This window comes from Cucumis melo, chromosome 11, assembly GCF_025177605.1.
Source record: "Cucumis melo cultivar AY chromosome 11, USDA_Cmelo_AY_1.0, whole genome shotgun sequence".
NCBI lineage: Eukaryota > Viridiplantae > Streptophyta > Magnoliopsida > Cucurbitales > Cucurbitaceae > Cucumis > Cucumis melo.
In genome coordinates this window covers 25,075,299-25,146,556 of record NC_066867.1, presented here as the reverse complement: position 1 = coordinate 25,146,556, position 71,258 = coordinate 25,075,299, and the positions used below count along the sequence as shown (strand labels likewise).

General features: G+C 33.7%; 6 protein-coding genes across 14 annotated transcripts; 2 read left to right on the top strand and 4 right to left on the bottom strand.

Annotated features, from left to right (window-relative positions):
* Positions 1-3,265: 3,265 nt before the first annotated feature.
* Positions 3,266-5,079, bottom strand: LOC107991475 (uncharacterized mitochondrial protein AtMg00810-like). The gene is made up of 3 exons (XM_051079261.1): positions 4,854-5,079; positions 3,613-4,121; positions 3,266-3,511 (listed from the first exon to the last, which is right to left on the bottom strand). Exons 1-3 carry the CDS (start codon positions 5,077-5,079, stop codon positions 3,266-3,268), a joined length of 981 nt encoding a protein of 326 aa, XP_050935218.1.
* Positions 5,080-39,551: 34,472 nt separating this feature from the next.
* LOC103496281 (ALA-interacting subunit 3-like) lies at positions 39,552-42,925 on the top strand. The gene is made up of 8 exons (XM_008458069.3): positions 39,552-40,277; positions 40,691-40,749; positions 40,847-40,921; positions 41,024-41,137; positions 41,308-41,378; positions 41,552-41,849; positions 42,006-42,295; positions 42,712-42,925. The coding sequence occupies exons 1-8, from the start codon at positions 40,208-40,210 to the stop codon at positions 42,764-42,766; spliced, it is 1,032 nt and encodes a 343-aa protein (XP_008456291.1). The 5' UTR covers positions 39,552-40,207; the 3' UTR covers positions 42,767-42,925.
* On the bottom strand, positions 42,868-47,134 carry LOC103496280 (uncharacterized). Of its 5 annotated transcripts, none has more exons than XM_008458065.3 (8): positions 46,920-47,125; positions 46,416-46,641; positions 46,199-46,333; positions 45,616-45,838; positions 44,866-45,052; positions 44,312-44,496; positions 43,399-43,536; positions 42,868-43,172 (listed from the first exon to the last, which is right to left on the bottom strand). In XM_008458065.3, exons 1-8 carry the CDS (start codon positions 47,014-47,016, stop codon positions 43,044-43,046), a joined length of 1,320 nt encoding a protein of 439 aa, XP_008456287.2. In that variant the 5' UTR covers positions 47,017-47,125; the 3' UTR covers positions 42,868-43,043. The 5 variants fall into 5 exon arrangements, 4 of the variants coding, with proteins under 4 accessions (XP_008456287.2, XP_008456288.2, XP_008456289.2 ...); XR_007815482.1 differs by having other exon boundaries at positions 42,936-43,172; positions 43,399-43,517; positions 46,920-47,132; XM_008458066.3 differs by lacking the exon at positions 42,868-43,172 and having other exon boundaries at positions 43,395-43,633; positions 46,920-47,133.
* Positions 47,135-48,100: 966 nt separating this feature from the next.
* LOC103496283 (uncharacterized) lies at positions 48,101-52,522 on the top strand. Of its 5 annotated transcripts, XM_017046471.2 has the most exons (4): positions 48,101-48,342; positions 48,769-48,824; positions 49,195-49,405; positions 52,135-52,522. In XM_017046471.2, exons 3-4 carry the CDS (start codon positions 49,220-49,222, stop codon positions 52,324-52,326), a joined length of 378 nt encoding a protein of 125 aa, XP_016901960.1. In that variant the 5' UTR covers positions 48,101-48,342; positions 48,769-48,824; positions 49,195-49,219; the 3' UTR covers positions 52,327-52,522. The 5 variants fall into 5 exon arrangements, with proteins under 5 accessions (XP_016901960.1, XP_008456295.1, XP_008456292.1 ...); XM_008458073.3 differs by lacking the exon at positions 48,769-48,824 and having other exon boundaries at positions 49,201-49,405; XM_008458070.3 differs by lacking the exon at positions 48,769-48,824 and having other exon boundaries at positions 48,110-48,342.
* Positions 52,523-52,649: 127 nt separating this feature from the next.
* On the bottom strand, positions 52,650-54,687 carry LOC103496284 (metal tolerance protein 9-like). Its single transcript, XM_008458076.3, has 6 exons — positions 54,504-54,687; positions 54,251-54,363; positions 53,932-54,177; positions 53,565-53,645; positions 53,253-53,483; positions 52,650-53,155 (listed from the first exon to the last, which is right to left on the bottom strand). Exons 1-6 carry the CDS (start codon positions 54,685-54,687, stop codon positions 52,808-52,810), a joined length of 1,203 nt encoding a protein of 400 aa, XP_008456298.2. The 3' UTR covers positions 52,650-52,807.
* A 2,230-nt stretch (positions 54,688-56,917) lies between these two features.
* On the bottom strand, positions 56,918-61,803 carry LOC103496285 (glyceraldehyde-3-phosphate dehydrogenase GAPCP2, chloroplastic-like). Its single transcript, XM_008458077.3, has 14 exons — positions 61,445-61,803; positions 61,108-61,193; positions 60,891-60,958; positions 60,745-60,783; positions 59,969-60,069; positions 59,766-59,878; positions 59,504-59,603; positions 59,247-59,393; positions 58,990-59,050; positions 58,811-58,908; positions 58,575-58,717; positions 58,374-58,457; positions 57,386-57,475; positions 56,918-57,252 (listed from the first exon to the last, which is right to left on the bottom strand). The coding sequence occupies exons 1-14, from the start codon at positions 61,535-61,537 to the stop codon at positions 57,198-57,200; spliced, it is 1,278 nt and encodes a 425-aa protein (XP_008456299.1). The 5' UTR covers positions 61,538-61,803; the 3' UTR covers positions 56,918-57,197.
* Between the last annotated feature and the right edge of the window lie 9,455 nt (positions 61,804-71,258).

Genomic DNA, 71,258 nt, shown 5'->3' with positions numbered 1-71,258 from the left:
TTTACAAGACCAATATAAATAATTACATCAGATTTCAAAGAATTCAAATCAACATCCTCTAATTAACTAACTTAGTCCAAAAGTATATCTATTAATAATAAATCTAATTTCAAAAGTATACCAATCAACCCCTTCCTCCATATGAACAATCCAAAAAGTTCACATATATTATCTATATGCATAAAGTTTTAGAACAACAACCATAACAAAAAAATTTCTACTTCAGAATCACAAATAAGTCACAATCACATGTACGAACCCAAAAAATCAGCTAACTCAACTCGCACATCGTCTAACTCGACCTGTGAGACTGATTTTCGTGTATCAATCTGTAAACATGCAAAATAAATGAATTTGTGTTCACGAAAATTATTATACTCACAAAAGAAATAGTTTGATATATAACATACCGAATCTGAGATGACAATGCTTCCCCTAGTCACAATTTTTCTCTCATAAACCTGACGTAGTATCTGCACTCGGTGCTTCCGACTTGTAGAGGACACTATAAAAACAACAAATTAGAATAACGAAGTAATCTTAATTGCTAGTAGTCTACAAAATACAATGAATTTAAATTTTTATACTTGTCTTCACTATTCGCCATAAAGTTTGTTTTCGACTTTTATTAATGTTCTTTTGTGAGTGAAACATCGATATTGTTCTATTTTGCCAAGATAAGATTGCACATATTTTAGTATACTAACTTGTTAACACATCACAAACCAGTAAGTAGTGATGCATAAGATTAGATTTTCGTATTACATTTTATCTAGTATATAGATCATCAAAGAGTTTGACCTTATAGACCTTTATGACCTATCATATTTACATGTTCTCCAATAATCAACTTGGGCCTTCTCTCAAACAAGATTTCATAATTTTCAAATATACTAATGTCCCATTTCATCACATCAAATAACAAATCATGCAGTACAAAAGGAAAAAGAGGGAGAAAAAGGACCCCTAAAGCTGAACACGTTAGGAAACTGATATGCCCTTCATTCCCTCTTCTCACACAAATTTTCACAAACCCAATAGAACCCCATTTCATCAAATGCTAAAGAAACAAGAAAGTCTATGAGATCATACCTCATCAAATCAAATCACCAAATTGTTGCATTATTGTCCATTTTTTATGACACCAAATGCAACAAACCTGCTGCTTGTTAAATTCTTTAAATAATTTTAAAAATGGTGATTCAGATATGAAATAAACTTGCTACTTGGTAAATTCTTCAAGAAATTGGGCAGTAAACCCCTATAGAATCCAATAAATCCATCACTAGCTCATATACTTGCATAAAAACATCAATTCAAATTAAGGAACTAGATCCTAAGCTACACATTTGCAAACTTTTTCTCATCTTTTTGCTTGATTTTTTATTGTTGGGATTTAAACTGCAATTACATAAAGGAATAAAAACGTAAAATTCCTCAACTAGATTTAATCATCGTACTGTAACAAAATAAATGTAGATTTCATCAGTACTTCCATATTGTAACAAAATAAATTTGGATTTCATCTCTAGCAATTAGGTAAAGTGGTTTCATAGTAGAAACATAAGAACATCTGTTAGACTTAGTACAAAAACTACAAATGCAGTTCAAAATGAAATACAAGAAAAAGTTAGGAAGAGATTTTAGAAGACAAGAAGGCAGCTATATTTACATTTCAGAAGACAACCATTGGCCAAACCCAAGCACATAAATTTTGTATGTCAGAGCGTTTTAGTCTCCAAACTGCCTCAGATTTGACTCCTCTTTTGATTGTGAAGTTAAATTCTTGTCCCTCTTTGAGCATGATTGGTTTAGGTACATCTTCACTTCGAACCTTAAGACCCTGAATGAAACAAAGCGAAAAATAATGCAGTAATTAAAAGCATCAATCATTAAATCATATTTCCATGAGTACAATAAATTTTGGGTACTAGTAGGCAAATTGAACAATAACGAACAATTTTGTAGAAGATCCAATTGGAATTTGCTTCAAAAATCTCACTGACCAATCAAAGCATACTTATGAATAATAGGTTCTTGAAATTTTTGTAATCATTTAATTCAAGTATCGTTTGGTTAAGAGTTTTAGATCAATCTGAAGTTTTAACTTTGTTTCCTTCTGGACAAGTCATAATTCAACATTCAATAAACATACCGAGGGTATAGAAAACATACCTTCGTATCAAGCATAATGGCTATAACTTTGTCATTAAATTGGGCGTTATATTCCTTAACCAAATCAATTGTTTTCTTGTGGGAAGAATGGTCTTCATGGGACATATTTAAACGTGCTACATTCATCCCAGTCTCTGTCGATTTCCATATCATTTCCCGTGAACTTGTTGAAGAGCCAATCATACATACTTAGTTTTCGAGACTTTGTCGTTAACTTTATCCTACTAAGATGGAATGCATTAAACTAAAGCTCAAAGGCAGAGTTCGAAACGTCCTGGTCCTGAACCAAAAAAAAAATCTCACTCTTAAGACCATGATGCATCAACAACAGCAATAAGAAATAACAAAACATTCCGTTTTAGTTTAACTGAAAAAAGGAAATAAGTGAATAATCAACATTAAACTCTAGCATCTAAGATTCATTAATCTTTCCAGCACAATCCAAACATAACAAATTAAAGTTATACAAAGTAAAACTGAAGAAGACAACATTCTCATAATATCCATAAAAACTCAATGCTCATAGAAGAGCCAACATATGTATTACATATAGAACAAGACAGAGAGAAACATCATCATCAGCCAATAACGAGCATCAAAGTAAACATAAAAAAAAAAAAAACAAGAAGAAAACACAAACTCACAGTATCCAGAGAACCATTATAGGATGGAACTTCCTGCTGCTTAACTATTCTCAAGCATCTTACCAAAGCGATTTGTTTCGATTGCAAACACATCTTTCCACTCTTCACTTCAAGACCAAAAGCATCATAAACAATTATACACGAAGCAATCAAACTCTTTAGTTAAAAGATATTGAAGTGTTATTTTCTAGATTAAAAAATAAATATTGCAACAGAAAATTGAAGACAAATTCATTAACTTACATTCAAGGAAAAATACAATATTTAAAGTCTTAAAAAATAACTACCCACTAACAACATGAACCTAAACTTGCTCCATGATTACAAATCATGAATAACTAATTCCTAAGAAATAGGAACAAACTTGGACTAAATTAACTTAACAAAAACAAACACACGTGAGTATGTTTTAGTCCTAAAGCAGTTTCTTAACACCCCTCCTTGCTTTAGGAGTTGCAAACACCAAGTTTTGACCTTAGAAACCCGAATTTGATAGTAGGCAATGATTTAGTTAATATGTCTGCAACTTGATCTTCTGTTTTGCAGTAGACAAGAATCACCTCTCCACTTTTCTGCACTTCCTTTAGAAAGAATAACTTGATGTTAAAATGTTTAGTCTTCTTATAAAGCATAGGGGTATGAGAAATAGCAATAGCAGCTTTGATATCAACAAGAATCTCTGTGCTTTCCTTCTGCTCCAAATCAAGATCAATAAAATTTTCCTCAGCCATAAAGCTTGATTAGCAGTAGCTGTTGTAGCAATAAATTCTGCTTTAGCAGTGGATTGGGCTACAATTTCTTGCTTTTTCAAGCTCCAAGAGAAAACATCATAGCCAAGAGTAAAACAATAGCCTAAAGTGCTTCTCATATCATCAATGGAACCTCCCCAATCACTATCAGAAAAACCAATCAGCTTGAACTCCTTGCCCCTAGTGAACTTAACACCAAAATCACTTGTGCCTTTGACATATCGAATCACTCTTTTTGCAGCCTTGCGATGTAATTCACTTGCACAATGCATGAAACAAGACAAAATACTCACAAAATTCAAAATATCAGGCCTTGTTGCTGTGAGATACATCAAGCAACCAATTAAACTCCTGAAATATCCTTCATCAACTTTGTCAACACCATCTTCTTTGCATAACTTCTCTTTTTGATTCATTAGAGTGCTTACTGCCTTACACTCATCCATCTTAAATTTCTTTAGTATTTCCTTTGCATATTTTTTCTGACAGATGAAAACTTCACCTTGCCCTTGCTTGATCTCTATGCCAAGGAAGTAGGACATGAACCCGAGATCTGTCATTTCAAACATTTTCATCATCCACGAAGTGAACATCTCTGCTCAAGACAATCTTTCCAGTTTGTGGTTTGAAAATTTTATAGGCTTTGCTGATAGAACTATAGCCTATAAAGACACCCGGTGAAGCTCTCCTATCAAGTTTGTCACGCTTGCTCTGTGGAACATGAGTGAAACACAAACAACCAAATACTTTGAGAAATTTCAGTGATAGTTTGTAACCATACCATGCCTCAAATGGTATCTTTTCCTTCACTGCTTTTGTAGGAAGCCTATTTTGAAGAAATACGGCTGTATTTGCTACCTCTGCTCAAACCTTATGGCTCTTCTTTGTTACTGCGCTTGCAAAACATTGAGTATCTCTGCAAGAGTGATTTGAGTCAAGTCTTTGGTATTTTCTAAGGTAGAAATAGATGCCTCAAATTTTTTAGGCACTGATACAAGAATTGTTTCTACAATTCTTGAGTCCTTGAACTTATAACCAAGTAATCTGATTTGGTTTGCAATGTCCAATAACCTAACAGAATACTCTTTAATTGATTCTCTCTTTAATTGATTTTGTTTCCTTCATCTTCTGCAACTCGAATTCTCGAATCAAGTTTAGCACACACATTCCTTTGATTCTTTCATCTCCCTCATACTCTGACTTGAGATAATTCCATATCTTATATGTTGATCTTAGAGTCATAATTTGAGTGAAGATAGTAGATGAGATTGCAGTACAAACAAACAGGCCTTTGCCTCGGATCTCTTTGTCTTCTTCTCCTTTTGCACTTTTATTTGTGCCATGGTAAGATTGTCTGGAAGAGCAGGAATTACATAATCCTCTTCCACTGCTTCCCAAATATCCAAAGCTTCCATATATGCCTCCATACGAACTGCCCAAACTTGGTAGTTGTCTCCATCAAATATCAATGGAGAAATTGAAGAGAAATTGGAACTTGCTACGACGTCCATGACACAACAAGTTCACACACACACTCACAAATCCCTTAAGAAGAGAGCTCTGATACCAATTGTTATTTTCTAGATTAAAAAATAAATATTGCAACAGCAAATTGAAGACAAATTCATTCAACTTACATTCAAGGAAATATACAATATTTAAAGTCTTAAAAAATAACTACCCACTAACAACATGACCCTAAACTTGCTCCATGATTACAAATCATGAATGACTAATTCCTAAGAAATAGGAACAAACTTGGACTAAATTAACTTAACAAAAACAAACACACGTGAGATGTTTCAGTCCTAAAGCAGTTTCTTAACATAAAGATACTAAAAACATAACAAAACAACTTGGTAACACGCATTGATGCGGTACCAGAAACAAAAAAAATATAATGTTGAAGTATGGTTCCATTCTTATCATACCTCAATAATAATAAAGATCAAACTTGAATTTTTCTGAAGTTGAAGAAGACTTGATTCCTGCGACAACTCCTTTCGTAAACAAACGTAAGAAAATTGACAAATAATTATACTTACAACATTATTAAATGATCAACAATTAACTCCTTTTATCCAAAGAGCTAACCGAAGAAAGATTAAAGATGGCCAGACGCGAGACGATCGGACGATAAGACGAAAGACGACAAACTCGAGGAAGACAGAAGATCTGTCACATGGTGAACATAAAACCTCTAATAAACCTACTATTGTACACAAAACCCCAAACCTACAATCTCAAGCGCGACCATACATGGAGATGGAAGGAAAGGAGAAAGATGCACATTGCATACAAAATCTCAATCAAAGGGTACCAATGTCCTACCAAAGACAACGACAGCAAAGTGAGAGAAGGCAACATGTGAGGACAAAGAAAATAGATCTAAAGATTTCTACAAGGACGAGGAAGAGACAGGGATAATAGGTTGTTCACATGAGCCGAAGAGTTGAACTTGTGTTAATGTTGTATTTATGTTGATTTGATGCGATGTGGTTCGATCTATAGAATTTGATCATTTGATCATCTGATTATCTCTCGGCTGGATGCTTACACTTGATTTGAGGAATTTGAGGGGGGTCCAGAGCTTCAATCTTGGTCGGGTGGTCGGAGGCTTCAATGGAATTTGAGGGTGGTCGGAACTTCAATCTTGGTCGAGTGGTCGAAGCTTCAATCCGGTCGAGTTGGGAAGCTTTTAGGAGAATTCTCTCTAGGTCTGGAGTTAAATTTTTTTTCAAAACTCCTCTATTTATAGAGTTCCCTGGTGGGTTTTTATGGACTTGGACCTAGTTGGTCCATGGACCAGACCCATGGGCTCAATCACATGGATTTGGGTCATATTTAACTTTGGGCTAAATTAAACCTATTTTTTAATGTTAGCCCAACTAAATAATATTTAATTGAACCAAAATAATTAATTTAATCCAATTGTCATAATAAAGACGTGACATCATTATAATTGTCTAATTTGTCTTTAAATTTAATTTAGAACGCATGTCAATTTTTAGTTAATCCCAAATACAATTATTTTAGTAAATGACGTGACAATTTGTGATTGGTTCCAAACACCGGCAGATTTAGCATAGGCCCAGAGGGGCTCGAGCCCCCTCAACTTTATTGTCTTTATAATATATATGTATATATATATATACTACTTAATTTTTAATATTTATAGTTAGCTTAGTGGTTACAATTTATTCTCCATATTTTTCTTTTAGCCCCTGTCAATATATTTTCTAGATCCGCCATTAGTTCCAAAATTTCTTATTCAATATAGGTGATAACTTTTTTTTTCGATAAAAAAGATAAACACTTACTTGACTGAAATACCTAGGGCTTTTTTAATTAACAATAAATAAAATATTTTATTTTTTTTTACTTATTTAGTAAATCTTAACGTTTTTAAAACGTCAAGAAATTCAAAAAAAATGACTCCCCTCCGCCTTTTTATAAAAATTCTTGGCGTTTTAAAACGTCAAGAATTTATTTGATATTACTTGACATTTTTAAAATGTTAAGGAAAAGTACATATCACTTGACGTTTAAAAAACGTCAAGAATATCGAATTTATAAATATTTTTGATGTTTTAAAAATGTCAAGAATTTAATAGATATTCCTTGACGTTTAAAATACACATTATTTGACGTTTGAAAAATGTCAAGAAATCTAAAAATTGACATACCTCCGCCTTTTCGGAAAAATTCTTGATGGTTTATCTTTCAAATCATTTTTTCTTGACGTCAAGAAATTAAAACCACAACCGTGAAGAAAGTCACTTTTTCTAGTAGTGATAATTAATTTGATCCGATTGTCATAAAAAAGACATGTGACGTCATTAGAATTGGCCAATTTTTATGGGTGGGTAAATCTCGAAAAAGATAAATTTGAAGTACAAATACGAGCATTTTTTGTTCAATTTGACATTTTGAATTAATCAAACTATGAATTTAGTACGTGAGTTTGATTTAAATTTGAAATAAGGGTTGGAATATGGCCAATCCTTCATTTGGGTCAAGTTCAAGGTTTCATCTTCAACTTACTTTGATTTAAAGATAAAAATTTAAATTTGATGATTTTTTTTATAAAATTTGGAACCAAATTTTAATTTGAGATAAGGATGAGGTTTCTACCATATCCTAATTTCTCTTGAGAATGCACAAAAATTTGAAAGGACCAATTTTAATTTTAAGATAAATAGGAGACCTTGGGTTAAAGTTAGATTTATGACTCAACTTTAAATTTGAGATAAAAATGGAGATAAAATCTAATTTTAAATTTTAATTTGGGGGTAAAATTTAAATTTTGAAATATTTAAATATGCTTAATTATCTCAAAAAGTGAAATTCGAGATTTTATTCCAAAATAAAATAACATAAGATAATTGAATTATAATTTTATTTAAAAAACTAAAATATTTAAATATCTCAAAAATGAAATTCGAGATTTTATTCCAAAATAAAATAACATAAGATAATTAAAATTTTATTCTATTTTATTATTTAAGAAAAATTTAAAATCATTCCAAATTCTATTAGGAATTGGACTTGTTGACCTTATAAATAAACTCATACCTTGATCATCCTTTCCTCATAAATAAAGGTATGAGAGAGAGAGAAAAAAAAAAAAAAGAACTTCTCTTCTCCCTCTCTTTTTTTTCTTTTTCTTTTTTATTTTATTTTTTCTTTGACTTTCTGTCCATTCCTTTATTTTTTTCTTTTTCTAGGAACTAGAGTTGTCATTCCTCCCTTTGCTTCCCAATGTATTTTTAAAAGGGAGGATTTTTTACTTTTTTTTTCCTTCTTCCTTTTCTTTTTTTTTTCTTTTTCACAATCATTTGCAGGGGTGACTCCGTCGTTAGCAATCTGATTTCTACTAGGGACGATCGGGCTTTTGTCGTCGAATTAAACTTCTAATAGGAATGATCAGGCATCTTCGTTTTACTACACCGTTAGTGATCCAATTTCTACTAGGCGCGATCGGACTTTTGTCATCAGATCCAACTCCTAGTAGAAACTATCGAACATCTTCGTTCTACTTCGCCGTCGACGATTTGATTTCTACCAAGGGTGATCAAACTTTTGTCGTTGGATCAAACTCCTAGTAGGAACAATCAGACATCTTCATTTTGCTTCACCGTCAGTGATCCAATTTCTATTAGAGGCGATCGTACTTTTGCAGTCGAATCCAACTCCTAGTAGGAACAATCGGGCATCTTCATTATGCTTCGTCGTTAGCGATCTGATTTCTACTAGGGACGATCAGGCTTTTTGTCGTCAGTTCAAACTCATAGTAGGAACGATCAGACATCTTCGTTCTGCTTCACCGTCAGCGATCCAATTTCTATTAGGGACAATCAGACTTTTGCCGTTGGATCCAACTCCTAGTAGGAATGATCGGGCATATTCGTTCTGCTTCTCTGTCAGTGATTCGATCTTTACTAGGCGCAATCGAGTTTTTGTCGTCCGATCCAACTCCTAGTAGGAACGATCGGACATCTTCATTCTAATTCGTCGTCAATGATCTGATTTCTACTTGGGGTGATTTATCTTTTACCGTCGGATCCAACTCCTAATAGGAACGATCGGGCATCTTCGTTCTGCTTCACCGTCAGCGATTCAATTTCTACTAGGGATAATAGGGCTTTTACCGTCGGATCCAACTCCTAGTAGGAATGATCGGACATCTTCATTCTGTTTCACCATTAGCAATCCGATTTCTACTAGGCGCGAATGGACTTTTGCCATCAGATCCAACTTCTAGTAGGAATGATCGGGTATCTTCATTCTACTTTGTCGTCAGCGATCTGATTTCTACTAAAGGCGATGGGGCTTTTGATGGGATCCAACTCCTAGTAGGAACAATCGGACATCTTCATTCTGCTTCATTGTTAGCGATTTGATTTCTACTAGATGTGATCAGGCTTTTGCCGTCGGATCCAACTCCTAGTAGAAACAATCGAACATCTTCGTTCTGCTTCACCGTCAGCAATTCGATTTCTACTAGGCCTGATCGGGCTTTTGCCATCAAATTTAACTCCTAGTAGGAACAATCAGGCATATTTGTTCTACTTCGCCGTTAGCGATCCAATTTCTATTAGGGGCAATTGGGCTTTTGCCATCGATCCAACTCTTAGTACGAACGATCGGGCATATTCATTCTTCTTTGCCGTCAGCAATCTAATTTCTACTAGGAGCGATTGGATTTTTGCCATCGGATCTAACTTCTAGTAGGAACGATCGGGTATCTTCATTCTACTGCGCATTAATGATTCAATTTCTACTAGGGGTGATCGGGCTTTTACCGTTGGATCCAACTCCTAGTAGGAACGATCGGCCATATTCATTCTGCTTTGCCGTTAGCGATCCGATTTCTACTAGGAGCGACCAGACTTTTGCCATCAGATCCAACACCTAATAGAAACGATTAGACATCTTTATTTTACTTTATCGTTAGCGATTGATTTCTATTAGGGACGATCGAGATTTTACCACCAGATCTAACTCCTAATAGTAACGATTGAGCATCTTCGTTCTGCTTCGCCATTAGTGATTTGATTTCTACTAGGGGCAATCAGGCTTTTACCGTCGGATCTAACACCTAGTAGGAATAATCGGTCATCTTCGTTCTGCTTTGCCGTCAGTGATCTGATTTTTACTAGAGGCGATCGAACTTTTACCGTCGAATCTAACTCCTAGTAGAAATGATCGGACACCTTCGCTTTGCTTTGTCGTCATTTTGAAGAGGGAAAACTGCACCATCTTCATCTTTAAGAGGCGGAGGCGATGCTGCACCATCGTCGTCTTCTTAGAGGGGCAAAGCAAAGGTTCTCCATCGTCATCTTCTTTGGAGAAACTTGAAGATGGAACCAACGAAGCAACTCTCGAATTAGGACATGGAAAAACAGCAGTGCAATGGTCGAAGCTGGATATGAAAAAGTATTGGTGAAGTCTCCAACTCTGCATTTGAATAAGCTTTAATGAAATCTTTGAACTTGAATTTCAAGAAACATTAACAAAGCCACAGAATCAATTTTGAGGAACTTCTAGACTTACGTGAACTTGATTTCAAGAATCATTAACAAAGCCTCAGAATTTGATTCTGAAGAACTTCTAAACTTGACGAGTGTTGAACTTCAAAGGAGTGATGCGCCTTATAAGCATCTAACTTTGCAGAATCTTGCTCCTAGTGCAACAACTCTTTGATTTGTTATATTGCCCCCAGCAGGTCATCTTCAACTTTAAGTTGTAACTCTTCAAGAAAAGTGAACATCATATCAATTGTTAGTTTCATGCTTTATGTGATCATCACGTTACTCTTGTTTTCTATTCTTCTCAATTGAGTTTTTTTTTTTTTTTTTACCGGATAGAACTTAAAGTTTCTCTTAAGCTGTCTACATGCCCTTTACACTACAAGAAAAACCCCCTACTATAACAGTTGGTTTCATCCCAAATTGAAAGGATGGAACAAATAGCCATCATCAAATGTCAAAAAGCGAGTTTTTAGTGGAAAAAGACAGTAATTTTGGAATGCCCAAGTACATGACAGTTATTTGCTGTCATAATATATAAGGGCATTAAAAAATTAATTAAATATTTTTTATTAAAATAAAAAAATAAAGAAAAGGCAAAATCCCTCACTTTCCTTCTTTAAAATCCCTCTCTTTTCTTCTTCACGCACACTCCCATTTTCTTTTTCAAAATTCCTCCCCTCACGAACGACGAACGACCCGCAAGGAAAACCCCTAACCTTAACCCCATTCTATTGATTTTTTATTGGACTGAACTTAAAGTTTTCCTTAAGTTGCCTACGTATCCTTTATAATATAGGAATCAAGTCATAACGTAGTTCAACTGATTTTTTTTTTACATAATGATGTTAAGCATAAAATTTCTTAAGAAATTTGCCATTGATTGGACCAATTTTAAATCCATCTCGATCTACAATCTTGTATGCTTCATTCGTGTAAACTTCTTCGACGATGTAGGGTCCATCCCATTAAGTGTGAACTTATTTTCTGTATGCCTCATTGTGATGATCGATCTTCTTACAACAAGTACTAGATCACCAACCTGAAAGGAGCGAGGTTTGACCTGCTTATTAAAAGCTTTATACATTTTTGCTTGGTAACATTCCAATGCTTATTGAGCTTCTAATTGCTTAATTTGCTTTTCATCAAGTGCTTCTAACTCTTGAAGACGTAACTTGACATTGTCTTCAGTAGTCAACCCCTCTTACACTATCATTCTTAGCGACGGGATTTCTCTTTCGAGAGAAAGGACAACCTCTACATTGTAAACGAGCGAATATGGTGTAACCCTTGTAGGAGTGTGATGAGTGGTTCGATAAGCCCACAATGCTTCACCGATCCTTTCTTGCCAATCTCTCTTTGACTTATAGACAATTGTCTTCAGAAGATTCCATAATGTTTTGTTGAATGCTTCTGCTAGGTCATTCGTAGTTGCGTTGTACATGGATGACTTGTAATGCTTGAACTTGAATTTTTCACATAATTTGTCTATTATGCTATTGAAAAATTGCCTTCCTTTATCCGTCTAGTTTCGGTGAGGAATACCGTATCAGTAGATGATGTGGATACGAATAAAGTCTGTCATGTTTTTTTTCTTGGCCTCTCTCAAGGGAATGGCCTCAACCCACTTTGAGAAATAATTTGTTGCTGCAAGGATATAAGAATGCCCAATTGATGATTTTGGTGTAATAGGGCCAACCAGATCAAAGTCCTCAAGCCTCGAACAACCAGGAAACCACAGTTGGATGTAGAGGCTTTGGAGTTTGATGTATAAAGTTTGCATGGTATTGACAAGCCTTACACTTCTTTGCATAGTCCGTTGAATCTTGGACCATCTTAGGCCAGTAATGGCTCATTCTTCTCAACTGAAATTGAAGCTTTGATCTCGATTGATGTGCTCCACAGACACTTGCATACATTTTCTTTAGAGATTTTATTGACTCTTTCTTTCCAAGATATTGAAGGAAGAGCCCTTCAAGAGAACGATGATACAAGGCTCCTTTATAATAAATGAAGTGTGCAGCCCTTCTTCGTACCTCAATTTTATGACGAGCATCCTTTGGAAACTTTCCATGTTCAATATACACTAGGGATAGGTTGACGTCAATCTTCTTCATCAATCAAATGAGATGTCGTCACGTTCGCTTCCTAACATTCAAACAAAATTGGAGGCATAATCCATTATTGACAAAGTGGTATATTCAAAGTTATATCCTCTGACATTGTCAAGGAAATGGCCAAATTTGCTAATACATCCACTCTCTTGTTTTCTGTTCTAAGGACATGCTCCAGTATCACATTGTCAAACCTTTCTATCAATTATCGAGCATAAGCGAAGTATGGCTTCAAGTCTTCATGTTTCACATCATACTGAAGCGAGAGCTGATTGATTATCAACTTTGAATCACCATAAATTTCTATGAATGATACTCTGATCTCCAATGTCATTTGAAGGTCAATTATCAAAGCTTGATATTCTGCCACATTGTTCAAGCATAGTTTAGCAAGCGCAAAGATATAAGGCAACATATGTTTCTCAGGAGAAATGAGGATGATGCCTGCCCCTAAACCACTTCTTCGCGTTGCACCATCAAAATACATAAACCAAGGTTCCATAACTTTCGTGAACAAAACTTCATCGTCTAGCAAGTCTTCATATAACTTCCAATCTGAACGAATTGGGTGGTTTGCCAGCACTTGTCCTTTTATTGTCTTTTAGGAAATATAGTATTGCTGGAGTAGAATCGCCTATTCAGCTAAGCATCTAGAGATAATTGGCCTAGATAGAACATACTTTACAAGGTTCGCCTTTGCTACTAGATGAACCGTGAAGGCCTGCATATAATGTCCCAACCTATCGATGGCAAAGAAAAGTGCAAAATACATTTGCTCAATGGAAGAATAGTTAACTTCGGCCCAAACTAAGGTTCTGCTTAGATAATAGAGAGCAGATTCCTTTCCCTTCCTTTAGGGGAGATGCTACCTTTTGCATGATTTTGATGGAATGACGACTCCTTTCGAATGAAATTTGGCTATCTCCCTTTTCGACGAATCATGACTATCCATCCTTCGTCGTCATTTTCAACAAGCTCTTCTTTGTTTTGAGAGTCTCATCACAATCTTTTGTTCGAAACAGACAACTCTAGGTTCAAAAGTCCTAAATTGAATCAAACTTTCCCTTTGATCATAAAGCAGTGTTGATGGCGGAACATTTGAAGTCATCTTGACTCAACCATGATTTGTCTGAGCTATTTCATCAATATCCAGCTCGATCTTCTTTTCACAAACCAACTTTAGAATCAACTCCTTCAAAATGAAACACTTTTCGACAAGGTGACTATTGACCCGATGGTACTTACAGTATCTAAGATCATCTACTTTTTCTGCTTGTTCTGATCGTTTGCATTCTGGCAGTTGAATAAGTTGCTTCTCTAGCAGCTAACATGTCTGCAACATCAAAGTCAGGAAATTGATAAACTTTTTCTTGTTTTTCTCTAAGAGTTGGACGTCGCTTTTCGTTGTCATCATGCTTTCTTTCGATTTTTGTTTCTATCCTTTTAAAGAAAGATTTCAAAGGAGTCGCACGAACGACCATAGACTCATTTATGACACTATTTGCAATCTTTTTAGTATCATTGATTTCATTCTTGTCATTTCTCATTTTTTGAACCAAGAAATCTTTTGCTCCCCTATTGGCAATACTTAGTTCCATATCTGAGCGTGAGTCGCCAACTCTTCAAACGTGCGGAGTTTTATTCCCTGCAAAATATAGAGAAGTTCCTAGTGCATGCTTTGGGTGCACATTTTCACAGCCGATAGTTCGATTAGTTGATCCTTACAATCAAGTCTCTAAGCTCTCCATCGATTGATGTAGTCTATGACTGGCTCTCCCTTTCGTTGTCTAGTATTTGTCAACTTCATCATGCTGACGACACGCCTAGTTCTATAGAAGCGATTAAGAAACTTTTTTTCCAATTGTTCCCAGTTCTTAATTACTTCTGGCTCTAGATCGATATACTACTAGAAAGCATTTTCTTTCAAGCTTCGAATGAACTGGCTAACTAGTTGGTCTTCTCTTGATCCTGCATTCTCGTATGTTTGAACAAAGTGAGCAATGTGTTGCTTTGGATTGCCCTTTTCGTCAAATTATGGAAACTTTGGACGTTGGTACCCAACATGCATTCGTAGATCATTGATTCTCTTCGTATATGGCTTGGAGTACATAAAAGAAGTTTGTGGCGATCCTCCATACTAAGCTCTTATGAAGTTTGTGATCATATCCTGCAACTGTTTGACTGATAGAGAGGTAATAGAGATGGACTGTTGCGTCTGGTTTTCCTGCAACATAGCTTTTCCTTTATCATTAGCTTTGACATTGGGAGTTTTTCTTGACTTAACAATTTCACAAGCCTTCATTTGATCTTTCAAGGCAGCGATTTGATGATCTCGTTCCTCAATAGCTTTCATTAGGAAATTTATTTTCCTCTCCATCTCTGTCATGGTTGCCTCAGCTGTTACATCTACCATCATGACAGACACTACTTCAAGGTGTGATTCTTGTTCCGATGGATCAGAAGCATGAGTAGATTTATCGAATAAAGGATTCTCTTTGATGGTGATCCCGCCTTTAGGAGATTCCATCAGTTGTTCCCAAATTTTCTTTGTGAGGATAGAACTTTGTTCTTGTTCTTGCATGCTCCTCTTTGATTGACTTGTTGAGTTTTATGCCAATTTGTTGGTTACCCTAAAGAGACGAGAGGTGGTATATTCTTCGATCCAAAAGAAAATAGAGTGTTTATATCGACAAATGTTACTTTCTTGGAAGAAGACCACATGAGAGATCATAAACCACGAAACAAATTAGTATTAAATGAAGCTACTAATGAATCAACAAGGGTTGTTGATGAAGTTGGTCCCTCATCAAGAGTTGATGAAACTGCCACATCAGATCAATCTCATCCTTCTCAATTGTTGAGAATGCCTCAATGCAGTGGGAGGGTTGTATCACAACCTAACCGTTATTTGGGTTTAACTGGAACTCAAGTTGTCATACCAGATGATGGTGTTGAGGATCCATTGTCCTATAAACAAGCAATGAATGATGTAGATAACGACCAATGGGTCAAAGCCATGGACCTTGAAATGGAGTCTATGTACTTCAATTCAGTGTGGGAGCTTGTAGATCTATCTGAAGAGGTAAAACCTATAGGGTGTAAATGGATCTATAAGAGAAAGAGAGATTCAGCTGGGAAGGTACAGACCTTCAAAGCTAGACTTGTAGCAAAAGGGTATACCCAAAGGGAAGGGGTTGACTATGAGGAAATTTTTTCCCCTGTTTCTATGTTAAAGTCTATAAGGAGTATCTTGTCCATCGCCACATTTCATGATTATGAAATATGGCAAATGGATGTCAAGACTGCTTTTCTGAATGGCAATCTTGAAGAGAGTATCTTTATGTCTCAGTCCGAGGGGTACATAACCCAAGGTCAAGAGCAGAAAGTTTGCAAGCTGAATCGATCCATTTATGGGTTGAAACAAGCATGTAGATCTTGGAACATTAGGTTTGATACTGCGATCAAATCCTAAGGTTTTGACCAAAACATTGATGAACTTTGTGTATATAAGAAAATCAACAAAGGAAAAGTAGCTTTCTTAGTACTTTATGTGGACGATATCCTCCTCATTAGGAATAATGTGAGATACCTTACTGACGTTGAAGCTTGGCTAGCAGCCCAATTCCAAATGAAAGATTTAGAGAGGCACAATATGTCCTTGGAATCCAAATCATAAGGGATCGTAAGAACAAAATGCTAGCACTGTCTCAAGCAACTTATATCGACAAAATGTTGGTTCGATATTTGATGCAGAACTCTAAGAAGGGTTTATTACCTTTCAGGCATATAGTTCACTTGTCTAAGGAACAGTGTTCTAAGACACCTTAAGAAGTTGAGGATATGAGACTTATTCCCTATGCCTCAGCTGTGGGCAGCTTAATGTATGTTATGCTCTACACTAGGCCAGACATTTGTTATGCAGTGGGAATAGTCAGTAGGTATCAGTCCAACTCAGGGTTAGACCACTAGACGGCAGTTAAAATTATTCTTAAGTATCTTAGGAGAACGAGAGACTACATGCTTGTGTATGGAGCTAAGGATTTGATCCTTACATGTTACACTAATTCTGATTTCCAAACCGATAAGGATTATAGGAAATCCACATCGGGATTAGTGTTCACCCTAAATGGGGGAGTTGTAGTATGGCGTAGCATCAAGCAAGGATGCATTGCAGACTCTACAATGAAGGTTGAATACGTCGCTGCTTGTGAAGCAGCAAAAAAAGCAGTTTGGCTTAGGAAGTTCCTACATGATTTGGAAGTTGTTCCAAACATGAACTTGCCCATCACTCTATATTGTGATAACAGTGGGATAGTAGCCAATTCTAAAGAACCTCACAGCCACAAACGAGGGAAACACATAGAGAGGAAGTATCACCTGATACGGGAGATTGTGCAACGAGGGGATGTGATCGTCACCAAGATTGTTTCGAAGCACAACATTGCTGATCCATTTACGAAGACTCTCACGGTAAAGTGTTCGATGGTCATCTAGAAAGTCTAGGTCTACGAGATATGTACATTAGGTAACCTAGGGCAAGTGGGAGATGTGTAATGAGTATGATGATGCCCTAGTTTATTGTATTTATATATATATATATATATATTTTATGTAATATACTTGTACATCTTACCATTTCCAATGTTTGAGGATTACTTTATTATGTACATCCCATAAGGACTAGAGTTTTAGTCCAAGTGGGAGTTTGTTGGGTTTTATGACCCAAAACTCGTAGATAGTAAATATATAATCAATTGACGATTATTAATAAAGTTTTTTATTATTATAATTTCAATAAGTGTTATTGATTATATTATTAGTTTTGTCTTAATAACCTAAATCCAATAAACTAACATCCTAAGCTGTTTGATGAGTCTTGAACAGTATGTAGAGACATACGAGGATCAATGTTCAAGATCAACTTAAAGGATCTATAGTATAGGGTTAAGCTTAGGTACCTTATCCTGTTAATACTATGGATATGACTCACTTTGTATTTGATACAAACACATTGATCCAATGCGTTCATGTATGTGACATGCGAGTGAGGGTATCCTATGCAATGAGTTTGCATAAGACTGGACCACGAAATAGTAATCATAAGATGTAACTCCATTAACTAGTTGAATTTATATTTCATTAGAATGACTTAGGTAACTTAGTTTTAATCTTGAGTTTATTATGAACTACTGTTTGCGATGGATTGTCCTTTGATTTGTACGGGTGAGAGTGGTCAGATTGCCGACTCAATATGCTTATCATTTTGGGGACAAGACCGAGTGGAGAGCTGGGAACATAATCACACAAGATGGAATTCACTCCTTCCCACCTTTAGGGTAAGTAGATAAGTGTTCCCTTAAATAGTATCTTCGGGACTTGAACAAAGGACCCTACCCTCTCTATGGCACGAGAGGAGTTTTCTGTTTAGTGCTTGGACCATAAACAGGTTGTTCATTAGAGGAGCACAGATATTTAAGGACTAGAAGTAACCGAGGGGTAAAACGGTAATTTGACCTAGCTGGTGTTACGAACACTTGCGAAGGACTAACTTACTGGTATTGATCTATATCCATGGACACAAAAATATATCTACAGTGAGAAGAGTTCAACTGTAAGTCTTTAGTGGAGTGTAAACATAGTTAACGAATATTGATTAATGTGGTTAATGAGTTTAGCTAATTAATCTCATATCGTTGTAGCTTCTGATCTGTAGGTCCATTAGGTCCCCTTCCTAGCTCATAAAGAGTAATGAGATTTATTTATATTGGTTGTAATTTGAAACGTTCAAATATACTTTGGGAATTAATATAATGTATATCGATACATCATAATATAAAGTTTATATTTTAATTAGACTTTATTATATAAATTTAATTTTTGATATGATTCAAAATTAAATTACAAGAGAATAAAATATTTGAATGAGTTTAAATATTAGTTTAATGTGAATTAGATTCATATTAAAACTATAGGTTAAAATTTAATGTGTATGTGATACATATTAAAACTATAGGTTACGAGAGAAATTTATATTTGAATATGATTCAAATTTTGGATTAAATTAAATATAAGATATTTAATTTAGAAATTAATTAATTGAAGAATTAATTAATAGTTTAGTTTAATTTGTTTAATTAAATTTGATTTAATTAAATTAATTAAATTAAAACTATAGGTTATGCGAGAGATATTCATTTAAATATTTAAATGAAATAAATAATTAATTAATTAATTAATTAAATTAATAAGGAACGTGGGTGGTTTTCCCACGTTCCCATTTATTCTCTCTAACTTCCCTCTTCTTCAGGAATTCTTTCCGTAACAAAAAAAAAAAAACACAGAACGCGTTCGGTGATTTTTTTAAGAAAAAAGGATCATCGCATTCTCTCTGGAAAACTTTTTCTCTCTAAAAAAAATTTCCTCAATTCAATTTTGGTTCCTACAAACCATTTCAATTAGATAATAAGAAGGTTTCCAAGTGGTGATGCCCCAAGTTGATATTTGGTAGATTCAGAGTCGTCAACGAGAGTAAGTTCTTCTTCTCTGTATTTTTTTCACAGCATGTTTAAGCATAAAAAATTATTTTTGTAATTTTTGTCAATGTATTGGTATTTTTTAAGGTTTCAATTAAAATTGGGTCTCTATAATTCTTCCACTCGAAAGGGTTTTCATCCCTTCATGACTCTGGGCGATAAGTTTAGTGTAAATGTCGTTTGCGACAACTCCTTTGAATGCAACTTTCCTTAGTGCCATTAATTTACTTATATATTTGGATGACAAGGGAGAGATGAAAGGTAGAAAGGTCCCACTGGACGTGCCAGTTTGTTCATACGAGATTTTCGAAGAAATTTACTTCATGGAGTTGAACTTGTGTTGATGTTGTTTTTACGTTTATTTGATGCGATATGGTTCGATCTCTAGAATTTGATCCTCTGATTCTCTTTTGGTTGGATGCTTACGTTTGATTTGAGAAAACAGAGCACGTGATGTTATTGAAATTATAGTCTTGGAAGAAAGAGCGATTGACTTCAGTAGTTGGAGAGTCTTCTAGCTTTTGGGAGAATTCTTTCTAGGCTTGGTGGAGTAAAAAAATTTCAATCATCGCAAATGAAGAGAACTCCTCCATTTATAAAGTTTTTTGGTGAGCTTTTATGGACTTGGGCTTAAATGGTCCATGGACTAGACCCATAGGCTCGATCACATAGATTTTGGTCATATTTAACCTTTGGGCTAAATTGATAATGTTTTTTTTTTTTTTGCTCAATTGAATTTTAGTTCAAGTAAATAATATTTAATTGAACCAAAATAATTAATTTAATTCAATTTTCATAATAAAGACATGTAACATCATTAGAAATGACCAATTTGTCATTAAATTTAATTTGAACACATGCCAATTTTTAGTTAATCCAAATGCAATTAGTTTAATAAATGACGTGGCAATTTGTGATTATTTCCAAAATTTCTTATTCAACAATGCTCAATTGATCTTAATTAACTGCATTGACAACATGCCAACATAATCGAAAACAAAAGCAATTCAATCACGTTTGTAATTGATACTCGTTACGATCGATCAATTAATAAAAGAAAAATATTTAGGTATATTTCGGACATCACCTATCTTTGAGCATCCCACCAAATTTCCAATAATAACTTATCAGGTGACAAATTTTGTTTCTTTTTTCTTCAATTTTTAGAATATTTTAATATATTTTAAAGTGGATGGTGAGAAAGAATGCACAAAGATAAATAATATTTGAGATGCACCCAAAATTACCCTTACAAGTCGTTTGTTTCACGAGTTTTTGAGGATAGAAATATGCATGGGTATCTAAAACGTACTTTTGGTGAAAGTTTAAGATATTTGCTTGGGATTTTGGATTATCAAGGTACCCAACACATGGGAAAATCAAAGGACATTCTAAATCCATCTAGTATGAGTTTTTTACTTACCCTCTCCACTTTATTATCCGTTCTTCCTCCTACTATTATTCTATTCTATTCTCCTTTTTTTTCTCTTTTTTTTCTTCTTTATTAATATACCATATTTTTATCTATTTTTTTTTTCCTTTTTGTATAATGTATGGTTTATAAAAATAAATCTTTTATATTGTTTAGTTAAAATTAAATTACTAATGTTAAACTTAAATAATTATAAAAATGATTTATATATTAAATTACACTTAGTATGACTTCATTAAATATATTTAGTTAATTATAATTATAAACTACTTAAATTTTAAATATTATAATTAAATTTATTACTGATTATTAATTAATTAATTTTTATCCATATATTTATATTCAATAATTAATTAAAATGAATAGTAATAAAAATTTGATATTATTTCATAAACTAATTAAAAGTTTTTGTTGTTAATCTCTCAAACATAAAAATCTCACATATTAAGAAACTCATGTTGGTTTAAAGTTATGGATAATAAAAGTTGAGATAAAATTGTTTAGGAATGTTTTGTCGTGTTTGTATACCATTGTATTGGTAGCAAATACAATATTTTCTCACCCACCACGATAAATTTATTGTGGTTGTCAAAATTGATAGTCTAATTTCTTCTACTAGAACGTTTCATGCTTTGGTTTCACGATGTAAGGTTTTTTGTTTTTCTGTTTTTCAAAGCTAGGACTTAGGTTTTATAAGATTAGAGTTCCTAAGGGCATGTTTTGTCTGGTGACTGAGGTGAAGTGGAGTGGGCTATAATAGCCCACCCCACGTTTGACCCATGATGTATGAAATAACCATGGATTAGGGTTATTTCAAAATAATCCTAATCATTCACTGTTCTCCTCTCCCTCACGTGTACTATTCTCTCCACTCTCTCTCAACTCCCCACTTCATCTGTCTTCTTTCACGATCCACTTCGTCTCCCTTCTTCACGATCAACTTTGTCTCCCTTCTTGTCTCTCCTTCGTCTCCCTTCTTCTGAATCGTTTCTGAAGGTAGTGTTCTGACATTATTCCCCTTGCTGCTCATTCTTCTCCTTGCCGTTCATTCTTCTCTTTGTCGCTCATTCTTCTCCTTACCGCACATTCTTCCCCTTGCCACTTCAATCTTCTACCAAAAACATTTTTCTTTTGGCCATCATTCATGGATCCAACAGAATTTGGTTATTAAGGTTTGTGGATTTTTTTTGGAGCTTGGTAGGGGTTTTACAAGAATATGAGCAAGGTTAGGGTTCGAATTGCACATAGTAGGGATGAAGATTTCTCGTCCCTTCACGGTTTGTATCCCTTCTTTGTTATTTTATAAAAGCCGATGATGAGGTCTTTGTTTCACAGATTTATATTGTTTTTTGTATTTCTTGAGTTTGCTTGTCCGATTGGTATGTGATTCAATTTTTGTAGTCTGTTACCATATGAATTTTGATATGATTTCTATTGCTTTGTGTATTTTCGATCATTGTGATTCTTGGTCTTCTACTATAAATTTGTTACTCCATGTACTGCACGTGTTGAAGTCGATTGATTTCTATTTTTTTCCAATATGTGACCATTTGAGGCTGAGGCTGATTTCTCTTGCTCTCTGTATTTTGTGACCAATGTGATTAATATCTTTCAAATGTGATTTCTGTATTACTCTCTGTATTTTGCAATCAATTTTGCTCTCTGTATTTTGTGACCTATGTGATTTTTGTTGCTTTCACATCATTGTCATATCCTTTGTTTTTTGGATTAATATTTTTGTTGCTGTTAGGCTTGGGTTAAGACATATCCCATGTTTTCATGAATGAAATAAAGACAACCCTCTCTATGTACTTCCTACTTCATTACTTTGTTATATAGGGTGTATTTGGTAGTCACTATTGCATTCAAAAAAAATTTCAAACATTTTTCCATGTACTTCATTTATATTACTTCCTACTTCATTATTTTGTTATATAGAGTGTAAGGGTGTATTTGGTAGTCACTATTGCACTAAAAAAAATTTCAACATCTTCCCATGTACTTCATGTGTCAACATTTTTTATACTATTATGTACTTTTTATTTGGTAGTTTTGGGTCAACATCATGGACTTCTTCACCCAACCATTATAAATGGTCTCAATTTAACTCAAGCATTCTTCAACCTCATCCCATATTTGTTTCCTGATCATTCCTTGGTAGGCTTCTTTCTTTTCCACTTATGTTTGCTCTCCAATTGTTTGTCATTTTCTATTATGCATTTGGTCTTTGTTTCTTTATTGCTTGGCACTGAATAAGGCTGGACTAATTCTTTTGTAGCTGTATTCTATATCTTTTGTTTGTTCTATTTGTATGCAAAATATATTCCTCTCTGTTTTGCATGTTTCATTTCCACGTGATTCATATCCAAAATGTTGTCAATTATATAAGAAATTCAAGTTCAACTTTATATAATGAATTTCTTACCTCTGAGGTTTTGTCCAATTAAATTTTTTTTACCTTATATCCGTTGTCCTACATTTATTCAAACTTTTCTTACCCTTCTAATTTCTTTTTGACCTTATATGGGTGTACATCAGGTTAACCAATAGTGGTATGTCATCCTTTCTTCTACTTTTGTAATATCATTAATGTGTATTGTAATTCCTTTAATGAATTTCGTGGCTAACATTTATCTGTGTGACGTTTTTTGAGGTAAGTGAAGAGCAAGAGTCTGTTAGTCGAGGTTTGTACACCAATATTTTAGATGGTTGGAATAGTTTTTCACCATTATTGGTTTGTAAGTAGCATCTTATAATAGTAATTTTTGAGATGGCTCAATCTTGTTGGAAGACATGTAATTACAGCATAACATATTCATTATGACTGCTATTTTTCAACTTTATATTCATTTTATCTTGATATTTATTGACTTTAATTATTAAACTTATTCATTATGCATTGTAGCAATTAAATAAAATTGTGTATGCACAAATGTATTAATTGTTGCCCATGTTTTGCAAATATATGTAATAAATTTTATGCAACTTTACCATGTCTTAAATATGTTTTGCAAATTCAACTATATAGAAAAATATAGTGGTAATCCAAAAAAGTGGAAGGGTCTAAAAGGAGGGTGATAGAAATATGATTTTTATGGTTTTTCTAAGGTTTAATTTTATCCAATAACAAGGTTGAAAATTAGATTTGGTGTTCGTGTGTCATCTATTTTTGAGCCCCATTATTATTCCTAATTCTATGTTCATCTTTTTCAATAATTTTATAAGGTTAGTCATTCATAAGTTTATTAACTGTTTTAGATGGGATAAAATTTTACTGCGATCCATTATTAAAAACTGTTTGGTTTGAGAACTATAATTATACGATTAGGTGAGTTATGCATTTGACATAAAATTTTTAAATGTTGCAAAGAGAGTCAAAAAGGGAATGGATATTATTTCTCTTTAATTACATCACTATATATATCAACGGATTTAGCCCAAAGCTAAACTTCAAATAATTTAAAATTTAAAATTAAAACACAAACTTTGTTGGTTTGTATTTTGTATTGATTTTAAAATGGTTTAAATTATTTTGTATTCATCGGCACGGAATGTCATCGAAAGAGCATTTGGCTTGTTGAAGGGTCGCTAGGCAATTTTAAAAGAAAAGTCATATTACCCAGTCAATATACAATGTTGAACAATCATGGCGTGTTGTCTGCTACACAATCTTATCAATAGAGAGATGACTAATAGTGAAATAACCGACGATTTGGATGAGGGTGATTCAACATACGCTACAACTGGAGGTGACGAGATTAATTACATTGAGGCTTAAAATGAATGGAGTGAATTGAGGGATCAATTGGCTCATACGATGTTCAGGCATTGAGGGATTCTTGTCAATTCCAACAGAACTTAAATTGGAGTATTGCAATGTTCTCTTGGGAAATAATGTTTGACCAATTAACGATTTTATGACTTTGTACTTTTCTTTTGTGAACTCATAATCTTGGTTTGTATTGATCTAAGTTTAAATTACAAATGTTATGAAAATTTATGTATTTATATTTCACTAAGAATAGTGGAAGAATTTAATTTTGTGGGATTAATCTCTTTTGAAATTTGTTAACGTTTGTAGGGACAATATGTAACATAATTTCAAATATAATCACCTAAACAAATGAGGAAATTACATTATGGAGATTATAGTTAAATTTATTAAATGAGCTACATAATTAATGAGATTGAATAAAATAATTTTGAAAAAAAATGTGTATTGCAAAAAAGAATAGTGAAAAAAACACTTTTGATATTCCCCCGATTATCATAATATACACCCCAAACATAGATTATAATAACATAGACTATAAGAATCTGCACCCCGAACACAGATTATAAGAACTCAGATTATAATAAGTTGCACCCCAAACACAAATTATAATAACTCAAACTATAATAACCCCAAACTATAATAACCCACAAACTATAATAATCACATATTATAATAACCTACCCCACGCCCCAAACACCCCCTAAGAGTTTGGTTGGTAGAGTGTATAAATTAGGTTTTATGTTTTCAGATCTATTGACTATATGTATTTGACAGACAATCCGAATCAGATTCTCTTTCTGAAAATTGTTTTCAAATTTGTGATTCAAACCGTGCAAACTTTGAAAACAATACTTTTATTTTTCCATTGTATTTCAAATTTAAATTTTACACATTTTAAAATGTATAATTATATTATAAATACGTGTAAATCTGTTTAGAAATACAATGTCATGTTATAAAATTAATTCGATATTTTTTTAATACAATATGTATTATGTAACCGTTTAGAAATATAATGCCATGTTATAAACTTAATTCGATATTTTTTTTAATACAATATGTATTAGGTAACTATTATATAACAATAAATATATAATATAACAAAATAATAATTATATAAATATTTTAGTGAAATTACAAATTTGATCCCTTTGGTTCTAGAAAAGTAGAACTTAACCCATATGGTTTGTAATTATAATTTAGTTCCCTTTGTTTGATCAAATAATATAAACTAGTTAGTCTCTTATTCGTAGGAATTATTTATAAAGGTTATTCAACCCATGAGAACTATATATATGTATATGGGAAACTCTCGTAAATGTAATAAAACACCAAACTATTTATGGTTCGTATAACAAATTCCATAAAGTTAGTCATTTTTTAAATATTTCAGGTTTACCCTTCCATCTTTCTTTTCTTTTTCGTGATTCGTCTTCCTCCTGCTATTTCTTTCATCGTCTTCCTCGTGCGATTTCGTCTTTCTTCTTTCCTTTTTTTCTGCAATTTCTTTCCATCATCTTTCTTATTTTTCAATTCTTTATTTTCTTCTTTTCCTCTTTTTTTTTTTCGCTTTTCCATTGTCTTTCTACTTTTCCTCTTCTTTTTGTTCGCTGCAATTTTTTATCCATCGTCTTTCTTCTTTTCCTTTTTTTTACGTCGTGTACAAAAAAATAGCAAAATCTAAAAGATCGTGTATAAAGAATCTTGAAAAAAATAATTTAGATTGGAGTAGCAAAACGTAAACTATCGTGTAAAAAAGTAAACAATCGTGTAAAAAAAATAAAAGATCATGTATAAAGAATCTTGAAAAAAATCATTTAGATTGGAGCAGCCAAATGTAAACGATCGTGTAAAAACAATAAAAGATTGTGTATAAAGAATCTTGAAAAAAAAATCATTTAGATTGGAGTAGCCAATGTAAACGATCGTTTAAAAAAAGTAAACAATTGTATAAAAAAAATAAAATATCGTGTATAAATAATCTTGAAAAAAAATAATTTGGATTGGAGTAGCCAAATGTAAACGATCGTGTAAAAAAAAGTAAACGATCGTGTATCAAATTTTGGAAAAAAAATCATATCTAAATGATCGCGTATAAATTGTAATCATATCTAAACGATCGTGTATAAATTGTAGCCATATCTAAACGATCGCGTATCAAACATATTACGTGTGCATTGTTGACGACGTGGTTGACAGGACATTTTTGGTATTTTACACGGTGGACCTCTGGACTTTTTCCGTTTTTGAAATTGTTTTATAGAGCGTAAATATTTTGCCGTTTTTTTATATTCTTGAAAAGATCCCTATATATATATAAGGTTTTATCAAACTATATAGATTAAATTCTTACTTTCTCCAAATAATAAAGGAACTAAATTTGCCATTTAACCAATTTTTTAAAATAATTATATTCATAAATAAATTAATAATAGCTTAGTCAACTAAATCTTAATAGATAAGTAAGATTAGTTTTATGATTTATAAATATGTAATATATAAAACACATTTAAACACCTTTTAAAAAAAAATTGGATCCAATTTCTGAATATCATCAAACACATATCTAAAAATATAAAATACGACTCGACATTTTTCATTAAATCTCTTGTTCCCATATCCTCTATCAAACATGCCCTAAAACGTGCTTTTGTTTTCCTTTTTACTATTTTAATTTTAATGAAAATTTTAGCTTATTAATTAACAATACATGGTATTGGTTTAATTTACATTTTAAAAAAATGTTTGTAAATACAATATATTTGTGAGTATACTTTTACTTCTCAAAAACAGAAAAATGTGCATTCTTATTTAACCTATTTTAGTAACTAGAATTGAGAATGTGTTTAATTGGTAACCATTTTGAAATATGGTTTTTGATTTACTTTTAATGACTCCATAACTTTATGTTTTGGTTTGTCAGATAATATCAACCTCATCTAATTTGTTATCTTATGTGCACTCTTTAAAACGTTAGGTTGATAGTAGTTTTGATTTGACATTCGCAAATTATTAATTAATGATTTATAATTTGAGATTCCTTTTGCTAGTCCTAATATTTTCGTTTAGGTTTGGTTAAGCCTAAAACTAAGCTATTTGGCTCGGTAGTCAAGTTTGAAAATCAATTGACTAGACCTAAAGGTTATTATTCAAACATAAGCTCACATTCCCTTATGGAAACTCTAAAAGTTGATAAGTCTCGCTTTATTTTATTTCTACGTGTTTGAGAACAATTTAGAAAATTTAAACAATTGTTCCAAATGTGTTTAATAAATTCAATTTTCTATAATCATTGTTTAGTAATATCTTATAAATTGCCTAATTTATATTTTACTTAAACAAAAATAATTAAGTTCATAACACAAAATATTATATCCGCTGATTTTCTAACTAAAATTCTAAATTTGAAAATTTCAAAATATAACTCTATTGAAGACATAAAAATTTTGTTTTTATGAATTTTCATTGTTTTGATTATATAACCTGAAAATCAATTTTTGAAAAATAATGACTACCAACCAATAAATTATCGTTAAACTTTAAGAATATGAAAATACAAATACAATTTTACTGATCACACCCAGGTTTAAAGCTCCATAGATAACATAAATAAAATTTTCAACTATCAAAAGACTTCTTTAGTTCTTGAAGACGACTAACAATCTTGAAGGACTTAAGTCCTCTAAAGAGAATAAATGTGCTTTCATCCAACACTTTCAATTTTAAGAACATTCATGTGCTCTATCTCTTAAGTGAAATGTACACATTTAAGTAAGAATATTGAACTAATCAAGCGTGAGAGAAACTACATCTTAATAAATTTACATGAACTCAAGTTTAATTTCATGGTCTATATGTTTCTCTAGAAACATTAAGTGAACTATATAATAAAAAGATTATCAACTAATTTAATTTATCAAATTTAGTTTATAATTTACACTTTTCAATATCATTTGTCTTCTAACTGAAATTTTTAGTAATGGGTTCATCCTTTACTTAATTGAGTTAGTAAAGTTTATTTTAGATTAACCATCATGGGTTGTCTTACAAGTCAATAAGTACCAAACAAATAGATATTAGGGTCATAATACCCAACTTAAGTGTGCTGATAGAATCTTTAGGGGGCGTTTGGGGTTAGGGTTAGTATTGTGGGCTTAGGTTAGCCCAACCCTAACCCCTGTTTGGGCCCAAGATTAAGGAAACCCCTTAACACGGTTTCATTCTCCCCTCAATCTGTCGAAACTTTCCCTACCTTTTCGTCTTCAACCCATTTTACGTCTCCCCCTTTAATCTGTGTTGATGCGAAATCGATTTCCCCTTAATTATGTGTTCTCTCTCATCAAATCCCCTCAATTCTCCCTCTTTCCTTGTGTGTTCTCCCTCAAGAAATCTATTTATCGTTGTTTCGTTCTGTGTTCTTCCTCAATCCGTCTTCATGCAAAATCGATTTGTGTTCTTTCGTTGTCTGTTCTCCCTCATCAAATCCATTTCCATGAAGTTCGTCTAACGAATTTGTGTTCTCCTTCATCAAACATGTTTTCTTTACTCCTTATTTCGTTCTCTGTTCTTCCTCAATCCGTCTTCATGCAAATCAATTTTTCGTTGCGTTTCGCCGATTAGGGAAGATTTCGTGTAGCCGAATTTATATCTACATCTCTCTCGTCCGTCTCTCTCACTCCCAAAAGGTTGTGTCTTGTTTGTTGAAGCCGACCCTTCCACGGCGTTGGCTCCAAACACGAAAACCTTTTGGAATGTAGGGTTTTGCCTTCAACATGTTTTGTTGAAGGCGACCCTAAAAGAAAATCCTTGTCGCTCGAGGTTCCATTGTTGTGGTTGGGTGTTTCGCTTGCCTTGGCATCATTCCTTCACTGATAAGATAGAAACTTTCACACCATCGTTGTCTGCCAATGATTGACGATCGAGCTTGGTAGGGAGGTATTTGACTCTTTTAAATCCAATTTCAAAGCCAATGATAAGTTTCATAATTTATACAAACTGATTTTGTTACACTTTTTGCTTTCCATATATGTATGTAGCCCAGTTTGTTGATTCTGTTCTGCTTTAATTTGCCTATGCTGATATATATGTTGATATTGCATTCTATCTTGTTGGTTTAGTTTTTTTGTTAAAAAATGTATGTTGGCCTTCCATTCTGTGTTATTCGTTTACTTTGTTTCAGTTACTTTGTTGCTTGTTGTTACCCGAGCATGGTAGGGAGGTACTTTTGTTTCATTAACACAGCCCATACTGAATTATTTTTGTCTTATCTTTTCATGTGTACTTGGCTGCAGAATAGCTTCCGATATCTACTTTTGACTGTTGTTTAACTTATCTTCTAGCCTGCTTTTCCAGAGATTCCCCTGCCTTTTCTTGGTTGGGTCATTTATTTGCATATTTACTCCTCATATCCTCTATATAAACCTCCTTTTGTGCTTATGATTTACCAATTTCATTTCTCATTACTTGGCTCTTTTCTTTGTTTCTTGTTCTTCTTTCTTAGGTAAATGGTTCTAAGTTTTTCATATTTTTTTCTCATCATAGTTTTTTCCTTGTTCTCTCACGGTTTCTGCTCTAGTTTGTCACATATGTTTGTGGCCTCTTTGGTATGTTTGTGCACTGTTTTATAACCTATGTTTATACATTTTTTGTCCTCTATGTTCATGCATTCTGTTTTATCACGGTTCCTACCCTTCTTTATTATTTTGCTGCCCTGTTATCACATATGTTTATGTCGTGTTGTCTATGTATGTGCCCTCTTTTTTAATGTATGATTTTGCCTCTTTTCTACCCGTTTATTTGCCTTCTGTTTGCCACGGTTTCTAGCCTTGTTTCTCACCTATGTGTCTGCCCTCTTTTGTATGTTATGGACAGTTTTTTAACGTATGTTGGTGCCATGTTTATCGCCTATTTTTTTACCTATTTTTTTACATGTGTTTCTGCATTTGTTGTTTGTTTTTTATCCCTCTTCATTGATGTTTCAACAATAATGAAATCTGGTTCAAGTTATTGAACCGATTCTAAACTCTGAGGCTGATTAACATTTGTTTTGAAATTTGATTTTTTGTTTTTAATGTTGTTTTTTAACGTTTCAATATCGAGTCAGTGCTTCTGCATACAAGGTATGCAATCCTTCCGTTTGTATTTTATTTTTGTTAAATTATGTTGCATTTGAAAAATGTGTCATGTTTTTGTCCTTACTTGTATCCTAATTTGTTAATTTTTTTTTCAGAACGTCCGCGGTTATCCCACCCTTATAAGAGGTATATATTATGGCTTAGGCATATGTATATTAAAGTTCCATGATGTATTTGTTTATTTCATTACATTATAAATTATGTACTTATGTCTTCTTTACAGACTATTTGTTTTGTAATACATTATTTTCATGGACATTTCATTTATATAATGAATTAATATTATTTTTCTTTGCATTGTATGTTTTAAATTTCTGTTTATTTTAAACTTTCATGTGCAACACACTTTTTTGAACAAATTAACATACCAATGTGTTCGTTTACATTAGTATAACCATTCAATTAATTCACAACAATTCCCATTTAAAAAATATAAAAAAAATCCTACTACCATATCATAACAAGATTAGACTAATACGTGATTTTCATTCACTATTATAATGTTCATAATTACAAATAGGAAATAATTAATTTGTATTTCTAAAAAATGAATTTTAATAAATTTTTCACAATATGTTCAGAAATTAATTCCAAATTAGACAACTGTCTTTATTAATTTAATAACATTACACATAGAATAAATTATTTACAATAAGAATTTTTTTTTATCATATTTACAATCTCATTTAAAAAATATTATACTACATAAAAAAAAAATTATTAACCCAACCCATATAACACTTTCCCCAAATAAATTTTATCATAAATTTCACATAAACTTATCCATCTAACCCTTCTCCCAAACATGTCTTATGATAAAATCCTCGTAACCCTTCCCACATAACACTTCCCCCAAACACCTCTTATCGTAAAACTACATTTTCCCCCAAACAAAGGTTATGATAAAACTAGGTTTATCATAACACTAGTTTTATCATAACACTAACCCTTCCATAAATCAACATTTTCCCCAAATGCATCCTTAAGGTTTTTGAATTATGAAATTGAACACTAAATTTTTTTTTTTTTTTTTTTATGGATATCAATGGTTGAGGTCTATTGGAGGGTGTGTTCCAGCTAAAAGAGAAGAAAAAAGGAACTATGGTATGTGTAAAAGCTAAATAGATAGATGATTATGTCAAAAATAAACAATACCATATTGGCATGAATATATGTTATCAATGAAGATATTATTTCATTTTCTTATTAGTTAACTTTTTTCTATATTTTAATGGTAATATTCATGCCACATTTTTAATACAATAGGGTGACGTTAAATCTTAAATTAATATACAATTAAACATATATAAGAGAGTAACACTACATAATTATTTTCATGCAGTTACTTGTTCGTTAAGGTCTATTGAAGGATGTGGTCTGCTCCCTTGAACTTTCTGTACCCTATTTTTTCAAAATCGATGTATAGTACTTTATGATGTTAAGCTATTTTCAGTTATAACATTTTATGTTGATAACATTTGAAAACTATTTATGATGACACATTTATACAATACAATCGTAGATGGGTTGACATAAATTTTAAAAAAAATACTTAAGTCATCTAATAAAAACAAAAACAGATTAAAATTTCAACCACAAAATAAGAAGTTGAATAAATATTTAAGAACTATTATCTATTTCTAAATTTTGGTCAATCACTCATTGGAGTGTTATATAAGTTTATGGTCAGTAGCCCAGAGTAATGTATAAGTAATGAGTAGATGATAAAATTTTAAAGTATCTAAATTGAAGTTGTATTCACTTTTATGTTGATCTTTTAATTTCATCAAAAACACTACAAGAGATGGGGGACTCCCGACGCACAACAATGTTGGAAAAAGCTAAAAAAACGTTGGGATAACTGCGTCGGGACGCACGTCGGAAAAAACGCGTCGGGAGAAGAATTCCCAACGCATGACCAACAAGGCACCGGGAATACCTCTCCCGACGTCTCTTATACCGACGCTTGTCATTGCGTGGGGAATTCCTTCTCCCGACATTTCCTTCTCCGACGTCGGACACGCGTCGGGAGAACTATCCCCGACGTGTCGTGCACATCCTATTCCCGATGTTAAGCTGTGTTCGAAATTCCTTTTTATATGTATTTTTTTAAAATATATAATTTTAATTTTTTTCTAAAATTTTTTTGCTTAAACAAGTTCTCTATTTTTGTGAAATAATGACATTCGTTTTGAATTAAATTAAAGCAAATTCAATATAAATTAATAAATTACGAAATACGAACATAAATTCAAAAAGAAAAGATTTAATATTCGTAATATTCATAATTCAAAAAACATAATAGCGCTAATGATAAAAAAAAATATAGTATTCATAATATAAAAAAGCGCAAACAAAATCATATGTCTCCTAACGAGGCTAGTACGTGCCATTTTACATGCGGGTTCTACAATGATACAAAAGTAGCTAAGTTTAGTACATATATTCATAGCATCACTGTATACTATCATTGCAAAAACTTAAGAATAATGGGAACATATATACTACCGCAAAGCTAAGGATCATGTGGTGGTCCTTGTTGTGCCTGAGTCATGTCCTGTATCAGCTTTCGTATTTGTTCTATTTCTAAAGCTAACGCTTGGTAATTTCTATCTTGCAATTCAATCTGTTCCAAAGCTTGATCAAGTTTAGCTTGTATTTGAATCTCTCTTTCTGTGGCCGACAGAGAACATGACGTCGTGGAACAGCTCGCACTCGTCGTCTGCGAGCCTTCGGCTTGGGTCCCCAACCAAGATCTTTTGAGTAGTCTGGTCGTCTACCCAACACCTAATTGCATATCTCATCCCCAGAGAGTGGCTGACTACCCTCTGGGGTAGGTTGGGACAAGAGTTCCAGCATTTGATTCTGTAACAAATTTAAAAACTAAGTTAAGTAACGCAAAAATATATAATGAAAGAGGATAATTAATAAGGGCATAAGAGTTGGTTCGATAACTTACATGCGCAACCTTTGTTGCCTGCGACACGAACATGTGTTTCTCTAAACAACTCCACACGGTAGACAGACTTCCCTTTTTTTTCAATGAGCTCCTGTTGTCGCTGTAGAAACAACTTTGACCAACTACTATGATTGTAAGGTTACTTCTGTCTAGCAGCCTTGTTCGTCCGTGATTGCTCCTGCATGAAAACAATTATATTGTTTATTTCTTATACATATTAAAAGTTGAAATCATAATTAAGCATGACAAATACCTAGAATACACGGCTCATGTAGTGGTCGCAGAGGAAGTGTCAATCATTATGACGTCCAACCAATACGTTTGGTGGGTTGGCACGAGCCTCTTTAGGGTTGCTGTACTTTTTAAAGTGTGTGACAGTCGGCCTGAAACTCTTTAAAGGTGGTAAGCATCTGATGCTCAACAAACCTATTCATTTCTTGATCATTGAAATCAAGTACAAAAATAACACATTAGATTGCTTAACTTAGATATATTTCAAATGAAATCATAAATATGTAGTGGACTTAATTACCTGGAAGTCGCCCTTGGCGACCTCAATATATTCTCTGCCAACGTCCGCCCACTTAAGACAGTAGACGGAAAATGTCTTTCATACACACACGTCTATCGTCTGGCTGAAGCGAACAACGTGTGGGAAAATAGGCTTTTCCGCTCCAAGGGCGATCGTCATCTAAATGCGTCCATTGACTGCAAAATGGCGCTCCAACTCTAAGAGTCGAGACTGCGCACATCTCCTAGGAGTCGGACTCGTAGGTGGTTGAGAAGACGACCCTGCTCAATAAATTATAATAACATATAATGCTAGAGAAAAAAAAACATGAAATAATCTTAAGTTAAAATGAAGGAAATTCTTAGACTCACCCGCATTGTCGCTCACGGACAATGACACTCCCACAAAGTTATCTAAATCGTCCTCAAACTCGAGGAACATAGTGTCTGTCTCCAGAAAATTATTACGTGTATATGACATAATGTCTGTGGACATAGAAAACAAACATTCAATAATAAGCAAATATGAACACATAACTAGAATCAAATATATAAAATACATAAATATGTGGATCAGAAGCAAAATCAGGATATTCAGAATCAAAGTGCTTCCACCCTCTACATTAGCTGGATGTCTCAACACATCATCTGTTTCAACACGTTTATCCCTATGTCATCTCATGTCAGCAGACCCTTTCTACGATACAAACAAGCGTTGTAATCTCAGTACAAAAGGAAAGTGACGCAATACCTTATGCGGAATTTTTTTCTATATTATGATTAACCTTGTACCTAGCCTCGCCACATGTAGGACAATGTTGTAAATCAGTAACTTTTTCCAATACAATACACGATCATACTTGCACCTACGACTCATTACGTGCTTTATTCAATAAGCCCTTAAATATGTTTGTTCTATCTTCATCTATATCTATCCCAACATTCATCGGTATTTCATCTTCCAAACGATGTTCCTCTGTTTTCTCTTCCTGTTCAATCGGGACTTATAAATCATTCAACATACCAAACATATCATCTTCTTCATTAAATTGTCTACTACTAGTTCCTTCATCAAAAGGATTACTACTAGTTCTTTCCTCAAAGTTTTCTGTACCTCTAAAGCTTAATGACTCTCCATGATACACCCATTCTGTGTAGTACAGAGATATTCCAATGGTCAGTAGATGTCGTTCCACACCCTCTAATGAGCTCCAATTTAAATTCAAACATCTCTTGCATGGACACCTTAATCGTCCATAGGCATCAACGTGAAACTTGGCAAATTCTAAAAATTGGGTCACTCCTTGTCTATACTCAAGGGAGAACTTATTTCTAATTTTCATCCAACCCTTGTCCATGGTTTAAGTCCCTAAAACATAAATAGGTTTGATTAGAAACATATCTCTCTCCCTCTCTCACATCCATAACTTACTCTCCTGAATTTTCACTATTTTTCAGTAATATACAATCTCTCAATTTTTTCACTAAAACTAACTTCAAACTACAGAGGCTACCATAATTGCGGGATAGTCAACACAACCTAATTATTAACAACAAGATACTTCAAAATCTTCGCATCCTACCAACCCCTTCCAACAACGCTACCTTACAAGCTATCCTACTACCACCCCTTGAAACCACTCCAAACACAAAACAAACAAGGCTATCATAACTACAGGATAGCCATCCTAAATAAAAATAAATTCAAAACAAAAAAGGCTACCATAATTGCAGGATAGCCATCTCAAATCAACAACAAAATTATTTAACACAAACAGGCTACCATAACTACAGAATAGCCAAAACAAATCTTAACACATATTACATTTTCAATTCAAAACATAACCTCCCCCCTATTCAAATTTGAATTCAACCATAAACCTCACCCCCCCCCTCAAATTTCAATTTAATTATAACCCCCTTCAAATTTCAATTTATAAACCCCCTTTCAAATTTCAATTTAACTATAACCACCCCTCAAATTTCAATTCAACAATAACAACATTACACACATTCTATACAAAATTACATTTAACAATAAAAAATCTATTCCAAAACAAAATTCTAAAACAATTTTTTTAAAAAAAATCTTAAACTATCTACCATAAACCTAAAAATTAACTTATTTAAACTTACCTGTATGGTGGCAGACGACGGCGGATGGCGATGGACGACGGCAACGAAGGGCAACGACGGCAGACGAGGGCAAGACAACGACGATAACTCCTTCTCTCTTTCTTTTCTCTCTTCCTTCCCTTTCTTTTCTTTCTTCGTTTCGGTTCTGTTTAACACAAACTAAAATAAATTTATAGGGGATCTCCCGATACAGCACAAAAACGTCGGGAGATCCCACTTATGGCGTCGGTAAAACTCCTTATTCCCGACGCCTTCCCTGACACGTTTATTGTACGTCGAGAATACTCCTTATTCCCGATGTCGTCCCCGATGCATAAAGCATATCATCGGGGATACATGCCGCCATTATTAATTTGCTCTAATTTTTCGACGACTTTTTCTCGATGCTTGCAGTGCACGTTGAGATAACCTGTCTTTTTCGACGCCATTCCCGACGCTAAGCCTAATGCGTCAAAAAAGACGTCTTACCCTTTGCATCGGGAGAGCATGTTATTTCCGACGTCGTTTCTGTCGACGTTTTTGATTGCGTCGGGAGAACCCTAATTTCTTGTAGTGAAATGAATTATAGTTTTACATAAATATTGCAATTTTCACCTTTCAATAATATAAAAGGTTGGGTTGTTAACCAAGGGAAAAGTGAAAAAATGAACATGTTTATTTATTAAAATTATGAGTACAATATTTAACGATACTATATAGCACTATATTAATCTAGATATCCATGTGATGCTCCCCTAGATAGATTGGTACCCTTAATAATAGTTGTAATTACTACTTTTGTATTTGAATCTTCAAAAGACATGAAGCTCCCCTGATTTAAATAATTAGAAAACTCTTATCTTCATTTCTATTGATTTTACATAGATAATATATTTTTCATGAAAATATTTGTTTAGTTGGAGGTAAAGACTGACTTACCTTCCTATCAAGATTCTACTACAATTTCTTTATAGGTAGAGATTGTTGTAATTCAAAAGGAAATTGGGGAAACATCTTTGTAAATTTTACGATCAATGATATCCAGAGGAGATTTGAAATTCCGTTTTAAAGATTTTGGTCAAGGATCTTGAAGAAATGAGAAATTATAATATCTTATGGAAAAATCTTTAGAGAAAAAACCAACAACCGTAGAATCAATTAAATCCCTAAAAAAATATATCACATTCAATGGTTGTCGTAGATTTTTAAAAATAAGATACAACTAAGATGATTCCATAATGCAAAATCTCCGTAAAATCTCTAATATCAACAATATCAATTATTACAAAAATTGTGAAATTTGTATATATATATATATACACACACACACGTTAATTCTTCAAATACATGGGACTCCTTTTAATGAGGTTCAAACGAAAATTTTACTTATTCAATAAGAAAAATTCTACCGCTTACAAACATTTAAAAGTTGAAATCGATAAAATTAAAATTTTGTGACAAAATTTGATCAAAGCTGACAAATTTAGACACAAAAAACATATTTGTTATAGGAATAAAATAATAATAATAATTAAAAGTAAAGTGAACATTTGTTTAGATTCCAATTAAAATTCTGTATAACCATAATGTTAATAACTCAATAATAGATTAATAGCAGTGGATTAGGTCAACGAATCCAAAAGGAGAAAAAGTCGTCCCACCAAAACATCAAATTACGTTTCTACCCCTATCTTGGTCATCGGTCATACTTCTTCTTCTTCTCATTATTATTATTATTCCTTTATTTTAATTCGGTGGAAAAATAATAAAGATAAAGCCTTTTTAGAAAAAAATCAATTTTCTTCTTTTCTCTCTTCTATATTTTCGGAAAATAATGGTCAAAGCTTCAAAACAACAATTATTAAAAATACTAAAAACACACTCATATTTTAAAAAATAGAAAAAGAAAAACGCTTTGAAGAAAATAACAAAAATAATAAATAACACTAAACTTAGAAAACAAAATAATTAACTTTGACTTGAGGTTCGTCAGATTCACCTTTAATTTCATCCAACTTAATTCATAAACATTGTTGCATTTCTATCTCGATTCATTCACTAATTTTAGCATATAAGTATAAATATCTAAAAATTTAGATTAATTATAATTCAATAATTAATATGATCTTTTTTTGATTAATTTGATTCTCATCTCAAAAAAATTATTGAACTCTAAATTTAAATAATTATTCAAACCTGCTGATTTTAGGGTAAAATAATGTAAAATTGTTTTTTTTTTATATATATAAATGGATTAATTTTGATCCAATAAAATATGTCCACCAACATTAGAGGATTTAAAGGTAGGAAAGTATTTGGAAAAATGAGGTTGATGTTTTGTGTTATTAAATTGAGTATTTTTAGGATACTGAATTATTAGAAGATAGCTCAACCTGTAGACGTGGCAAATAGACTTTTTTTCATTTTCTGTCTTCTAACTTTCAAAACTCATTTGAACTCCAATTCTTTCTTTTTCTTTCTTTGGTTTGCTCTTTGCTTGTGTGACAACTCATGTGAAAAGATAAATGTTAAGTAAAAATTGAATCTATTTTTCCAACAAAGTAAGAATAATCGCAAAATTATTGCTCACTATGCTATTTTTAATTAATACTGAATATGAATATATAAAATTCAATCTTTTTTTAGATTGAACCTGAGAAGAAATTGGTTTATCACTTCATCTAACAATGGGTATGAATTATTATGAAAAGATATTTTTTTAAAAATACAATTTTCTTTTAATGTACTTCTTTTAAATGAGTTTAAAATTTAAACATTTATCTTATAAATGGTTTGGTTTCATTTTAGAAACATGTTTTTTCAAAATTTGGTTTAATGTTTTATTTAAAATGGAATATTTTTCTAGCTAATTTTTTTAAGATGCATTTTGAAAATATTTTTTTAAAATATATTTTTTTAAAATTTAAACACTAAAATATAATCTAAATCTAAAGACAAGGCTAATTCAAATATTTGAAGACTAAAGACTCAATATTTAAAAGATTAGGAGACATTTCCAAGTTCTATAAATATGTTTAGAACCATTTTTTACAAAATTATTAAAGACCACTCTATTTTTGCAACAAGTCCCAAAAATCCATATAATTATTCCTTAGATAATACATAACCTGGGGTTCAAATTTTTAGAATGGGTATTGTTAAATTTTATTTTATTTTTCTTAAAAAAGGAAAAGAAACAAAAATGATTTTAAAAGAGGGAAAAAAGGAGAGAGAAAAAAAGTGAATGAAGGGAGGGGGATGGTTTAAAAAGTTTAATTAAATACAAAATTAAAATTAAAATTAATTAAACACCCACCCTTAAAATTAAAGAGAGGAGAGAATTGAATTATAGAATTTGTTTAGAGTTTAATTTAGGGTAGTTTTAGTTTAACACCATTTGTATGTTTTTTTCTTTTTTTTTTTTCTTTTTGATTTTGATTTTGATTTTGATTTTGATTTTGATTTTGATTTTCATTCTTCCATTGTTCAAAAACGTTTTTCTGTTTTTGGGTTTCTCCATTTCCTTCCTTCCATTTTTCTTCTTCAATTTCTCTCCATATCTTTTTTTCTTCCTCTTCCTTTTCCTAAATCCTTTCTTCCTTCCTTCTCCCCTCTCTCTGATTCTAGAAGGAGAGGAGAGAGAAAAGAAAGGGTTTTGCTTTGTCTTTGCCGTCTTACACAGACACAAAATTCATTGTTTTAATTTTCAGGATTTCGATTAAACAAATCACTTTCTCGATTTTCTTCTTGAAAAGTCAAACAATGAGAAGTTGTTCAAAGACTCAGCCTCCTATTATTGTTTAATCCTTTTTCATAATAGCCATCGTTTGATCTGTTTTTTTTCTTTCTTTCTTTCTTTTTCTTTTTTTCTTTTTTTTTTTTTTTTTTTTGCTTCTTTCCCATTTCTCTGAAATCTCCGAGACTTTGATTCAGTTTTGACGCGGAACCCATCTTTGTTTTCCTCCTTATTTAACTGGGTTTCCTTCCGATTAAGGGTTTCAAAGCTTTTACACACCCAAAAGGAAATCCAGTTATTATGAGTTCGAATACCGCGTCTAGCTCGAACGATGCATCATCTAATAGAAGGAATTCGAAACGACCCAAATGTGAGTTTTTGTTTCCTTTTATTTGATTTTTGTGAGTTTCTTTTTTTGGAACGGCATTTAACTTACTTTTTTCTTTTTGTTTTTTTGATTTTGTTTCATGTTTTGATCTTCCTCCTATTGGTTTCTTCTTTCCTTCTCTGTGGTCTGGTTGACTGATTTTAGATGTTTAGGGTTCTTACTTTACGAGCGTTGGTCGACGCTGATCTATGGATCTTATAGTTAATTATTAAGGATTATGAACATTTGTGTCTGTATGCTTGTAATTTAGATTAAGTTTATGAAATTTATGGAACTGATGGATTGATTAGGTTTGTGCTTCAACAAATTTCATGTTTCTTCATTTTGTTCGCTTCACATGCTTCTTCACGTTTGGTCTGAATTGAATGTCTTCCATTTATGAAATTCTTTTCCAGATTCGAGGTTTACCCAGCAGGAGCTTCCAGCGTGTAAACCTATTCTCACACCAAGATGGGTAGGCTTTTTTGTTGTTCTTATTTTAAAATTTAATCTCTTTTTATCTTTATTGTTATCAAAACTAAGGATCAAAATTGGAATCTCTCCTCTTGCAGGTGATTTCCGCATTCATGTTAGTTAGCATTATCTTTGTTCCCATTGGAGTTGCATCCTTGTTTGCTTCCAGAGATGTATGTTCAAACAATAATACTTTTCTTGTTGCTTTTCTGGTTTGTTTTCCCCATGGCAAGTTTGTTCTTCAACTGAATTCAGATTCTTTTCCTCTTTGTTAGGTTGTTGAAATAATCGATCGCTATGAAACTGAGTGTATACCAGAAAGGTTTAGAAACGATAAGGTCGGATTCATTCAGGGCACTGCAAATAAAATTTGCCGCAGAAACATCACTGTAAGATTGTGGCAGCGTTGCAATTTCACTAATTGATTCTTACAAAAGGCTTTAAAAGTAGCTTATGGTGTCTGGAAGTTGATTGAATAATTACTTGTGAAAAATATTGGAATCAGGATCCTTTCGAAGTCAGTACAATAACATGTGTTTTTCAATCTATTTTTGTATAGGTGCCAAAACGTATGAAGCAACCAATATATGTCTATTACCAGCTTGACAATTTCTATCAGAATCACCGCAGGTACATCGTCCTATTTTATGTTTTATCATGTGGTTAATTAGATAGTTCATGTTGGTCTTGATATGTTTGGAACCTCCTCTGCTGTTTTTCTTATTCTCATGCTGTAAATGGATTGAATCTCTTACTTGGTGGTGTTTCATTCTCAAATATTTTCATGATGCCGTGCGAATCAGATACGTGCAGAGCCGTAGTGATAAGCAATTGAGAGATCCTGGCAGCGAGCGTGATACAAGCTCTTGCAAACCTGAAGACAACTGGAATGGGCAGCCAGTTGTTCCATGTGGTTTGATAGCATGGAGTTTGTTTAATGATACCTACAACTTCACCCTTAATAAAAAGCAAGTCGCTGTTAATAAGGTCGGTATCTCATGGAAGAGTGACAGGGAACACAAATTCGGCAAGAATGTATTTCCCAAGAACTTTCAGAAAGGCAATTTTACAGGAGGCAAATCCCTTAATGAAAAAGTGCCAGTAAGTCAAAACCAATATCTTAAACCTTTTCATATTTATGAGCTATGGCGCTTTGTTCTTGACATTAGAACTCAGTCTACAACTGTTGCAAACTTGAAAGAAACAAAGTTGATCAGACTAGTTGCCTGACCATGTGTTTTGTATGATGAATTACAGTTGAGTCAACAAGAGGACCTTATTGTGTGGATGCGAACGGCTGCTCTCCCCACGTTCAGAAAGTTATATGGAAAGATAGAGGTCGACCTTGAGAAAAATGATGTAATTGATGTGGTTTTGGAGAACAATTACAACACTTACAGTTTTAATGGCAAGAAAAAGCTTGTGCTTTCTACAACTAGCTGGCTTGGTGGGAAGAATGACTTTCTTGGCATTGCTTATCTTACTGTTGGTGGGTTATGCTTCTTTTTGGCAATGGCTTTCACAGTCGTCTATCTTGTTAAGCCAAGGTAATTTTACCAGAAACCTCGCTTGACTCGAACTCCATGAATATTATCTCATTTTATTCATGGTTTCAATAATTTGGGATGTGTCTGATCTGGTTTTTTCATGGTGTTTTATACTTGATAGTCTCGAAGAATCTTAATGTGATGCTTTTCTCCTGCGTTTTAATTGTGGTTTTATAACTTTATTTCTTGCCATGTTTTTTAGAAAATAATTATTGGGGGGTACATCGACAAAATAACCCTTCCCAATCAGATGGTATGTTACACTGCAATAATTGATCCATGACATACAAGATAATTCAGGATGAGGGAGTTTTCAATTGATTCATTTTTTTCTCAGTTCAGTGAAGGAAAAACTGAAGCATTAACGTGTATTTTCCGATGACATAAATTCTAATGTCATTTCCTAACGATTTCAGGCGACTTGGGGACCCATCATACCTGTCATGGAATAGAAACCCTAGTGGGCACTGAAGCAGGAGCTGCTAGAACACGGTTTGTTGTAATTTTATTTGTAATATTATTTTGATGTGATCATATAAAAAAACAAAGGAAAGAGCAGGATGTTGGACAGATTTGTTGTAATGAACTTCTGTTTTCCTTTTTATATGAAATGTGGTGGTGTGAGTATCAGATTATAGTGTAACTTCAAATGCAGTATCTCATTATGTTAATAGTTTGTCCCTTTCTAAATTCTGATCAATAACTACTTTTACAACTGCAATAAGTTGGGGGCAGAGAGCTCTAAAGTTCATAGCACTCGTAGAAGAATGTTTGAAAGATAAGCACCCTCTGGGTAACTAGGGTCGATTGGGTGATCACATGCTGCTCCTGCTGGTCGTAGAACCGTAATCTTCTTTTTGGCCATTGATGCTGCACCCTGTTTAAAAGAAGGAACAAGTACAAACCAGTTTAGTTTCCTTTAAACATGCTGAATATATTCTATTGGAACTGTTGTTTTCCTTTCTCAGTGATCTGAATGATATTATCCTAAATGACTCATAGTTGCAAACTACAATCTTTGTATTGCTTGACGTATTGTTTTAAGTCAAGATGATGGGAAGAAACTATAAAATAACCACGTAATAATGTGGAACTAGACTTGCCTGAAGTATTTGCAAGAACATCCCACTTTGTGTCATTGCTCCAGAACACGAACAAGTCATGAGAAAACCACCTTTTCTTGTGAGTTGCATTGCCAATGAATTTAAATTCCTGTACATTCCTGATGCAGTTTGCAAAACCTACTAAACTATAGTTAGTGGAATGGTACCAACAATCAAATGTTACGTCTGGCAGGCGATTGAATAAATATCAATGAACTTGAAGGCGTAAACAACCCTGCGATCAGAGCTCATAAATATCAGTGAACTATAGTGTTTGTAAGTACCTTAAAAGTTCAACCCAAATAGGAGTGCAAAGAGAAATTTTTTTAACCTGCTTAATTCCTTTTATTAAGAATCAAAACTATTTTCAAGAATTATGATTGAGCCAGACTTGTAAAGACTAAAATGTTTATACTGAAATCAGACCACTCTTTAAATTCGTAATTTTATATGAAAATAATGCTAAAAAAACAGGTTACATTCGTGAAACAAAATCAACAAAACTTGAAAGAAAATATCTACACATTAACCAAAATATGTCCTTTTGATTTCTGTTCCCAAACAAATACCAAGTCCAATTGAACTCTTAGTTCATAAGCACTAAGCCTTTCACTTGCCCATTTATGAAAGACGAGCTGAGATACCAATCCCACCAAGGACGTCTACGTATGAAATAACGAGGACTAAAAAATTATATCACCTTAAAAATCCTCCAATTTCTAATATTTTTAAATCCACAAATACCAAATAGTTTAGGATTTCACGTGATTCCAACTTGTAAGAGTTAATAGAATCGAAGATTTAAGAACCTTTGTTCAGCACCAATATCACATGGTTCTAACTTGTAAGATCATGGGAGTCAAAGAATTAAGAACAAAATTATCAACAGAGCAAATAATCAAATGCATGATACCTTTTTCCGTGGTGCTAGTTTAGGAGGATCCAAAATGACTATATCCCAAGATTCATTCCTAGATAGGGCATCCTTCATAAATGCTGTGGCATCCGCTTTCAGAAATGATATTCTTTCCGGATCCATGCTATTAAGGACCACATTTTCTTTTGCTAGCTCCAGAGCAGGCAATGATGAATCAATACCTGATAATTAGTGAACTTATGAGATGTTTATAGCAACATTGTACCAGGCTTGAGATCCCTGAAAGTGAAAATTCTGAATAGGTTTACAAATATATTTTTTAGGACAGAATTTTTTTATTAAATATATTATAAAACACATCTTGAAAAGTTGTTTAAATTGAGATCTAAATTCCAAATCTGCTAAAATCACATACTTGAAAATATGAAATATAACTCTATTTTCTCTGAATTTATTGTTCTTATAGTTCTATTTTCAGATTGCATGCCACACACAAACAGGATTTACTGCCCTTTGCCACAATATATTATCCTTTATATGGTCTAAAAGCTCTAATAAAGGACAAAGATACCCAAGAAAGAAATGTTTACCGGTGACATTAATTGCTCCACCACGTAATGCATTTAGAGAAAACCCACCACTGTAGCAGCAGAGATCAAGAACTTTCTGACCCTCCGAAATTGTTGAGATAAAATGACGATTTTCACGCTGATCAGCATAAAAACCTGTTTTCTGGCCTTCAAGTGAGATGGTATAAAAAATGCCATTCTCCTTCACCTATCAAAGTAAGGCATGTTTAATATCTCATGTGATTTGGTGGAAACTTGATTGTATCAGTATTATATAACTTCAGAAGTATCTTCTACATTAACATGATACCCTCATTGCATCTCTCGTTACCAGGAAAGGAATTACCACAAGCTAGAACATATTATAGTGGGGATATCAGATATGCATAAGGCTTATTGATATAAGCAAACTCCTGCCCATTAGTTTCAAATTGATGACTATCAAAGCATATAAGATCAGTTTACTCATCAAAAGGAGTCGACATTTTTAACATTTAGTTACCATAAACATGACATATATCCACTTGCAGGGAATTGTGGTGAAGAACGAAATTTTTTATTTGTGTTACATCATGCGTCAAAACATGATTCATTATTCATGACACATGAGAGCCATTTACAATCATGGAATTGAGCTACTTAGTTTTGTTCACATAGAGCAATGTCTGATGCAAGTGCATAATTAAAGAATGAATTCATTTACATTTGCCACATAAAATGATATTTAAGAATATTTCTAGAAGAAATACAAATGTTGCAGTGATTTTCTACCTTTGTTCTTTCAGGACAAGTAGACGGACCTGTCTCCTTTAATTCAGACACATCTATACCTTCTTCTTTCAGAATGTCCACCGATGGTCTCCATTTCACATGGTTGATTTCTTCAATTCCACGGACACAATCCTCTATTTCAGCTTTGTACTTCTCCACCCAAGCAGCAGATGATGCTACCACTGCTAAATCTCCAAAGACATCGATAATTAGTCCTGACAATCTGCACAAAATAAATAAATAAAATAAAATAAAACAAAAATAATGATAGTAACACATTTTGGATAAAGCTACTAACTATTGGTTTCGGTACACAAATAAATAAGATTCAGGACCAAACATGAGAGACATGAGGTTTAGGCATTGGGGAGCTTTTACTTTTATAATTGGTAGAAAGAAAGTATGGTCTAAGAGCCTCACACTCCCTCAGAACTCGTACTCACATAGAAACAAACAGTTAGATGGATCAGTTGGCAATGATTTTCCAAGCGTGTTTAAAGAAGGAAATCGATGCATGGTGACCCTATTGCAGATATGGAATGCATAATGTATAAGACGTGGAGATAGTACTTGAGGTCGATACCTGTCTCCTTCACTATTAACAAGACGATAAGCATTAGTACTAGCTGACGGAAGTCCCAAGTTCTTTCGTAATTCTCTAGCAGTATGTATCCTTGTTTCAATCATCTTCTCAACATTTAATGTGCAGGAAGGGTCACTGCATTGCATATAAATTGGAAATTTACACAAAGAAGGTGGTGATCTTCATCACAGAGTTCAAGCATTGGTCAGTTGAATACCTAGCTGCCTCTTCTTCCAACTGCATTAATCTAACAGAGAACATAGAAACTGAATTATACAGACCCCATCCTATAGGTTTTTCAGTCCCATCAGCTACCAGAACAACATCTCCAGTTTTTGGTGGTGGCCTTCCAATTATTCTATCAACAGCTCCACTGTACACCATTGGGCTCCCATCTTTGAAAAGCTGTGCCTTCCCCTTCTTCAGCACAACCTTAGCCAAACCTACAAAACCCAAATCCAACACAATAGAACAGAACAAAACCCATCACTAACCAAAATCAACATTACCATATTTCAATCCTCATAACTACTTAATTCCAGTACCCCTCAAAAAAGCGTAGTTAACATGAAAAGCTGCAGAATAAATCGATAAACATGGATTTTGATACACCCAGAAGCTAAAACGCTCGGCAAACACGAGAGTAACAAACATAAACGAATTGGGATAATCGACATTCATTTTTCAGCTGGAATGTGAGGGATATAAATCGTAGACCGACCTTTGGGGCAGGCAGTAGCAATTTCTTGGATTGTGGAGGCGGCCGGTGAAGAAGAAATTGAAAGAGACTTTATCAAGCGGGATTGAAGGTGCAGCATGCTTCCGCGTTTGTCGATGATGAGGCCAGGCGCAACGCAACGATCCCTTCCTCTTCAAGTCTTGAGCGGGAATTTAGATGACATCTAATTCCAAACCCAATCTTATCCTTTGATAACTTAAAATAGGTTAAATTGCAATTTTACTGCTGCTTTTAAACCTTGTAGATGATATAATAATCCTGTTATGTGTTTTTCTTTTTTTTTTTTAGACATTATATGTAGCGGTGGAAATTGATAATAAAGTTTTTTTTTGTTGGTTGAGTTATGTTTGCTTTGTCAATTATTAAAGTTTTTCAACGATTAATTTATGTAATTCGATTGATAGATTAATACATGTCATATTGTTGAACTCCAACTAAAATTTTTTGAGGTATTTTCTTTATTAATTATTTAACATTTTTTTCATTATAATGAATTATTGTGTCTTCACACAAAATATTAATCCTTTACATTCAAGTTTGTATCTATATGATATTTTTTTTTATTACATGATGTACTTCTCTGAAAAACATTGGCGCGTGTGTAAACGAGGTGCTCTACCAATTGAGCTATAGCCATTGTGATACATTTCAAAATTATATAATATGTTTTTGAACTTTTAATCTTAGTGTTTGTTCTAATCTTGTTGTGCAAAAAACCAACCCTCTCTATACTTTTTACCTCAATAAAATAAAAGTTGTATTAGATAAATGTTTTTAGCAGGACAACAAATAAAAGTTATTCCACTAATGATATTAAAAACATCTCTTATTTAATCAATTATTAGAATTGAGATATATATAATATACACACTACTTTTGAAGATAAATAAATGTGTGTGAAGTTTATTATTATTGAGAATAAAGAACATGAAGATGAGATGCGATTTGTTGTTCATCTAATATATTTCTGATTAAAAAGTCGCTAAAATGTGTGAATGAGTGATGTCTCTAAAATCACAAACTCTAAGGATAATATAGAAAGGTCGATAATCATAGTTATTTAGGAGAATAACCACATCCAACGAGTCAAATTCTATCAATTACCCTCTCAAAATCGATAGAATGGTAACCTTTAACCATTTCTTTCTTCCTTTTATTAAAAAGGGTTGAGAAAAAAAGAAATGAAAACATAAACTCCTTTTTAGCATTCCAAATAGAAAAATGGAAATCCCTAATTCCTTCTTGTTTCCCTTGCTCTCACGTGCTCCCCCTTCTTCTTCTTCTTCTTCTACTTCTTCATTTCACGCCGTCTCCCGTTCCCTTTCTACAGCTCAGCCGCGCCGCCGCTTCTCTTCCGTTCAGTTCTACCGCCGCCTTTCCTTCGCCTAAACCTCTATTCTAGCAGGTTTGCGGTGATTTTTTACTCTTTCGTTTACTACTATTCTCCCATTTCCTATCTTTATCTTTCTTCTCACTTGAGAAACTCAAATTACAACTTTTCAAACCGTCGTGTTATAGCATCTTCCTTTTGCTTTATTGCATATATCTTTTAATTGAGGAGTTCATCATCTGCTTATCTCTCTGGTCTCTGCTGAAAACTGTCTCATCTCCTCGACAATTAAACGTCCCACCATTTTCCTTCTTCTTTATTTATCTACAATCAGGCAAAGTAATCTATGGTATCATTGAATTCTCTTTTAATCCTAGCTCATAGGAGTTATTTTGATTGATTGAACAACACCTCAGCCATATTTGTAATTGTAGATTATAGTTGTAAAGTAGACAATGAATCGTTTTTTGATAATCGAAATGCTCTCTTTCAAATCAACAGACTACCGAAATTTTGCCACCAGTGGTAATTTGAATCTATTGGAAGTAAGAGCCGCGGTACACTCTCTGCTCCATGTACTTGATTTAAAAAGTTATAGAAAATGCTTAGGGTAAAATAATCCTATTTTAAAAGGACGAGGGCATAAAGGAGACCTAAAATCTCTCCGCTTATAGCCAGTTATATATATAATATAGTATAGAACATAGATTGTATTTTTCTATGCCTTTTATTCCTCGTAAATGAAAGTGCAGTGTTCAATCGAACAAAAACTTCTCTTGGCATCAAAACTCAACCAAATATCTGAAAGATCGGAAGTTGTGCTGTTGAGTATTTTTGGTTTTTGACTTTATAGTTGTAATGATGTTTTGATTGGATCATCAAATATTCATCTATGATTATCAATTAATAATTATGATGATTCTGTAGTTTTAGATCATAGCAAAGAAGAAAGATGAACAAGGACAAGATATTTAAGCTAGCCAAGGGTTTTAGAGGCAGGGCCAAGAATTGCATAAGGATTGCCAGAGAGCGAGTGGAGAAGGCTCTCCAATATTCATACAGGGATCGTCGGAACAAGAAACGGGACATGCGCTCTCTTTGGATACAACGCATCAATGCTGGCACACGCCTTCATGGGGTATGGCTATTTTCTTTGAATGTTCCTTATTAGACTACCATAACTATTTATGTGACCACAATGCATCATTGTGTCCATAGAATTACTTTTTGTTTTGAATTTCTTAATTTGGTTTAGTTCGTCCTTTCTTTTCTTGTTTTATTTTGTTTTCCTGTAAAAGGTACTAACACTGAGACGGGAAAAAAAAGAAAACAAATAGGATCAGGGATGGGGAGTGGGATTTCAACTATTTCCCATCTTTGTTCATAATTTTGATTATAGTGAATAAGATAGAATGTTTAGGAACTTCTTGTGGGGAGGGGTCAATGAGGGTAAGGGAAAAGATTCATTTCATTAAGTGGGAGTTGGTGGTGAAGCTAGTGGAATTGGAGGATTAAAAATGGGATCTTGACATGACGAAGTGCTGCTAGGTAAGTGTTTGTGATTGCTCTTTATGGAGCATTGTACAAAGTTATAGTGAGCAAAAATGGGCCACAACCTTCTAAGGTGGGTGGCAAGAATCGATTCTCAGGGACCTAGTAAAAACGTTTTGAAATCTAGTGCACATGGATTCCCTTTTTTCTCTCGATGTATTAGATGCTTTGTTGGGAAAGATTTGAAAGTTACTTTTGGAAAAAAGGGGAGCCTAAGGTTACGTAATGGGGTGCTACTTGCTAATGAGGTGCTACTTGCTAGATGGTTGTGGTTATTCTTCATGGAGCATAGTACAAAGTTATTGTGCCAAAGATGGCCCACACCCTTCTAAGGTGTGTGGAAAGCATTCATTCTAACTTTTAAGGGACTTGGTAAGAACCTTTGAAAATCTGCTGCTCATGGATTCCCTTTCCTCTCGGTGTATTAGATACTTTGTTTGGGAAGATGGAAGTTTACTTTTGAGAAGATTGTTGAGTTTGTGACAATCCTTTTGAGAGTTGTTTCCTCATTTATATCACCTGTCTCAAAAAAGCATCATTCTCTTTTTGATGCCTTGTCATTTCCTTGGGATTCAATCCTCCTCTCTCTTTCTGATACAGAGGTTGTTGATGTGGTGGCGGTTCTTTGATTTTTCCCTTCTACAAGATCAACACAAATGTTTTTAGGAGAGAATTCTAGGTTGTGGTCTCTTGATCCTTCAAAAGGTTTATCCTGTAAATCCCATTTTCACGTTCTATTTGTCTCTTCGCTACCCTGGATTGCATAAGTTTTCGCTGCTATTTGGTTGAGTTAAATACCAAAGTAGGCTATTTTTTTTGGGCAAGTTTTACTTGGTAGGATGAACACTCTAGATTGCGATACATGTCATTCTTCCTTTGTATTGCATTTGCAATGGCCCATCATTTGCATGCAAAGGAGGACCTTCACCTCCGTTTGTGGGGTGTTGATCTAGAATAGGTGGTTGAGCTTGTTTGGCTTACAATTGGCGTGGATGAGAGATTGGTTCTCCATTATTGAGGGTGTGGTCTTTTTTACCTTTTTCGTGAGAGAGGCCAAGTATTGTACTATTGTGGCAGGTTATTTTTTGTTGTTATTTGGGTTATCTGGATTAAAAGCAATATCATGGCTTTTAGAAAGGTGGAAAGATCGAATGAGGAAGTGATATGAAAACCTTAGAAATTTGAAAAATTATGAACCACCCTTTGTTTATTTGAACCCCTAATAACAAATTCTAAAACCCCCCAAATCGATTCAATCCAACTACAAGGAGAGTTAAAAAAGGTTACCTTGTGATCGAAGACCATGAGGTAAGGAGAATTACTCCCTTACTCAAGGTTTGAACACTCCATGGGCAAGTTGATCAATCTTACCTGAATGCTCAAACATGCGACTCTAGATCAAGAATTTAAAAAAGGATGGTGATAAATCTCCGTTATTAGCACCAAGGAAAATATCATTCCCAAATCTGCAATCCCAAATCCAAAAATTGTTCTGTACATTAGAACTTAATGGTTAGGCTCTATAGCCTCCCAAACCCTAATGTGTGCCACATCATGAACCCAGGTAAAATGGCAAAAGATACCCTGATTTAATATGTTACAGAAAATAAGAAAATTACTTAAAAAAATTTAAATAAGTATAATTAATTATTTGATGTCCGGATGGTTCGTATCAGAAAGTAGGAGGTTACTTTTAATGTCTCCTTGTGGATATTGTTTAATAGGCTTTTTTGTACTTGTTACGTTGGTTTGATTTTTCTTTCTCTCACTTTTTTGGTTCTTTCTAATATTTCTTTTCCTTTTTGCTTGTCTTTGTATTTTGTTTTATTTATTTATTTTGAAATGAAGTTCAGTTTCCTACCCCCAAAAGAACTTAGATCATTTTTAGCTTCTGATCTTTTGATATCCTCACATCAATTTTTTAATTTTCACTTTTGATATTCTCACATCCTTTAATTTTAGCTTTCATTTCTTCTACAATTCATCTCTATAATTTTATGCCAACTTGACCTGCCTAGATAAGCTGCATACGTTTCACATGATTCATGAATGTTAGCACTTTTAGCTTGAATGGTTTGGTTTTGGGATGGGAGGAGTAAAACCTGCTTTAGGTCAAATAATTACTGTATGATTGTGTTCTATTATTGGTGTAGGATTCTCATGTTCTACATCAGTGTGAAGTGCGAACTGCCTCTTATTTCCAATCAACATTGAATTCTTTACCAAGTCACTAAAATATTTACATCTATATATTTGGGCAATTTGCCGTGTAGAGAGATACTAATGTTTCTTTTGTCTCCTTCCCTAACATTTTAGGTGAATTATGGCAATTTTATGCATGGGCTGATGAAGGAGAACGTTCAACTAAATAGAAAAGTATTATCAGAGCTCTCAATGCACGAACCTTACAGTTTCAAGGCGCTGGTAGACATCTCTCGTAATGCATTTCCTGGAAACAAGAATGTAGTGTTTCCCCCCAAGAAAGATGCTGCTTCCATGATTGTTTAATGGACCGTTTAAGAGTCCTCTGGACCTCCAGTTATATAGATACTGACTCGGGGTGTTGTCTGGCTTATGATCATCTAGAGTTGATGCTTGTTTTTAGCGTAGTTATTTTTGTTACTGTTATTGTATTAATTCTCCTAATCTTGTCAGACACCGAAATGCTTCTCCATTTGAAATGATAAAAGTTTTCTTGGATGTTTTTTGGGTTTTGGATCCACAACCAAGGATGATATTTTGTTGCCGCAAGTTTCTGCAGGATGTCCGGTCAATTTTTGTCATAGGACAGGGATGGAATTAACTTGTCACCAATTTTGCAAGACTTTCAGTGCAATGTTAATCATTGTAGTGCTGATCCATTTTATTGGAAAGCTGAAAATTGTGTACAGCATATGTATAATACAAACAATTCAATAGTCAGATAACCACAATTCTAACCACTCTCTTTCAGGAATTCATGCAGCATACATATTCACCATTCGCCATTCTATGAAGCTTTAGACTTGTGCTCTGGCTTATGAGTGAACTCAAAGTCCACATGAACAAAAGCTCGATCAACCTCATCAAGCTGTTCAAGTTTGTCTTGAAGTGTTTCCCCAATATCATGCGCTTGACTTAGAGACGTTTCACCAGGCAACACTATGTCCACCTCCACAAAATAGTTGCATCCAAAGGTATACGCTCTCACTGTATCTATATGTTTGATTTCCTCGTGATGATTCCATACTAGATATGTTAGCTTGGCCAAGTAATCTGGTGGCGCTGTCCTCCCTATTAGTGACCATACATTTTCCATCACCGTCTTCGACCAGTTACTGATAGTGTACAATGCTATCTATACATAATATGCAAATGCAGATGTAGATGTTATTAGTGTTGAAATATGTTTGGTGAGTAGAAACATATATGAATACTGTGTGTGGACAACTTACTAGGATAGCCCCAAGGGGATCAAGCCACCAGTAGAATTTGATGGCCAAAAGGGCAGTCGCAAGACCAATTGAATTGGTAATTACATCAAAGAAATGATCTTGGGCATAGGCTCTGATGATTTCATTTGCGAATCTACGACAGTATATTGTAAGGCAAAATTTCACTACTGTCACGGCTGCCATTATTCCAACCATCCATTTGACTTTATCTGGATCTCTATCTGGTTGAACCTGCAACAATTCATAGATGGTACGGTATGGAAAAATTATTGGTGTCCTCTTTTGTATCAACTGATAAACAAACTTGTTTACCTCTGAAATAAGTTCTCGGGCTGATTCAAGCAATATTTGTATTCCAAGAGTTGCCATGACTGATGCAAACACCACAATTCCCTGGCATAAATTTGAAAGGTTAGTCCATGCTATTGTGCTTTCTTCTATTTGTGTACTAACATGACTCAGACTTTTTTTTTCTGCTGGTGAACTTGTTCTTTATTTGTACGAAATCTTTGCTTTTAATCTTGAAAGATATTAGGTGTTTCTCCATTTGAACAATCCTTCATTTTCTTAGACCAGCCTTCTAATTCTTCATTCAACAGACTATTATGACTAATTGAATAGCTAAGTTTTGTTAATAGCCATGACGAGTAGCTAAGTTTTGTTAATAGCCATGACTTGCCACTGGTTGCATTCGATTTTTGCCGATAGGATAACGGTACTGATTTGGCTTTCGCATAGCATTAGCTGTAAACCATAATATGAACCCTGATAAAAGATCCAACAGGGAGTCTAGTGTTGAAGCTATAACTGCTAGTGATCTGCTCTCAACCGAAGCATAAACTTTTGCGGTGAAGATCAACATGTTTGCTACGTTGGATATATATATTGCCTGTCTCTCACCATTTGCTTCTTGCTTCTTTTCATCCTGATGTATTAGAAATTAGGTGAATGTCTGAGAAGAAGGTGAGAGAATGTTAAAGAAAGAAAAAGAGACAAACCTCAGTTAAAGTTCCAGGCAGGATACCCAGTTCATTGTAGGAATCAACTTCATTAAATCCTTTGAGAAGACTTTCCTGCCTTTCGTAATACTTAGCAACCTTTCTCTGCCTGTCTACGATAAAGGATAAAATTGCTCCTTAGTTTCACCACAAAAACTCGAAAGTTTCTCTAAAGCTAACTGAAGGAACAATGCACAAGAACTACTTTATTCAAGAACTAGAATTGGTAAGAAGATGCATTTGGAAAGCTTACTCCATGACTTCCAGTAATAAACAATGCCATGTTGAGACCTCTTGTTTGTAGTAGGCAACCGAAATTCATCCATATTGAGTCGCCACGAGGGCACCTTCCTCACCATTCCATCTGTTCCAGCTGCCACACCCTCCGGGGACAGAAGCTCTGTTCTGAAGGAATCTGTTGTAGGATTATCTGCCATTTTTATGCCGAACTCATCTAAGATTCTAGTTAAAAGGGAAGGGATTTTCTGTTTCTTAAAACCAAAGAGAACACTATAAAGAAGGGAAAGACTAAGATGGATGTGATGAATATAATAAGAGAAAAGTGGATTCAGTAAACAATGGCATGGAAAGGGTTGGATTATTTAAGGGAAGGGGTGATTTGACATGCATTTTGAATGAGTGTTGGGTACAGTTAAAGGTTGGTTTGAATAATATTGAAATACTTGGTTTTGGGAATTGCTTTGTAGGATCGTACGTGCTTTCCTATAAGTACATCATAATCTTTGATGCTTTTTTCTTTCTTTTCTCAACTATGGTATTTGATGATTGTTTTTAAGTCTTTTTGAAGATTGTTTGGTCATTGATGTTTTATTGTATTGAGGGAAATCTGGTAATAGAGGTGTTTTGGGGATAGAATTTAATTATATATATATATATATATATATATATATATATATATATATATATATAAAGATTAAGTATTTTATTTCAATTGTTGGAGCATTGTTGGGGTAAAACCAAGGTTGAACTTGTTACATTTTCGGAAGTTTGTGTTTTATATCATTACATTCTGTCCCCATTAAATTAACTTTATGTTACGTTTTCTTTTTTTAATTATATGTTTGATTATCATTTTTTATTTGTTCTTGTTGTTTTTAATAAATACCGAATCTGTATTCACTGATAATTACTATATTTCTTGTTCTCTGTTTTCTAAAAACAGACGACTAAATCCTTTTCTTTTCAAGTTTTACATAAACGTATGAAATATGCATGCGATAAAATAATTGTCTTCTAAAAGTTGTATAAAATCAAAGTTACAATGAGACTCGTACAGAGTTGATAAATTTTACAGGGTAATTACTTGAAATGGTAAAACTGCTAGTAAAATGTCATTGCTATCTATCATGATCTATTAATTCTATTATTTGTTATCATGGGAGAGAATGTTTTAAAATCTAAAATTACTTTAAATTCTGTTTTTACTTAAAACTTTTCTTCTACCAAAATGGTTAGATTATGCAAAATTTTACAGAATTTTTAAAAGAAATTTATATAATAGACTTCTATCATTTTCTAATTTTCAATTAACTCTATTAGTAAATTCTTAACTTTGTTTTTCTTTTTAATTACCATCCAAATATAAAATTTAATTACATTTATTTTAAATATTTCTCGTCCGAACAAAATAAATATTTTAAAATCATTTCTCAAATCTAAAATCATTGAAAATTATTTCTTCAAATTTCTAGAATCCAAATGATGGGTTAAAAGAAAAGAGAATATCACAAGCTATAAAATTTCATAAAAATTGAATTGAATCTTATAAGAAATGGTTGGGAATGGATGCTTAGTTGGTTGGTTATTATAGGGTTATAATAGTTCGTAGTATTATTTTAATACAGGTTACAATAGTATGTAAAAATATTTTAATTGGGAAGGAAAATAGTCAGAATAATAGAAAATACTAAATACCCGACTTCACAATAGAAATATAGTAGACGATAATAAATGGAAACGCATACTATTTATTATTAGTCACAATCAAGAAGATGATAGTTCGCTCCACTGCCCTTTAAAAAATTAAGAGTTATATTAGCTAAGGAAAAGCACTTGTATATTTTAAAGCAATTTCTCTTGTTTTAACTTTTATAATGATATAGAGGAGTTGTTGAACCTAATTCACCAACTGAAACTTTTTGCTTATTAAAAATATGATGGAATGTGACGTGTGTGGGCCCCCCTAAGAAAATCCCACTAATTGAATCACAAATCCAGTTTAGATGAAAGATCCAAAGGACAAAGACTAACCAATCTGATGAGACTTTGTTTAATACTGTTGCCTCCTGATGAAAAATGTGGTTCTCATTTGTCCCCATAAATCTCTCACAATAATCTCATGTTATAAAAAATAGCTCTCCCAAAAGTTGCAATATCAATCTTCCATAATCATTTCATACAAAGATTAAAGCTTTAATGATATGGAGGTAGTCACCACCACACCGTTTCAAGCCCTCCAATATTCATCCTAACATTCTAAATCATTCAAACTCTCGTAGTGATGATTACGAAAAAGGTTGATGGTAACATTGCAATTTTTAAAGTAAAAGAATATCTTTGAAATAAAGGTTGGTTTTCAATGATATTCACCTACAATTAATCAATCCAAGTGAACGAAATAATGAAATGCACATAGAAGACAAACAATGGAAAGAAAGGTTCCTCCACAACAGTAATTGTATTGAATCCGCAAGGTCCACTTCCAGATATGTTAAACTGGAAGAGTGAACTCTCTTACATATCATTGAATTTTTCCTTATTTCAAACTCTAAGATCCTAACTCTACTGTTCCACATACGCAACCGAATGATTCCATTCCAAGAAAGATAAAAGAAATAATAAGACACCTACCTCTCACTTAAATCAACTACTTACGATCAAAATCACAACCAACTGCTGGGCTTTGTGCCGATGACAAGAATGTCGTTTAGTTTAAGGCTGACACCATTGCCATGTGCTCGATAAGGTCCAGTACTCGGGTGCTGCAAAGACGAACAACAGTTGTTCACGAGCCATCGACAAGATTGTTTTAATTGAAGAAGCATCATAATACATTAGAGATCAAAAATGTGAAAACGTGCGAAGATGTGCGAAGTTGAGGGGGAGAGAGTGTACCTGTATCCCCATTCATTGTCGTACCAAGTCACCAGCTTCATGAATGAGGTACCAAGACCTATTCCAGCCTTTGCATCAAAAATACTTGACCTACGACAATTAAATCATGTTATTCAGACCCAATAAAAAACTCAATTACCAACCATGGTCGAAGACTTCCATCAAAGTCTATGGCTTCAATAGGCACCATTTCAACGCATTTTATAGATTCCTCAAAATATTTTATTTTGTTTTCTCCCATTTTCAACGAAATTTTGATAAATCTCAAACTCAAAATTTTAAGAAAAGATTGGGTTTTCTTTTTAATTAGATACCTTAGCTCGGTTCAAGTTTTTCAATTTCATGGTCATGATTAAACACAATTATATAGTTTCACACACCAATATCATTTTTGACAAAGGATCAAGCTTTCTCAATGTGCTACTTTTTCTCAATTTCCAGTTTTATTCAGTCCAAAACTTTGATTCCTAAAGAAATTGAATTTGGGAAAAAAACACCCACAGAAAGATTCTATTATTTATTTTTAACCTCATTTTGAACTTTTTCCACTAAATTTTCACACCATTTCACCTTAAAATAAATTGATGTGAGTTTTTTTCCTTTACCATCCAAAATTTTCATTTTCACTTCATTTTACATCAAACTATTCCTAAACTTTTATTATTTTGTAATTATTTTCCCATTTCATTTTTAAAACTTATGCTCTACATCGAAAGTTACACAAACATTTACGACATATATCTAAATGTTGTCATACATTATAGAATCGATGAAAAATGGTCAATTATGGTTTAATTAAGCCAGAATCAAAGTTTCATCGACTAATTATAACAATTTTTATCAACTTCCATAAATTTTCCTGAGATTTCCATCGACATCGATAATTCAAGCTTGTTACTAACTACGTTTAATAAATTATTTATTCTACTTTCCACACATGGTATCGTATCTACATAAGTTAAATAAGATATGCTGGAAAATGTTGTACCTCGAGTCACCAAGAAAATCAGTAGAGACAACATCCTCATCGGTATATCCAAGAATGCCTTTCAATGGACCTTCGGATGCATACCTATAGAAAGTATTGAAAAAGTTACCAAATGGTTATTATTTATCAAGCCTATGATAAACTAAGTTGTATAGGGAAAAGCTTAACGAAAAAGGCACGGTGGTGGGGTGCAAGACATACTTTACTGCTGCCTTTACATCTTCATAAGAAGCACTCTTTTCAAGTCGGCAAGTTAAGTCCACAACAGATACATTAGGTGTTGGCACACGGAAGGCCATTCCAGTAAGCTTTCCATTTAGCTCTGGCAGAACTTTCCCAACAGCCTGCAGTTATTAAAAATTTTAAAAAAGAAAGACTTTGTCCTTTTCAATTGATTAAAAAACCATATAGATCTATTGGTTTTCTAGGCTGCATACCTTGGCCGCACCAGTAGAGCTAGGAATTATATTTTGCGCAGCACCACGGCCACCTCTCCAATCCTTCATTGAAGGGCCATCAACAGTCTTTTGTGTGGCTGAGAAAACAAATGAGAAATGAATACAATTGGCAAAGATGAAATAAGTTGAGAGAGCGAGAGAGTGAGAGAATGAAAGACCTGTTGTTGCATGCACTGTAGTCATTAGACCTTCAACAATGCCAAATTCCTCATGAACAACCTACATGAATATCACATAGCACACATTTGAGTCAAGCAGACAGTATTAGACTAGCACAGAAAACTATACCCCTGTATTAACTTTAGATGGAGTGAAAATTATACAAATGTCTGATATAAAATCCACACTGAATATGAATCCAAGAAACACAGTCCAAGTCCGAAATACTCAACACATTCATGGGTTTCATGCATACCTTTGCAAGAGGTGCAAGACAATTGGTAGTACAACTTGCGTTGGAAACAATATCCATTGCCGGCTTGTAAGTTTTTTCATTAACACCAACTACAAACATAGGTGCATCAGCTGATGGAGCTGAGATTACAACTTTCTTAGCACCACCCTACAGTGTAAAGTTATAAAATTGATGACTATAAAAGACATCAAAACAGAAGGGAAAAGCAAGAAACTAAAAAAAGGAGGTAATTTGATGTATCAACAATCATCAGCAACCTTCAAATGTGCTGAAGCCTTCTCTTTTGTAGTGAAAACTCCAGAGGACTCAACGACGTATTCAGCCCCATAATCACCCCATGGGATATCTGCAGGGTCCCTGAGTATGAAGTACAAGAATCAGTTTCTAAAAGAATTTAGTTATCATAGAATCAACCAAAAGCATACAAAACGACATCATAAGAATTTTACAGGTTAAACTACTCGCTGCACTAATTTAAAATTTTAAAATATTTTAGAGAAGCAAATGTTCAGTTACTACCTTTTGCCTACAACTTTGATCTGCTTCCCATTAATTTCCAAGGTAGAATCATTGAGAACCTTGATGGTTCCGTTGAAAACACCATGACTAGAATCGTATTTGAACATGTAAGCCTGGATAAGAGAATCCAAATAGATCATTAACTAAACATGCATACTAAATACTTTGAGCTCAAATGGATGATTGGCTAAACTTATGCATACCATGTACTTGGCATCAACAAATGGATCATTAACTGCTACAACATCGATATCATCTCTGGAGGTTGCAACTCGCAATACCAGTCTTCCAATTCGACCAAAGCCTGTATGGTGAGCCATCACAAAAGTTTCTATTTGTCTTATGAACATTAATGGAAAGGAACAAGCAAAAGAACTATATTTATAAATGAGGGGAAACAAGTATTCCAATATGGGAAGAAAAATCTAGATAACTAAAGCAATAAGATGATCTTTCAGAATCAAATTACATAAAAGTAACAATAATAGACACCTTTCCCGAAAATGATGAATAGTCACTCTGTGAACCTGGAGCATGGAAGACTTCTCGACATGATGAAACAATTAAAGAAAACTTATAAAAATTGAATTACATTAGTTGAACCCTAGTTTTGAAAGAGGTCAATCAGGCTTCTTCAGCACACATGTAACCTCGCTTAATCAAGCACTTCAATGAAATCAATAGTTTCTGTTTTTCACATTCCAGTACTTTTCGATTTATTCTCATACACAGAAACCTTGTTCACTAAGCTTATTATTCTTCTTTGTCTATTTCTCCATTTACGTTATCTGTCAGTAAGTGACAACATAATATATTGACAGTATCATTTATATACATTGTGAATCGTCTCCTCACATAGTTACTGTTCAGTCTCCAGAGAGCTTTCTAGACTTAAGACAAGGATTAAGAACCACAACACAATAAACTCCTAGCCCTACAAATAAAAAAAAGTTACACCAAATGTGCTGAAAGATCTTACCATTGATTCCAATCTTGGTCTTCCCACTGCTCGGAGTTTCTGAACATTCCACAGAAAGGGGCAAAAAGAGAACAATAATCAATTATTCAGAAACACATCAATGTTTCTTGGAGGGGAAAATAAAACGGAAAAAAAGAAAAAAGTACTTTGAATCGCTGGAGGCGCCTCAGTGGCCGTAGCTTTGATGGGTTGGACAGTTCGATTACTAGATGACCTGCCATCCACGTTTCAACATTCCCAAAGTAAATTAGCAAGGAAATCAGACCATTCAATACGAAAACATACGCAATCCATTCGGATGGATGGTACTTAGAAGTTTAAAACAGTATTTGAAGAACACATTCGATGAAGGCCGAGCTTCACCTCAACTGTAAAGAAGACACCCCACTCGAGACAGTAGTTCCGAAAACACCAGATTGAAGCTTTAAAGAGCTCCCGACGAATGAAGCCTGCAGATATAGCCAACAAACACAACGCGCACAAGAAAAATGAGAAACAATAAATTAAACTCCAATCCAATCAACCTAAAGATCCAGTCATAAAAACACAACTATAACTCGATATTAAATACAACTAGAATCATCAAGAAGTGGACCACGACTAGACCAGTTTCCATTTTTCACAATGCAATTTATCACTATCAGTCCATCTTTAAACAGAACCAATGAAAAAAGGTAACGGTCGGTAAAAGAAAACCGACCTTCCGGCAATCAGACGGCGAAAAGTCGGAACGAGAAGCCTCGATCAGAGAAGAGGAAACGGTAGATCGAGCAAAGGAGGATGAGAAAGCCATGATTGTCTAGCTGCTTCGATGATGGATCGAAGAAGAAATGGCGACAAAAGAATAAAAAACGAAAAAGGAGAAGGTCCAAAATGCAAAAACCCTAGCGGAGAAACGGAAGCGAAATGAAAGATTTTCAAAAAGTCTGCGGCATTTTGTTAATATTTTAATAGCTCGATGGCGTTACTATTGATGTAGTAGGTGGCGATTCGGCGGCGTATCGCCGGTGATGGTCACGGGAACCGAGGCAAGAAAGCCACGTCGGATAATAGGTGATTATTTTTATGGAATTAAAAAACGATTATTTTATTCTGTTAATTTTTTATGGGACCCCGCGGCGTAAAGCGAACGCTTGTATGGTCGTTCCTGGTGCGACGGCGACCCGCTTTTTGGCGGTTGGTTGGTAGAATTTTCCATTGGGTGGGTTGGTGGGATCCAAAGAAACCCCCCACATGATACGCACGTGCTTGTGTTATTGTTTGGCAAAAGACAAATAAAAATTTTCTAACTCTTCCAATAGATCACTACCACCTGCATTGCCATTTTGACTCGACACGTGTTATGCTTTTTTTTCTTCCAAACATTTTAGTTTAGTTCAATTCGTAATTATTATAAAAGAGATTCTTTCATAGAGTTTACACGGAGTACTGAGATAATAAATATGAACTAACACGCATCAAAATGAAAATGTAAATAATTGGAAATTATTGTTACAGGAGTAGGTAATTGGGTTGAATTTTAAACATTTAGGGTGTGTTTGGGCCTCGGGTATGGGGGGAAAAGGAAAAGAAATTTGGGCCAAACCTTGTTTGGCCCAAGTATTATGCCAAAAGGGGATTAGGAAAACCCTAATCCCCATATCCCCTATTTTATCCTACACTTCAGCTGTCGACTGCCTCTGTTAACCCTATTATTTTCCGGCTGATTTCCGTCGATTTCCCTGTGTTTTCCGTTCCCTTTTCGTCGCATTATCTTCGATTATCTCCATTTTACCTATCTCTTCTCCCTTCCTCTTCCTCTTCAAGTTGATTTTACCTATCTTCGATTATCTCCATTTTGTTGAGAAAGTGTGCTATATTTCACCGATTCGTGACCTCCGAAACGCCTTTGATCCTCTTATCCTCTACCCGAAACGATCTGTTTGTGTTCCATTATTTTACCCTAATCTCCCCGAAACGCCTCTCACCCTCTCTATTTTGCGTTTCGTTGATCGGTTGCGACGAACGTCCGTGACCTCCGAAACGCTTCTCATCCTCTCTATTTTTCGTTTCGTTGATCGGTTGCCACGAAAGTGCGTGACCTCCGAAACGCTTCTCATCCTCTCTCCATTTTTTCATACCATTTCGTCCATCGAACAAACCATTGCCGCTCCCCACTCTTGCCGATCGTATAACCAGTTTACTGCACTTTTTTTGTTTAACCGAAGGGGTATGTTCTCATTGATTCTACACTAAATCGAGGAAAGGAACTCGAGTAGGGGCATGGGAGCATGGCAGTGGTTATCGGTGTGCACCAAAGGTATGACGTGCCTATGATGAGGATTGTGGTGGTGGTTCTGATTTGATCTTTTCATGTTTGTTCTTATTTTCAGTCGATTATGCATTCATTTGTTCTTCATATTGCCAGTGATGAGTTCAATTATATATTACTGATTCTGTTCATTTTGTTTTAAATCTTTGTTTGTCAACTTCGTTAACCATCATCCGACTTTTGTTGTTGATGTTCATATGTGATCAATTCTGGATTTCTTTGTTGTTGATCTTTGTGATCAATTGTGTTCTTGATGTTCAAATGTGATCAATTGTGGAACATCCCTCTTTGTTATTCATATTCGTTTCTGAACTTGTTTAATGATCATGAATCTCTGTTCTTGACATCCATATGTGATCGAATTTCATTTTTCCTTCCTCTGTCATCATTTATGTTGGAAGTCTGGATTTCTTTTACAACTTGTTAAATTTCATTTGATTTTTCCTTCCTCTGTCATCATTTATGTTGGAACTCTGGATTTCTTTTACAAGTTGTTAAATTTCATTTGATTTTTCCTTCCTCTGTCATCATTTATGTTGGAACTCTGGATTTCTTTTACAACTTGTTAAATTTCATTTGTTCCATTGAATTTCATTTTTGCTGCCTGTGTACTTGTGTTGAAAAAATTGTCTGCCTACTCTGTACAGGGTTTGACTGCTTTTCTCAAATCCCCTATTTTATGGGATTCTTCTTTGACTAAATTAATTGTTGTATACCTATTTATTAGTATATATTTGGATGTTCTCACAGCATTACATGCCCCATTCTCTTCCCGTTTTCTTATACTTGCAGTCCCCTTTGGTATGTTCATAAGATTTGTTTCCTCTAATTGCTTTTCATTACATTTGCCACTTTAGCCACTGTTTTCACTACTTTACAATTGAATAATCTTTAATCTAACTTTTAAAACCACACTTGTTTGTTTTTTACAATTGCCACTTTTGCTATGTTCTTCAAATTTCCCCTACTTAATTTTTTTTTACAAAACAAATATGGTTGTTCTAGTTTGATTTCTCCCTATGGCCTCTTTTTGGTGTTGTAGGCTTGTTTCTCCCTATCGTTTTTTTCCCTTTCCGCACTGTCTTCTCACACTCCCGACGTTTTTATGAACATGTTGATCTCTATTTTATGTCTCTTGTTGGTTGCTTGTGTTTTACATGTGATGTTATGAAGTCCACCGCACTAAATTGTACCACAAATGCGTTCTCTTGAACGTCTTTGATGGTATTTATTAACTCTGAGGCAACTTCCTTTCCCATACATTATGTACTAACACTTTTTTTTTGGTACGGTCCCATGGATTTGTAAGCTTTCGTTTCTTTTTAAGGTATGTTTCATATGCGTTTTTTCGTTTATTTTTTACAATACATAATCTTTACGGCCACGCATATGTAATGACAATGTTGGTTGGTTGTGTAAATCTTCAGGTTGTCCTACTTAAAGAATTCGTAATTGAGGTACAACGGCTTTAAACCTCATTCATTTATGAAGTTTATGTATATGTCGTGTACTTAATTATTTTTGTAATGAATTCTTTTCTTTCTTTATTATTCATTTCTGTTTCTTGTATCAAACACTTCACATTATATGTTATAAATTGTATTTTTCTTCGTATGTTAAATGATAGTATTCTTTATTAATTTCTTTCCATACTATATTTGCCACTGCCCGTATGTATGTTAGCTACTGTTTTGAAATTAAGAAAAGTTGCCACTTCCCGTATGTATGAATTTTTCTTAGTATGGATGAATTTGATATTCATTACATCAAAATTAATTAACATTATTATTTAAGAAAAGTTGATTGTATATGTAAATGAATAATAATAACATAGTGAGCTATAGATAATAAAATTAACATTATTATTTCAACAATATTATTGAGATATTGATGTATGTAATTTGGGTGGTAATGTTAAATGGAAATAGAATTCAAAATAATATTTTTGAACTAACTATATTTTATGTAAGATGTAGTGGGTTACAAAATTACTAGCTTCCCTAGTTGATTTACAAACATTTTGGTTTACAAAAAAATTAATTTAGAAACTCCTTCAATTACTTTACAACAAATTAATGGCAAATATATTTTACAAACTCCTCAAAAATGTATATTTATAAACATAATGTAAAGAAATTCTATTTATAAACCAATTTTACAAAATCTCTCAATTAATTTATAAACCAATTTTACAAAATCTCTCAATTAATTTATAAACCAATTTTACAAAATCTCTCAATTAATTTACAAATAGCAGCTTTTTTTTTTTTTTTGTCATTCAAATAAATTATGTTTATTATTATTATTATTATTTTTTAAGAAAAAAAAATTAGTTTAAACTCCCATAATTAATGTAAAAAAAATGTATATTTATAAACATAATTTTACAAACTATTACAATTAATTTGAAATTAAATAAAATTTCAAAACATATTTTCGCATTTGTGTCGCTTCTAAATGCGTTTCTAATGGACGAACACGTAATTAGTTTAAAAAAATGGGTTTCCAAATATACGTAATGAAGTTTCAACGAACGTATTTTCAAAAAAGTAGTACAAGTCAATTACTTAATTTGTAAACATATTAACTTAGTTTACCTTTGAAGATATTTCCAAAATTTCAAAACCTAGATTGGTAGTAGGTGATTACGTTAAGAACATTTGAAATTAACACGTTCTTAGGATTATTTTCCAACAGGGTGTGAATCTATAATTTATAATGGATGAACATGAGTTGGCGTCTATTGTAAATGCGTTCATAGCATCCCAACGACAGTTGTTACTAATGTTGGAGCTCTTGAAGAACGATACGAAGATGATAACGCACATCCCGTATGAAACTAGGCATAGGATTAGACAGTTAGCTTACTTTTGCATGATTCATGGGTCAGACCTTGTCTGTCGCCAAAGTACGAGAATGGACCGAAGATGTTTCGCCATTCTGTGTCACCTACTGAGGACCATTGCTGGACTAACGTCGACGGAAGTCGTCGATGTTGAGGAGATGGTAGCAATGTTCCTCCACATTCTTGCGCACGATGTGAAAAATCGTGTCATTCAACGAGAGTTCATGCAGTCGGGTGAGACAATTTCCCGCCATTTCAACATGGTCTTGTTGGCTGTCATTCGACTTCATGAGGAGCTGTTGAAAAAACCACAACCAGTGCCTAATGAATGCACAGATCAAAGATGGAGGTGCTTTGAGGTACACATTTGTCTCGAACTACGTACTTCCAACACAACGACGTTAGTTCTTCTCAATAATTTTTAGTTATGCGGTGCAGAATTGCCTAGGTGCATTAGATGGCACGTACATAAAAGTCAACGTTCCAGCAAGTGACCGGGCTAGGTATAGAACACGCAAGGGGGAGGTGGCCACAAATGTACTTGGCGTGTGTGACACGAAAGGAGATTTTGTTTACGTACTTGTCGGTTGGGAAGGATCAGCTGCGGACTCACGCATCCTCCGTGATGCCCTTTCAAGACCTAATAGGCTTAAGGTGCCCAAGGGTAAGTAACAAGGGCATTGTACCTATGAATGGAACTTTAGAAGTAACAACTGCGACATTTTAATCGTGCATTGTGATTACAGGCTATTACTACTTGGTTGATGCCGGGTACCCAAATGCGGAGGGTTTCCTGGCACCATACAGAGGCCAACGCTATCACTTACAAGAATGGCGTGGCCCTGAAAATGCACCTTCAACGTCGAAAGAGTTCTTCAATATGAAACATTCTTCTGCTCGTAATGTAATCGAAAGAGCATTCAGTGTCTTGAAGGGTCGATGGGCGATACTTCGGGGAAAGTCGTACTATCCTGTAGAAGTTCAATGTCGCACAATACTCGCATGTTGTCTCCTCCACAACCTTATCAATAGGGAGATGACAAACTTTGATATAGAAGACAACATAGATGAGGTTGATTCCACCCACGCGACTACTGCCGCCGATGATATACATTACATAGAGACGTCGAATGAGTGGAGTCAATGGAGGGACGACCTTGCAGAAGAAATGTTTACTGAATGGGAGTTGCGTAACCAATAGAAAAATTAAATGTTCCCCGTTCATTTTCATACTTAAGTAGTTGTGGCAATAAGTCTTATTTTGTCATAGTTTTTGTAACATGATTATTTTGAATGTATTGGTTAACCAATTAACTTATTGCCAAACTGTTTTTCAGCAGGAGTTCATTGTACTATGAAATTAATCGTATGTATGTTATCTAATCATACGGAACTTAATGAAACTAATATGTTTTGCGTTTTACGTCTAGCATGACAAGTTCATCGAGACTACCTAAACATACTTGGACTAAAGAGGAAGAGGCAGGCCTCGTGGAGTGCCTCGTGGAGTTGGTCAATGCTGGTGGGTGGAGGTCCGACAATGGGACCTTTCGTCCCGGGTACTTAAATCAGCTGGCGAGAATGATGGCCTTCAAGATCCCAGGTTGTAATATCCATGCTTCAACCATCGATAGTCGAATCAAATTGATGAAGAGAATGTTTCATGCACTTGCGGAGATGCGTGGCCCAAACTGTAGTGGTTTTGGGTGGAATGATGAAAAAAAATGCATCGTCGCAGAGAAAGAAGTCTTTGACGATTGGGTAAAGGTGCGTTACTAGATATTTGAACACTTGTTTGATTATTTCAATACATGGACTAATAATTTATTATTGCACTTATACAGAGTCATCCGGCGGCGAAAGGCCTCCTTAATAAGTCGTTTGTCCACTATGATGAACTGTCGTACGTGTTTGGCAAAGATCGTGCAACAGGAGGTCGGGCTGAGAGTTTTGCAGACATTGCGTCAAACGATCCTCCTGGGTATGACGCATCTGCTGCTGATGCTGTGCCAGATACGGACTTTCCGCCAATGTACAGTCCGGGATTGAACATGTCGCCTGATGATTTGATGGAAACAAGAACCGCTAGGGTCAGTGAACGTAGAAATGTTTCAAGCGGGTCTAAGCGGAAACGTCCAGGACATGCCCAGATAGTGGGGGACATAGTTCGTACTGCCATTGAGTATGGAAATGAACAACTTCATCGCATTGCTGAATGGCCTATCCTACAACATCAAGATGCTACCCAAACACGTCAAGAGATTGTTCGACAGTTGGAGGCCATCCCTGAGCTCACATTGATGGATAGGTGTCGCTTAATGCGTATACTTATGCGTAACGTCGATGACATGAAAGCTTTCCTTGAAGTTCCCGACAATATGAAGTACCCGTACTGCAGCATCATTCTTCAAGAAAACCGATGACTAGTTAGTTTGTTGTATTTGTATTAATGAAACTTTTCTTACTTGGACTATATGTTATTCTTCTAACTTGTTATGTCTTATTATATAACGAACTTGAAATTCTGTTGAAGTTAATTAGTTTGTATTTTCGTTTCGCTTTCAAATGTAATGGTATGAATTTTTGTATTATCCTATTAATGTAGTGTTTTCGTTGAAGTTTTTTTTTTACAATATTTATAAGTTGCTATTACGTGAAAATAATTTGGTTTAAATACGCTAATGAATTTACGGATTTACGAATTAATTTTGGACGACATAACGTAAGAGAATTATATTTTCAAAACCTAGTTACAGAATTATGTTTAGATTATTCTAATTACATAATTGAATATTGATCATGAAAAAAACAATTATATATTTTTTATTCTTATATTAACATTCCTTATTTAAAAAAAATAACATAAATCTAATTAACGTAATCTTTGCCCCAAACAAGTTTTATAATAATACTACAATCATAACTCTTCCTCCAAACACATTTTATAATAATACTATAATAATAATCTTTCCCCCAAACACATATTATAATAATACTACTATAATAATTCTTTCCCCAAACACATATTATTATAACACTACTATAATAATCCCTTTCCCAAACACATACTATTATAACACTACATTTCATATTTCTTCCCCCAAACACATATTATAATAACACTACCAATAATAATTTTTCCCCCAAACACATATTATCATAACACTATCAATAATAAATCTTCCCCCAAACACATATTATCATAATACTAGGATTATCATAATCCTAGGATTATCATAATCCTTTTCCCCCATAACTCTTTCCCTCCCCCAAACACACCCTTACATATGATGTTTAGGTTTGATCTTGGGTTGAATTTGGTGAATAAAAAAATTTAAAACTCATTCTTTAGTTCACCGATAATTGAAATTGTTTATTATATCATTATTAATTAATCTTTATAATAATTATCAATTCAACTCAACTTAACTTTCTTCTTTTATTGTGCATCAAATCACCTCTAATAGGTTTTAACCATTTAAGTTAGATTATAGTCATTGATGGGAAATTTTTGTAATTTACTCTTTCTTTTCCTACAACAAGTGAAAATAAAAAGAAACTTAAAATTAACTTAAATCAAAACAAATAAATCTTTGAGGAATAGAATTATAGTTACGATTAATCTAAAAAAATCACAAACAAGGACCACTTAAATGGAATTTTCTAAGAAGATCAACGAAATTCTCCATCTCGTTTGTAGAGCTATAATTTCCAATAAAAGGTTTATTTTTTTTTTTTAAATTAAGATTTTGAAAAATAAATCAAAATATGATTAGTAAGTGCAAATTTTATAATATGGACAGGGAAATATAAATTTATATCCCTAAACTTTGAAAATCTTGAAAATTAAAATTGTGATATTTGTGTTTATTTAAAAATCTCTAGATTAATATTTAAACTTGCGAATAAATATTCTAAAGTCTGATATAAACAACTTTGAACTTCCATGAGTACATCACACATCTTTTGAATTAAGTTTGAAAAAAAATATCGTAAGAGACTTATAAAATTTTCAATTGAACTATTAATTTGTAATGACTAGACAAAGTCCTTTTATACTAAGGATTTTAAAAAGAAATTTGTTAATGAATTAATGCTTACACGTGTGCATACTTCTTTATACCTCAAATAATTTGTTTTTAAAATACAAACTGGAGTGATGAGTTAAAACCTAAAACTTCTTAGTCCTAAAGTATATATAGGTGTCAGTTGAACTAAACTCTTATTCCTTATATATCAAACTAATTAATTAGATAGTTTTAAAAAAAATCGTAAACAACCATCTAACTGATTCACTTATTAAATTATAATTGTAACTTTTATATAATATTTACTCTTGGGAATATAAAGAATATAAATTGATAGATTTATAAAAATTTATGTAACGACCCAACTCTTTATACTAAGCTGAGGTCGTTACTAAAAAAGAAACAATGACAAGAGACACCTTTTTGAAACGAGGGAAGACTAAATTTTCATTAAAAAAGGAATATTAAAACACTGAAACATAAACGCGGAAGCAAAACTGAGTCCCCATATGGCATGTCACGGATCCTTCTCTGTCGCTCGCCAGCTTTCCTCTACCTTTACCTTCGCCTGAAATGTTAAACATAGAAAGAGTGAGTATAAACATATACTCAGTAAGGGACCTACTACTAGTCCCGCTAGGTGTCTGTTAACTTCCCATTAGAGTCCTGAAAATGGTACCCAATCTCTGGCACGTTCCCGAACACGTGCAACATGCGCTCCCGTAGGAACGAAAATCTGGTCTTCGGTGTCCCGGGGGAGCACCTAGGACATGCTGGTCTGTAGTGAACCCAGGGGTAACACTAAGACAATCGGGATGCGAGGACCCCGTCGAATCACTCGAATCATATCTATATCCATGCTAGACTGGCGTCCCGTCGGACCACACAGTCCTAAATAGGTGGTGATCCCGAAGGACACCCATGCAGGTACGACTCTAATAGACAAAGTTAACAGAACACCCTATCCATAGCATGTAGCATAACATAACATCATAATATGGCATGAGTATTAATCTTAACGTCCTTAATCATGTGATTAATATATCATGCATTAACAATCATCAACAGTCATCAACAACATACTACCGGTCATTAACATAACATCAGTCATCATCATCAATCATCAACATAATAATCTCAGTCATCATCATCAACATCAACTATCATCATAATCTCACTATAATCATTATCCTCAAATTATGCATCTTAGCTACCATCAATGCATAATCATAATTACATGCGGTCTCTTGAATTCAGTTCGAAGGTCTAGTAGGAGAATCTCTTACCTGGAGATTTTTAGCCAAACAAGGTACTCCCTAGTGGACAGTAA

What these genes read in the sequence shown, in the direction of transcription:
- LOC107991475 (XM_051079261.1), bottom strand. Translation starts at nt 5,079, where the DNA reads ATGGACGTCGTAGCAAGTTCCAATTTCTCTTCAATTTCTCCATTGATA. An exon ending in GAGATCCGAGGCAAAGGCCT is followed by an intron (nt 4,122 to 4,853) that starts GTTTGTTTGTAC and finishes TTGAAATGACAG; the next exon opens with ATCTCGGGTTCATGTCCTAC. An exon ending in GCTTGAAAAAGCAAGAAATT is followed by an intron (nt 3,512 to 3,612) that starts GTAGCCCAATCC and finishes GATTTGGAGCAG; the next exon opens with AAGGAAAGCACAGAGATTCT.
- LOC103496281 (XM_008458069.3), top strand. Translation starts at nt 40,208, where the DNA reads ATGAGTTCGAATACCGCGTCTAGCTCGAACGATGCATCATCTAATAGA. An exon ending in TTTGCCGCAGAAACATCACT is followed by an intron (nt 41,138 to 41,307) that starts GTAAGATTGTGG and finishes ATTTTTGTATAG; the next exon opens with GTGCCAAAACGTATGAAGCA. An exon ending in TTCTATCAGAATCACCGCAG is followed by an intron (nt 41,379 to 41,551) that starts GTACATCGTCCT and finishes CGTGCGAATCAG; the next exon opens with ATACGTGCAGAGCCGTAGTG.
- LOC103496280 (XM_008458065.3), bottom strand. Translation starts at nt 47,016, where the DNA reads ATGCTGCACCTTCAATCCCGCTTGATAAAGTCTCTTTCAATTTCTTCT. An exon ending in GTTAATAGTGAAGGAGACAG is followed by an intron (nt 45,839 to 46,198) that starts GTATCGACCTCA and finishes TATTTTGTGCAG; the next exon opens with ATTGTCAGGACTAATTATCG. An exon ending in AACTAGCACCACGGAAAAAG is followed by an intron (nt 43,537 to 44,311) that starts GTATCATGCATT and finishes ATAGTTTAGTAG; the next exon opens with GTTTTGCAAACTGCATCAGG.
- LOC103496283 (XM_008458073.3), top strand. Translation starts at nt 49,220, where the DNA reads ATGAACAAGGACAAGATATTTAAGCTAGCCAAGGGTTTTAGAGGCAGG. An exon ending in CTGGCACACGCCTTCATGGG is followed by an intron (nt 49,406 to 52,134) that starts GTATGGCTATTT and finishes CTAACATTTTAG; the next exon opens with GTGAATTATGGCAATTTTAT.
- LOC103496284 (XM_008458076.3), bottom strand. Translation starts at nt 54,687, where the DNA reads ATGGCAGATAATCCTACAACAGATTCCTTCAGAACAGAGCTTCTGTCC. An exon ending in TTATTACTGGAAGTCATGGA is followed by an intron (nt 54,364 to 54,503) that starts GTAAGCTTTCCA and finishes CCTTTATCGTAG; the next exon opens with ACAGGCAGAGAAAGGTTGCT. An exon ending in ATCCCCTTGGGGCTATCCTA is followed by an intron (nt 53,156 to 53,252) that starts GTAAGTTGTCCA and finishes TATTATGTATAG; the next exon opens with ATAGCATTGTACACTATCAG.
- LOC103496285 (XM_008458077.3), bottom strand. Translation starts at nt 61,537, where the DNA reads ATGGCTTTCTCATCCTCCTTTGCTCGATCTACCGTTTCCTCTTCTCTG. An exon ending in GACCAAGATTGGAATCAATG is followed by an intron (nt 60,070 to 60,744) that starts GTAAGATCTTTC and finishes CTCACCATACAG; the next exon opens with GCTTTGGTCGAATTGGAAGA. An exon ending in TTGTTGATGCCAAGTACATG is followed by an intron (nt 59,879 to 59,968) that starts GTATGCATAAGT and finishes TCTCTTATCCAG; the next exon opens with GCTTACATGTTCAAATACGA.